Here is a 72,089-nt window from a genome sequence, read left to right on the forward strand (position 1 = left end):
TCGGCCTTGGCCGCGGCATCCTTCAGCCTGAAGATTTCGTGGCAGCGTGCCATGATGGCGTCAATGATCGCCTGAAGGTCGCTGTCGCCGGCGTGGGCGTTGACGGCGGCTCTGAGCTCATCTAAATGCTTGCTGTGCTCCTCCAGCCACCGTGCGTACTCCACTCCGAATGCCAAAGCCCCTGTAGATCGGAAGATGTGGTGGTTTTTCACAGGCCAGAAGACAGAATGTGAGAGTGGTTTCTGTTACCATTTCCATTGGCTGAATGGGGCTGATCTCCCGAAGTAGAAACCAAAAAGCCCTGAATAAGTAAGCAAAGAAATTATCACTTACCAGCATATATGTTGACAACTACGCGAATGGATAATGTAGAATCGGGAAAATGAAGAGCATATATACCTGCCGGCGAGCACGCTGGAGCTCCTGCTCCAGCTGAGCCAGTTTCAGGTTGCTACTCTCAAGCTGTTGGACATATGCCTGGGGAAGAGGAGGAGGATGAAATGGTGGATATGAAATAAGGTTGCCAGAAAATCCTTGCCCCAAGATGTTCAAAGGAGCACGTGGATCGTACCTTTTTCCGTAGCCGGCTTCTCCTTGCAGCTTCACGGTTTTGGGCAAGACGACGAAGTGTCTGCCAGTTAACAAAATTGAATTCAAATCTATAACAGCTTCATCACATGATCCATTTACTGAAGGTGTAGTGATCACTATCAGTTGTATGGATACCTTTTGACCCTGTTTACCATTTGGCTTGCCACTAGATTCTGAAGGTGTGAGCGCACCAACATGCCCCTGTTCGAACTTCGAACTGATCAGTACAGATAAGTTGAGTGAACATCATATGCAGCAAACACTATGCTTGAAACAGTTTTTGCACATGCGTTGAAATTGAATAGGGAGACTCCATTCTCGAAAAAAAAAATAGGGAGACTCCACGATGCCAAGGATAAAACAGTTACCGCCGGGCTCATCTTCTCGACGTCTAGATCTGTGGATGTATCAGTCCCCCCAGGGCTCGCGTAATCCATGCCCGACTCTTCCCAGCTACCAATTACGCCCGTTGTTAATTACTGCTAACAGTTAGCATAGCCAGATTTTGTTGTGCAGCATGAAGCAGGGAAAACAGCTGCTGGAGCAGGTTTTCGGAGTAGAGTCACGCATCAGTATTCTGAAGAAAAACATGGGACAAATCGAGCCACTCATTCAGCAAAAATAAAATCCAGCAAAGAGAATGCAGATGCAAGATCGGTGCAGCAATCATGGGTCGAAGATATGATGATTACCACAGAATGAAACCCGAACAGTTCACAGATACTTTGGGAGCTCTCTCGCCAACAGAGGAACAGCAGCAGAAGAAGGTAGTAGAAAGAGTTGCACCATATATAGGGCCAACAGATCACTAATCCTTAGAGAACTGGCAGACGATGTATATATAGCTCCAGTTAGGAACGGACTCAGTTGGGCGACAAATCTGTTGTATAGGTTACATCAAATATCTTCCGATATCTTTCATCATCTTCTTTTGTTCTAAAATGAAGTATCTTGTGGTATCTCCCTGTAATCAAGGATGGTGGCGTGATGTGCATATCTAGCTGCTAGCTGACGCTGTAGCGCAGATACAGAAATCTGTGCTAGCTAGCACGGACACAAGTGCACGTAATTCAGAATCGATGCGGTTTATCGCAGATATGGAGTAGACAGGCTGGATTCTTTCTTTTTCACGATCGGACTACCGCGTGCAAGCATCATCCAATGTGTCGTCTCGTCGTGTGTACAACAGAGACGCGACGCGACACACCTCATGTGCCTTTGCATTAGGCTGCATAGGTTTAGATGTATCCATTATGAAAAATGAATTTCAAATGTATTTCGAAATGTTCAAAAAATCCAGAAAAAAATCAAAGTATAGATGATGATATTCTATGTTCACACACAATGTTTGTAGTAGAAAAAGACATTTTTGTGGTCCGTGTAAAAAATATTTCATCAAAAGCTATTTTGGAGTTATACATGCCACCAAAAATATCCTTTTTTTTATGAAATTTTGTGTACGGACATAGAATACCTAGATGTACACCTATATTTTTTAAAAAAATCTAGTCAGTTTGAAATACTTTTTATATGCAAGGGGTGCATCTACACCTACGAGGCATAGTGGGTTTCCGGGTTTCCCTCGCCTTTGGTGGCTGATATGGCATTAGGAGGCGGGAAACCCCCCGATTTACGCCCGAATTCTAGTTCAGTTTTTCTACCATGTTTGGTTTGTCTTTTCTCGGTGAATGCGGCATCATAAAGATAAGAGTCTCACCACTCCATCTCTGTCCCTGGTCGAGACGGGGAAGCATGTATTGTTTTCTCCATGCAACTCCATGTGTAGTTTTGGTAACTAATGATAATTTCTATAGACTATTATTTGGGCTGAGTTACTTATAAAGGGTTTGTCTATAGCAGGGACGGAGCTGCCTTGGCAGCGCTGGTGTCAGCTGACACCCATAGAAAATACAAATTTCTTCACTAATTATTATTAGCCAGTGTTAATTTGTAGAGAATGAAACCAGTGAGTTGAAGAGATTATAGTGCTGACCCCAATGGTAGTTTTTTCTAGCTTCGTCCCTGGTCCATAGGCAATGCTTGAAGGCCATGTGTTAGATTCAAGGTTGGTTGCCATGCTGAGAATAATATGGTTTAAGTATTTGGCATCAAGACCAATGGTTCAAATATACATATTTGATACGATCAAGTGAAGATCAAGTGATAGCCAAGATGTTTAAGGTGTGATCCGAAGATTGACCATGTAATATTTGAGCCTATTGGAAACATGTCTTGAGGAAGAAGATTCCGTGAACATTCACGGTTAACTTCAAAACATCATCATTATGAAGAAATAAGAATTTATTTGAGGCTGATCAAGTTGAAGCACAAATTCAAGATGAACATATCAAAAATAGCATATGCTTTGTCATCTAGTTGGTAATAAAGGATATCTGAAGATATGCCTAAGAAGAGGCTCTCCCATAGTAGAGTATGGGGAAGAAACTCGCAAGACTTCACTGAGCAAGCGCAATCAAGAAAGGTTTTTCATCTTGAGACAAATACGATCATCATCATTAAGGTAAAGTGGAAAATGGTAAGGGGAAAGGTGTGAATCTTGATAGTTGTTCTATCTTACCGGTCTCATATTTTGTTAGTTGGAAGACCGGGTTATAGGATAGATATGTGTATAATCAAGAGAAGCTCTCGAGTGAGTAACTTAATTGGATTTTTCATAGAGATATCAAACCTTTGAATCCTTAGCATCATATCTATTGGTTGTTATTTGGTTCTTACCCTTGTGAGGTTTAATAGCTTGTGGTTATTTTCGTGACAAGCTCTAGTTCATCAAAAACGGATTTCATATGAAAAACTTGATGTGTTTTCGATATTGGATTTTATAATTCTTTCTGTAGAGAGGTTCCACACCTATATATACTTGGTATTTTCTCATCTTTTTAGTTCTTTTTTATCTAAAGTTGGTTCTACTTGTCATTATCTTTTCACCAAAATTGGTTTCTTCTTATTCGTAGTTTGAATGTGAAAGATCTTGTAGTTTTGGTTTTAGAGGTTTTCTATACGGAGACTCTTGTGTACTTAGATGGGAGACTACGGAGTGCAAAGACGGGTGACTTTGTCCTAAGCACCCAAAGACTCTGGCCTTGCTGCTCAGCGTTGCGTCCAATCACGCAAGGTCATGTTGTCACTCGGAAGTATGGCCAGATACTTCGGTTTGGAGACTCTAACCTAGCTCGGCCAAGCTGGAGACTCCGGTCTCCCGAGGTCAGAGACTCTGGTGCATGCCAGAGACTCCGGAGTTAAGTTCCTAGAACTGCTAGTTTTTGAAGAGACCTATATAAATCCTCCTTCTTCCCCAACTGAAGGTAGCTTTTCTGATTTCTCCCTCCTTCGTTGTTGGCCTTGAATAGCTTACCCTATATCTCTATTCCTCCTATGCTTCTTAAATATTTTGAGGAAAAACTAAGAGGAGATCTAGATCTTCACCAATCAAAATCCTACCTTAGTGGGGGAATCTATTGTATCAAGATCTTGGAGAAATTTGGTGTTCTCATTCTTTGTTTTCTTATCTCATGTTCCTCCATAGCAGTAATTGTTATGGTGGGATTTGGAAGAGAAAGACTTGAGCACTTTTAGTGTTCTTTCCATTGCATATGGTGCATCGATTTGAGTTCTCCACAGAGATTCGGGTTGTAAAAGTTTTTGAGATAATTACTAGCGGGTTCTTATACCTGGAGTTTGTTCCTCTGGGTTCTTGAAACCCCTATATGGCTTTGTGTCTTGGTGGTTCCATGAAGGTCAGTCATTGTGGTGTAAATCTCATGATGGAGTACTTGGAAGATTCCAATTAAGTTATAGAGATCGCTCCAAGCTTGTACATGTTCGGTGACCGTCCTCAAGCTTGGGGTGATACAAGAGGAGATATTAATTATTGTAAGGGTATTACATACCACGAAAGTGATGAGTTCCTATATAGAACTAATTTCGGCGACACCTATTTGCACAATCGTTGATGTATCACGTTGCAAACCCTACGTATTGCAAACATGTTTTTGTGGCAGCGAGCTAATCGCCGAGCTAACCAAAATGTCGTGGAAATATTGTCGGCCACACGCCTTTTCCTTTGGCTCCCAGTGAACACCGCTCAAACTATTTCCGATGCACTTGACTTCTAGCTCGGCAAATATAAGTCTCTTCTCTGACTTACTATTATGTAGCCGTGAAGAGTGAGCCGAGGATTCCTTTTCTATATATATATATAACTTGGCAGTGGGATTAGAGCACAACAATAGTGGGTGGAGTTGTTGAAGCGCTCCTATTAGGTGCATGAAAGAATTAAGAACCTCCGAACTTATTTCCTAGCTACCACGGCCCATGTATGCCACTAAAATATGTACTACGACATATTTTGGACTCCAGGAAGACCCTAAGTGTTTGAAAAGCTTTTCCGAGACAGCGTAACCATCCTCCGGAGGATCCCGTGCTTGGATCCTCCACCTCCGGAATTGTCTGATTGGTTCACTGGAATGAGAGGGGGACACAAATGTTGCTTTCCCCATCATGCGTGAATGGACTCGGTCTATCCAAACCGCACTGCATGTTCGTCTCCTTCTTGCTTTGTCTTTGTGCAGGTGCTCGCAATACGCCACACATGGTCTCACGTCTATCAGTGCATCGCCCAGACCTATGGAGATGGAGAGAAGTCCTCCACTAGCTGGTAGCCACACCGCAACACCGCCCTCCTTGGGTGGGGAGAGGGGGGGGGGACAGGGGACACCCATGGCAGGTCCCTCGTTTGTCTAGATCTGTTTCTGTCCGCCATGAGAGGAGTGTGCAGCACGCTTTCAAGATGGAGGACACAAGTGTGAAACATCTGGGATAGGATTACACTTGTCTGTGGTAATTTGGGATGGCGTCATCTTATGTAATCGCCCCTAAAGAAGTACCATGCATGTTATAGTGAGGTTCGTGTTCATCCTTTGGCCTCATCGTTGTGTTTGGTTGGTGCCCAAAACAACCCTACCACATCTTCAAAAAAAAAAAAATCAATCCTACCAAAAATTCAGCCACGATCTCAAAAATAATATCGGCTAGCACATACAAACATTGGCCACTATGGTCCACCTGCAAACGGCATATAATTTCACATATATAGGAGTCAAGGAATATCTAGCATAGGAATCTTACCAGCCCTATTTAGAGCTTTCTAGACAAATCTCCAACTCATTGACGTAATTTTGTGGGGTGACGTCGCAGATGAATGACCCCTGTATTACATCTTAAAAGTTCTTCCTGGTACATCACGGAGAATCATACATGCTACAACTCTGCTAAAGACAGCGTAAATCATGCGATAATCAAATTAACTGAATAAACAAGTACTCCCTCCGGTCTCTTTTAATTGACTCGGATTTAGTACAACTTTATACTAAATTCGAGTCAATTAAAAAGGACCGGAGGGAGTAACAGTCAACATGACATGTTCGACATACAAACATAATCTGAACAATATTAAGGTTGCAGACGTAATGGAAATACATGCCTATTGCTACAATATACGATGTACAGTGGAAACTCAAACTTATTATAGATATAGATTCACCTCGCTATGTTGTGGGCTCTTCCTTTTCGAAAAAAAAAACTGGCTATGTTGTGGACTTTGCATTGCCTATGCAGAGGGAGAGTAATCCATTTTTCATGTTCTTCAGCTTTGTGGCCACGTCGTTCATTGCCAGCCTTTGCTCAGGCGATTCGCTCGAACACATCAGACCCAGCGGTAATGAAACACCCTTTATCGAAAAAAAATGTTGGGACGGGGAAAACGCTCTCTCTCTCTCTCTGGCGACCTGGCGACTCCGCGGCGATCGAGCCCGTCCACCACCACCTCCACCATCACCGCCGCCGCCACCACCACCTTCGCCACCACCTTCAGCTCTTCCGCCTCCCCCATCTCTACCCTGTGCGCTCGTCGGTGCTGGTACTCTCCGGCACGCTCGGCGAAGGAAGATGTCCAGCTCAAAGTGGACTGCGGGTTTCCCGTCGTTCGCCGAGGAGATGCGGTGGGGAGAGGAGAGAAGGAAGCGGGAGGAGGCAGCGAAGAAGGCAGAAGAGGAAGCGCAGAGGGTGGAGGGGCGAAGGGTGGCGATTTTGGAGCGGAAGCTCCTAATCCTTCAAATCAGCCTCGCTTCGGAGTGGGCGGTGGAGCAGATGGAAAAGGGGTGGAGGCCGCAGATCTCTGGGCAGGGGCTCGAGGAGCAGGTGGCCGCGGCGCTGGCGAGGGTCAAGGCGATGGATCCCGAAGACCCGCGGCGTCAATTGGCGGAGCAAGGACTGGAGGAGCTGGAAAAATGGAAGCCGTGATGAACTCGTTCCAGATCTCGCCGGCGAGGTCGTCCCCGGTGCTGATGCAGGGAGGAGTCTCGAGGCCTACTATCGCTGCGGGTTGTAGAGGCTCGGCTGATGATCGGCGTCGTAGGGAGAGGATCAGGAGAGGAAATCCTTCTCCGACGAGATACTGTTCGCCGGAGAGGGTGGGGAATTTTGGATGGTTTGAACAGAGGTGGGGCCCGTTGCGCAGTGACTCGCTGGTGGATGCGATCGGTGGTCGTCGCTTGGACCCTTCCAGGCGGAATCGGGCCGTCCAGGTTTCCTCAGGGTTGGCGTCTTTGGGAAGTACGTCTTCACCTAGTTATAAATCTGTGGTTGCGCCGGCTGTGTCGGCCAAAAATCTCCTGGTCGGATCTAGGGTTACGCCTAGTGCTCCGACCTTGGTCTGGGTCAGGAGAGAATTAGTTCGGGATAGATCCTTCACACCTGCTGACTGCTATCCGGCTGGCCGTGGATATCTACCTAGAGCAACAGTTATCAAGTTCTCTGATCTCTGGGGTGCTGCCGAGGGGAAGAGATCCTTTGTTGAGGTGGTGTCTATGGCAGGAGGTGGTCGCGGTGCGGGCAGATTCGGTGGTGGTGCTGGTCGTGGGTCTGGTGGTGGGCGTTCGGCCACAGCAGCGGCGGCGACATCATCGGCTGCTCCCTCTGCGGGTGCTGTCAATGAGCCTGTGGTGGTCAAGTCGGAATTTCCTCCACAAATGATGCAACAATTGGGGGCTGGACAAGGTATGTTCCCGATGATTCAGCCACACATGTGGAACATGCCGATGAATCAGTGGCCTCAGTTCTTCGGCAGCCAGCAAATCCCTCAACCTGGTTTCAATCCTATGTTGATGGTTCCGCAAGGGATTCCTCAAAACCTCCCACAATCAAACAGTCAGGGGAGTAGTGCCAGTATGGTTCCTGTGCAGCAATCACAAAGTTCTGGTGCTGGGAAGAGCAAGAAGAAGATTCAGAAGAATCGTCATTGCTCGATGGGTCTAGACAGGGCTGGAGATAAAGGAGGTAATAACCTGCAACTATCCGTGATGGGTGGTCCCGGGCCTATTCCGGATCCAAAATTCAAGTCCGTAACATGCTATAACTGTGGAGAGTTGGGACACTATGTGGGCTTGTGCACTAGAATCAAGAGGTGCTTCATCCGCAGCGAAGATCTGGGCATCACATGGACAATTGCCTTATGTGGTACTCTCTCCTTCCTACTTGCTCAATATTGGGGGAGTGCAAATCCAGGACTGGGTTTCTTCCATGTGGAAGTGGAGGGTCCAGAAGCTGTGCAATGGCTAAATATGGACAATGTTGGTGTGGTGGTGGTCAAGGAAGGTGAAATATCTGCTGGTGACCTGGAGAAGTGTTTCACTGATATGTGGAAGGCAAATTGGTTCTGGCAGATAAGACAGATTGGTCCAAAGAAGTTCTTAGTGAGATTTCCACCTAGCAAAAGGATAAAAGATTTGGTGGAATACCCTTCCATCAATCTAAAAAAGATGGGGTGGTGATCTTTTTGAGAATTGGGAGGGGGAAGCTGAGCCTTTTGAGGAGTTTCGGGAAATTTGGATCAAGATATATGGGATACCCGCAAAATGGTTGACTTGGAAAACTATTTGCCAAGTCTCAACATCTCTGGGTGTTCTTGTGAATATTGATTGGCATGGCATATTCATAAGTTTCTATGAAGAGGTCGGGGTCAAGGTTGCTTGTAAGAGACAAGACCAAGATCCCAACCAACAAGTTGTTTGAGATGGAGCAATGTTTTTACCTGGTCAACTTTGTGGTAGAGAGTGAAGGAGAAGCTATTGATGTGGATGAAGATGATGATGAAGATCCTGAGTGCGGGCAATAAGGGTGACACTGTGAATGATGATGATGAACTTGGAGATGACTTCAAGAGATTGGACAAGGAAAAACAAAGTGGAGCTAACAATAAGATGGACACAGAGTCTTCTATGCCTCTTGGTGGGAGGAGTGAATCTGCTGCTCATCAGAAGCTGGAGATGTCTGTGTTGGAAAAAGTCCTTGGGAAAGAACCAGTTGTGCAAGTCAGTCAGGCTTTAGTCTTAAGGGAAGCTGAGGAAAATATTGGGAAGAATCTGCTACAGCATTTTGATGAGGAAAGTGAGGAGGAAGCTGATGCTGGGATCCAGAAAGAAGATGGTCTTGTGCTCAACAATCCTGCTCCTGTGGCGGCTGCTATGGCTTGGAAGGAGAAGAAGACCTGGGGCCCTGTTCAAGCTACAAGGATGAGCTCCAGGATTACAAGAGATGGTAAATCTGCCATAGAAAAAGCTCAAGATTTATTGAAGGCTAAAAATTTGGAGATTCCTAAAGGTAATAAAATACATGGCTTCTCAAATTCTTTTGCTGCTCTTGATAATGTTTCTTTATATGACACTGCAAAGAATGCTGGCATTAGCCTAGGTCATAAAAGTCTAGAGGTTGATTCTGTTATTAATGAAATTAAAAAAGTTGAAACAAAAAGGCTTATAGATTTTCATAACTCTAATCCTGAGAGTTTCCTCCCAAATGACATTAGTTTATCCGTGGAGGAGATGAGGGTTGGTTTTGTTGATGAGAATGAGGTTGTTTCGATCGGGAGGATCACTTTAGTGATGTACACGATGAAGATGAACCTTGGACATTAGTCCAAAGTAAGAAAAAGGGTAGAAGAAAATTGATTTTTAAACATGGTAGTAGCTCTAATATGGAATACTAGAGGTCTAAATAGACCTGATAAGCTAACTAGAGTGCATGACCTCATTAGAGAGACATGCCCTGATATTATTTGTTTTTCTGAAACTAAGAAGGAGGATTTTTCTAGCATACAGCTTAAGCAATTAGATCCAGGAGAGAAATTTACCTGGAATTGGTTGCCTGCTGTGAAGACTGCTGGAGGGATCCTTGTTGGTGTTAATATTGATTTGTTTGATGTTATTAAATGGGAGATTCTTTCTTATCGTGTATACTGTTCAGATAAAATCTAAAAAAGATAATGCCATTTGGAGAGTGATTGCTGTGTATGGGTCCGCTTATGAGGAACACAAATTAGACTTTATCAATGAGTTGCATAATGTTATGGCTTGTTGGAATGGTCCTACCCTGGTTGGGGGTGATTTCAATCTCATTAGAGAAAAGTGTGAGAAAAACACCTGGAAACATCAACCAACACTCGGGCCAATCTCTTTAATGATTGGGTTAATAAATTTAGTTTGATGGAAATTAAAAATCCTAGTAGGCAATTTTCTTGGGCAAATAATCAGGATAATCTGGTTATGGCTTTGCTTGATAGAGTTTTTGTGACTACTTGTTGGGATGCTCTCTTCCCTGCTAGTAGCTTATCTTCAAAAGCTAGAATTGGGAGTGATCATACTCCTTTGGTTGTGGATACTGGGGCTTTGAAAGTTCCTGTTACTAAGCAATTTAGATTTGAGAAGTGGTGGCTTAACATTGAGGGGTTTGATCAGGTGGTTGCCAAATTTTGGCAAGCCCCTTGTCATCTCATTAAACCTATTGACAGATGGAACTTTAAAATTAGGAATACTAGGAAAGGTTTGAAAGGTTGGGCTGCTAATATTGAATCTGCTCAAAGGAAGAACAAACAAAAATTAGTTGCTGAATATGATCTGCTTGATATCATTGCTGAAACTCAGTGTCTTTCTCCTGTATCTAAGAAAAGGATGAAAGATATTTCGTTGAGCTCACTAAAATTTGGACTAATGAGGAGATTAAAGCTAGACAGAGATCCAGGGAAAGGTATATCTTGGAAGGTGATCGTAACACTTCTTACTTTCATTCCGTAGCTAATCAAAGAAGAAGAAAGAAACAAATCGTCGGTTGCAAGGTGATGAAGGTATGGTGGAGGATAACAAAGGTATACTTGGATATTGTCGTTAAGTACTATAAGACTTTGTTTTGTAAAGAGCCTTGTCTTGATGTTGATATAGTTGATGATTTACGGGACCCGGATGATATGGTGTCACGAGAATCATAATGATATGCTTGATGCACCTTTTGCGAGAAAGAGATAAAGGATGCTATTTTTGGCTCTTATGCTTGAAGGTGCTCCTGGCCCAGATGGTTTCTCTTTCTTATTTTATCAACATTTCTGGGAGCTCATTAGAGCTGATTTCATGGATATGGTTAAGGATTGGAATGAGGGAAATCTTGACCTTTTTAGGCTAAATTTCTCCCTGTTGACTTTGATTCCTAAAGAAGTTGATGCTTGTAACTATACAGAAATTTCGACCTATTGCTTTGACTAACTGTAGTTTCAAAATTTTCTCTAAATGTGCTACCAATAGACTAGGTGTGGTGAGTGAGAAACTCATTTCTCCTAATCAGACTGCTTTTATTAAGGGAAGATTTATTCTTGAGAGTGTGGTCTCTGCCCATGAAGTTATTCATGATGCTGTTCATAGTGGAAATACTGGTTTTATTTTTAAACTAGACTATGAAAAGGCTTATGATAGGGTTGATAGAGATTTTTTGCTTAGAGTCATGAGGTTGAGGGGCTTTAGCCCCAAGTGGATGAGGACTATTGAGGGTCTGCTGCATAATGGTTCTGTTGGGGTTAGGATTAATGATTGCAATAGCAATTTCTTCCTTACTAGCAGGGGTGTTAGACAAGGTGATCCTATATCACCCATTCTTTTCAACTTTATGGCTGATGTTTTTACTAAAATTCTATATAAAGCTGCTTACGGTGGAAGGATTGCTGGCCTTATGCAAGGCATGGGGAGGGGGCATCATCGGTATGCAATATGCCGATGATACTCTACTCTTCCTTGAAAAAAGTTTGTCTTATCGCCATTAATCTAAAGTGGATTTTAGCCTGTTTTGAACATATGTCTGGGATGAGAATCAACTTTCATAAGTGTGATCTGGTTCCTATTAATGTACTTGATGGTGATGCACAACTTTTTGCTCAAACTTTGAGTTGTAAGTTGGGTGAGTTCCCCTTGCAGTATTTAGGGGTACCTCGCATTATCGTAAGCTGAAAAAGAAGATATTCAACCTGTTGTGGATAAAATTATTAAGAAAGCTGCTGGTTGGAGAGGCAAACTTCTTAATCATGCTTGCTAAGCTAGAACTGGTTAGAAGTGTGTTGGCCAGTATTCCAATTTATCTGCTTAGTGTGATTAAATTCCCCAAATGGGCTATTACTCTGATTAATTCTCAGATGGCTCACTGTCTGTGGGATAATTATGAGGGGCACCATAAGTACCACCTAGCTAATTGGGGTTTGGTCACTAGGAAAAAGGAGTATGGACGTTTGGGTATCCCTGACTTATCAGAGATGAATCTTTGCCTCTTAGCTTCCTGGATTAAAAGATATCACCTGGATGATAACAAAATCTGGAAACAGATAGTAGATAGCAAATATGAGGTGAATAACCCTAATATTTTCTCTTGTTCTGATCATGGGGCCTCCCCTTTTGGAAAGGGGTGCTTTGGGCTGCCAAGGCTGCTAAGATGGGTTATATGTGGAAAGTTGGTAATGGTAGAACTATTAAGTTCTGGGAAGACCATTGGTTTGGGTCTTGCTCTCTAGCTATTCAATTCTGGGAAGTTTATTTCCTGCTTAATGAGCAAAATAAGACTATTGCTGATCTATGGGATGGTACTTCTCTGAAAATGACTTTTAGAAGGTGTTTTGACCACAAGCTTATGTTGCAATGGCTGGAGATTCAGCAAATTGCACAAACTCTCTGTTTAAATGATTCTAAAGATTGTTTGATTTGGAAATGGGCAACAAATGGGGTCTATAGTGTTAAGTCCTTATATGCTGTGGTTAATTTTGGTGGGATTCAAACCATTGACATTCACTGTGTTTGGAAAATAAAAGTGCCCCCAAAAATTCATTTCTTCCTTTGGTTGCTTTCCCATAATAAGCTTCTCACTAGAGATAATTTGGTCAAAAGACAGAATGTTGATGATCTGACTTGTGTGTTTTGCAATGAAATTGAGTCATGTCAACATTTGTTTTTTGATTGTGTTGTTGCTTGCTAACATGTGGGAAAAGGTTTTAGGTGCTCTGGGTTTAAATTTGAATATCTCAAATGTACATGATGTTGCTGCTTTGTGGGCTAATAGAAAGAAATATAAAAAATGCAATATGATTTTTGCTGCTGTTTTGAGGGCTATCTGGATTACCAGAAATGACCATGTTTTCAATCGGGTACAATGGTTTGGCATGCAGGTTTTGTGGAGACGCTTGCTAAACAACTGTGCTCAGTGGAAAATTCTGTTGAAAGAGGAGGAAAAAGAAGGGCTGATTGGCCTGATGAACAGGTTGGAAGGAGTGGCCAGATTGCCACCAATGATATTGTGGCCGGATCCTGGGTGATTCCACAGAAGAAGGCAAGAACTACTCTAGAGGTTTGTGACAGAAACAATGCGAGAGGATTGGGCCCAATGCTAATAACTGCGGAAGATTTGGCAAGAACTCTGGATGCAAACGACCTGGTCCTGGTGGGAGATGGAGCTTGCTTTCAGGTCATGGGGAGGCAGTGACTTTGCCTGTGTTCTTCTGGTGGTTTAGTTCTATGTGTTTGGCTCTCTCGTGTGTTGTCTGGAGTTGTAATAAGTAAGTTTCCCCTGCGAGGAGTTTGATGTGTAAGGTTTTAAACTGCTGGAAAAAATGCTGTAAGACTGAGATGTTTGGTTTCAATATATTGGAACCGGGGGCATGCCCCTTTTTCTCTAAAAAACATCAGACCCAGCTCAAATATTGACACAAGAAGGTTGTTAGTCATGCTAGTTGGAGAAGTCCCCAAAGAAATGTCGGTCTGGTGATCAAAGCAAAGATTAATTTCTTCATCTTGCAGTAGCCTGTCGTCCACAACATCAATAAGAGTTACAGGAAATGCTTGGGAAACCCATTGCCTCAGGCTCAATTCTCCCGTGAACATGGGGTCACTGGGTCTTTTTCCACAAAAGACTTCGAGCAGCATTATTCCAAAGCTGAACACATCACTTTTCCGTGATGCTTTTCCCACCAAAGCATACTCTGTTCATGAAGTAATTGAACAAAAACACATTTGTAAATAATGAAATGAAAACTGCCTATCAATCTTACCAGACAAGGTTCTCAACTAAGAGTGATTAGTGCAAGTACCTGGTGCCATATAGCCAATTGTCCCTGGCATACTCGCTGAAACGACAGAGTTGTCATTGCCTAGAAGTAATTTTGCGATGCCAAAGTCGGCAACATGCACCGTCATCTCCTCATCAAACAACACATTGCTAGGCTTCAGGTCGCAGTGTAGAACAACTTGATAGTGATGATGGTGCAGATACTCCATTGCCTCCGACACGCCGATCATAATATCCAATCTCTTGATGAACCCTAATGGTTCCCTATATTTAGTGTGCAAGCGTGCCGCCAAGCTACCATTGGGCATGTACTGAAGCAGCAGTGCTCTGAAATCCATGTTGGAACAAGTATTTAATATCCTTATCAAGTTACGATGCCTAGCCATCCGCAACACTTGACATTCAGCATCAAAGCTCTTCACGGCCTGCTCGACTTGCATATTGAGCACTTTTATAGCAATTACTAATCCATTGTCCAGTTGGCCCTTGAAAACTTTGGCGAAAGTCCCAACTCCAACTAAGTTACTTTCGCTGAAATTTTCGGTGGCACGAACAATCTCGTGGTAGGATACTAACCTGTGGCTAATCACATCAGCCATGTCAGAAGAAGCCATAGCATCTGGTTGCTTCTTGTTTTTCTTTCTGAGCATTAGGTATAAGCAAGCTGCGAAGGCACCAACCACAATGGTGACAGCTGGGACTACAAACTTGAGGATGTGTCGACCATGAGTTGGGTGAGACTTGTCGAGACATGGTGAGAATCCTGGACGGGGAGCACCACATAGCCCAACATTCCCCATCAAACATTGCAATGTGAGATTTGAGAAAACACCTCCAGTTGGTATTTGGCCTTGTAACTTATTGAAGGAGAGATTTAGATTAATAAGGTAGGTGAAGTTTGGAAAGTAATTGGGTATAGTACCCGAAAGTTTGTTAGATGATAGGTCCAAAGTTGCTAAACTGGTTAAGCTACGGAAAGAGGCTGGGATGGAATTTTCGAATGAATTGTGTGACAGATTTAAGTATGTTAACATTGCGAGCTGTCCAAATGAACTTGGAAGGCTACCAATTAAGAGGTTGGAAGACAAATCTATTTTGTCAATAGCTTTCATGTGGCCGAGATCAGAAGGCAATGCACCGGTTAGGGAGTTATGTGACAAGTTTAGTCCAACAAGGTTATTAAGGTAAAACAAGCTTGATGGTATGGTGGAAGAGAGAAGGTTACAAGATATGTAAATGTACTCTAACATGGTTAGGTTAGCTAGGCCATCTGGTATGCAGCCAGAGAATTTATTATCGTTGAGTAGCAACATAACAATTTTCCTTAGCATGCCAATTCGAGCCGGAATTGAGCCAGACATGCTATTTCTAGAAAGATCAAGTGCTTGGAGATTCTCCAACATCATGATGGACCCTGGGATTTCTTTTGTTAGTTGGTTGTTGGCGAAGCTTATTGCACGGAGATCACTTAGATTTGACAGTGTAGCTGGAAGCCCGCCTGTTAACTTGTTGTTGATTCCTGTAAATTCTAACAGATTTTTAGAGAGATTTCCAACATAGTTGGGCAGGACCCCAGTGAAGGAATTGGTTGATATGGCAAGGATTTGGAGCTGCCTGCAATTGCAAAGGCCGGCCAAGAATTCAAGATCCCCATGGAGGTGATTCATTCGGATATCAAGGCGTGAAAGGTTCCTGATGTTTCCAAGTGTTGATGGTACTGATCCAGTCAACATGTTTGATTCTAGTGCCAAGAAATACAGTTGAGACATGTTCCCAATAAAGGTGGGAAAAGGACCTGTAAGCTGATTGTAGGAAAGGTGGAGGTAGGTGAGTTGTCTCAGTTTTGCCAATTCCACCGGAATCTGTCCGCTTAGGTTGGAGAATGAGAGTTCAAGCACACTAAGCTTAGTGAGATTGCCGAGCACAGGTATGATTGGACCGGCGATGCCATTTTTTGCTATAGAAAGTTGGGTGAGCTGTGGAAGTTTAGCCAGCCAAGTCGGCATGACATCCACAAATAGATTTCCCCCGACGTCAAGTGTCTCAAGGTGCTGGCATGCCGCAAGGGCTGATGGAATTCGACCAGTGAATTTGTTTCTAGAAAGAGATATTACTCGCAGCATAGGCAGGCTAAAGCTTTCGTTGCTAGGTATAGGCCCTGTTAGATTGTTGATCCCTAGGACCATATCCACAAGCCTAGACATGTTGAAGATGTTAGGAGGTACTGGACCGGAGAGCTGGTTACGTCTCAAGTCAAGAACCTGAAGCATGAGCAAGGAACCAATACCATCCGGTATTTGCCCAGAGAGCTCGTTTGCGCGTAGAACAAGGGCTTGTAGCTTTGTGAGGTTTCCTATGGTATGACAGATGGTGCCTGACAAGCTGTTAAAGCTAAGATCAAGAATGGCGAGACGACTCAATCTACCAATATCAGATGGGATGGAGCCCGAGAGATTTGTGCCAGTGAGGTTTAGGACAAGGAGGAAAGAGAGGTTACCGAGATAAGGTGAGATCACCCCTTGGAGGGGCATGTCTGGCAGTGCAAGAGCGGTGACGCGCTGTCGGCGCCGGCTGCAAGAGACACCGGTCCAGTGGCAGAAGGATGTATTAGTGGTCCAGTTCCTGCCAAGGATGCCGAGAGGATCGGTGAGCTGGGCTTTGAAGGCTAGCAGCGCACCAAGGTCTGTGCCATTATTGCGAAGGAGGGAAGGAGCAACCAGCAAGATAGCTGGTTGCGGCAAGAGCAGTGCAAGTACTATGAGAATGAGCGGAAAGGCCATGGGAGCCATGGAAAGTATTAAGAACTTGGATATTCTGTGAGTTATAGAGCCTGCTACATACAATGTTGTTACTTCTTCATGGTTTACTTATAGAGCTCTTCTATGTTAGGTACACGGTACACCCCAACATGTAAGAGTCGTGAATAAATCCCGCAATTGATTGATTGACCTTGACTTTATAAAGATTGTCTAAACATGTAAAATGCTAACCATCTTGAAAGGTATTGCCGGTCGTAACTCATCTCACAGTTCATCAGGACTTCAGGAGGAATAGGTTCTTTCCTCGTCAGTCCTCATCAAATTGTAAAGCTGATTCTTCCGTCCACATCAATGCTATTTTGCCGTCATCGGTCATATTGAAATACATGCATCTCAGTTGAGGAAAATGTTGAGCTCCTCTAAAAATTACCATAGTACATCTGGAAGGAAAGAAATCAAATGTTCTTTGCAAAGCAGGAAACCATCTACAAGTGTTGTCACCCTGTAAAATCTTTTTCATCCGTTAATTAACCGATCTACAAAGATTCCTCCCTTACATTAAAAAATGGAGAAGATTATACAGGTTGCCACGGTGGGGACAAGGCTCTGGTGGTGTTAGTCTTAGTGCTTGGAAACCAGAACTAGCAGACTAGTGGCTGTCATGCGTGTGTGTGGAAGACTGATAAATTGGTGGCCAACACGCATTGGTGTTTCCTAGTCATAATAGATGCCTACAATGAAAGGGAATGTACGGAACAGTTCAAGAGGTTAATTTTCTTACTTTTAGCTGTAAGATCAATTTGGTGGTATCCCATCTTAAATAAATCTAGAACTGGACTTAAGACGGTTCAAACTTAGTCTTCTAGACAAATTTTCTCAGTTTATTTTCCCTCAATTAGCCACTCATGTACTGAAGTGATGGACCTCCAGGAAAAAGAACAGTACTTGAATCCAACCGAAATGGATTTTGCAAGAAGAATTAGTTTGATCAAGATGAAATCAAATAGATGGAATCCTTAAACTTGTGTAGAAGAATAAGCATGGATCGAGTGCATCCTAATTAAGCTTAATCTTTCTTCAAATCAAGTACCTGAGCTGAGTCAATTATATTAGAACCTCCTAATTCTGTATGCAATAGTGCAATTGATGCTACCAAATAGTGCCAATCACTACGATTTAAGGAGTTGGTTGGAATCACAATTGTTGGTGGTGGGTTCAATGTTGAAGTGATGGACAGTTCAACACTAGCTAACGGGAGACCATGACCTGTGACAAAAGGAAAACCATGATATCACTTTGCTCCTAAGACATGAAAGCACCGTGTCTTGACTCTGGAGGGGAATTCCGTGAGCAGTTTCAAAGAGAAAAGTCTACGGACATTGTTTTCAAGATCAACAAACTCCACTTCCTCCTAGTATATAGCACTAACTCAGGTCTATTCCACAAACGTCAGGGAAGCATCGGGCACACCTGTAGAGGTAAAACTCGCAGCAATACGATGTCGCAGCGACATATCATTTTACTGATCTGGAAAAAATGCATCCAGGCATCAAACTTGATGCAATTTCTACAGCGCATATTATTTTCTAATGAAAGATAGTATTTTTCATGGGAACCACAAGCCATCGCAGCAGGGATGATGCCAAACATCCGACTGTAAAATTCCACTCACTGTTCAAGGAGCGGCGGGTTGTGGGTACCGTGATATGCAGAAGCGACCTACCTGGCAAGCAGATAAGGATCTCGGGCACCCCATGAACGCCGCTTGCAGCTGCTTGGTCTCGGAGATGTGGCACGTGGCGGCCGGAGTTCAGAGGGATGGCTGGCGTTGGGAAGAGGAATACCTAGCGTAGGAATACGGCGAGCCCGATAAGGGCTTATTAGAAATCCCGGCCCAGCCCACTAAACTAATTTTGTTTTTTTGAAACGGGACTAAACTAAACTAATTTTGTGCCCCGAACAGATGGCCCATTCTAGCTGAGCTAAAAAAAAAAAAAAAAAAAAAAGGATTTGTTTCAGAATATTGACCTTTACCAAACCCACGCGACCCATCATCTTTAACACGTAGAAAATGGCAGAGAACAAATTTATACTTCACATTATATCATACAGGAAGTAATACATAAGTTATGCAAAACAAAAAAAACTTGTAATCATATATAACCCTGGCATGCATAGGTTTTAAATAGCGCGATATTTCTTCGTTAATAGCACGCTATAGCATATTTGGAGGGTCTACGTTAAATTTTAATAATTTTGCTCGCTCTCGCGTTATTTACGAAATAGCATGCTATATTGCGCTAAAACTTCAGAGCGGTAGCGTGCTATTTTTCAAGCTAAGTTCTTTTCACTTTTTTGTGGTGATGAACTACAATCTGTTGGTTCCTCTTCTGAATCAAAAGATAATATCGCTAATGCTGATGATTCTTAGTAAATAATTTATACTATGTTGTTGCCTTGTGGAATGCTCATGTTAACCTTCTAAAAAATTGGAGATCTATTTTTTGTATGTGGTTATGTATGTATGATTCCGTCATTTTTGGACTATATATCCAACTTTTTTAGCGAAATCCTTTATTTTTAGGTTACATTTGGTTTTTTTTTTCAAAAAACTATTTGAAATATAGCACGCTATTACCATGATATAGCGTCCATACGTTTGAACGAGGCTGCCGCTACTTTCATTTAGCACGCTATTTAAACCTTGATGCATACCCAAAAAACTGTGTAAGCTCTAAACTTTTGCTGACTGACCTTGGTTGACAGAATTGTGATTCCTAATCATATCGGAACCTCCCCTCTATGATAGGATCGTAAACCGTAGAATCGGAACTATCAAAATCATAAAACCATATAAATCCTACTTAATATAATCTTAGAATTGATCAACACAATTTGAGTTGTAAAGTTGTAAAATCGCATAGTTGAATCATGATTCTGATAACTATGGATGAACTCATGTCGAATAATTGGGCTAGTGGCATCCACACAAACCTAGGCTTGCACGAGATCGTGCAATACATGTTGTTGTGGCGAGAACTAAGTTGCAAGGATAATATGCACAATTTTTGAGTCGCCTCCCACCTCTGCGCCACGATTTTCATAACAAAGATTTGCAACAATATAACTAGCAGAGTTAACTGCATGTCCAGAATTCAAAAGAAAACTGCAGTGTTCAGTGTACTGAAACTAGAATGGAGAAGGATGCATAAACTGAGAACAACCTTCATGGTAGAATTATTATTCGAATTTCAGATAACCTTTTCGACTTCAGAATTTTGCACCCTAGTGATCAGAGAATTAACTGGGCCAACACAAAATGGTAAGTCTAGGTTGCTGTTGTCACAAATAACCAACAAAGAAGAATAGAAAGAAAGGGTGATGCCTTTGGTTGGAGTGAAACTTCATACAGCACAGGTAAACTCAAATGCTACATCCAAGATAAATGCAGCTAACAGAAATGAAGTTTTTGCCAGAATAAGAACGCGGCCATTACAGACCAATGTCACTGCTTTATTATTCAAACAGGTTCTGAACTTTTAGAACCGTTAGGTCAAAGCAATGTCACTAGAACAGATAAGTTTCGCCAGAAACACAAGAGCCACAGAGTTTTTCTCAACCTATATCTCTATGCAAAAAAAATTAAGATTTCTCATGTCGCAGTGTCCGAGGCAGCGACACTTCTGAAGAGGTGAACTGTAAGGCAAGGAGACCTGCTCTGTTCTTTCTCTACTCTGCATCGAAATCCGGGTATCGCAGCCCACCGTTTGCTGAATTAGGAGAAATAGTGAAGCAGTATTTAGCAGAAATTAGCGAAAGAGTTAGGCAGCATGCCACATGAACTGCAACTGTTGCAACAGATCAATGATCCCATATTGTTAAAACAAGTCAACAGCAAGATCAAGAAAACAGCTGATGTATAAAAACCTGTAAATAATTTAATGTGCAGAAACTAGCTTTCATGTAGTGCTGCATTGAATTTTGCTCACATTCATTGAAAACAATTACAGTAGGCCAAAACAATTACAGTAGTATAAATCAGTATCTTCTTTGTGAAGCTGGACTGAGGTGAGTGAGCTGATTTGGGTTTTCAAGTTCCAATGTTTTTCAGTAGCAGCAAATGTTACTAAATTGAAGAACTGAATCATATGAACCTGGGACAGTTGTTTCAGACCCATTAATTTCAAGTGACTGGTGAAATGATTTTCCCCAGCAACCAACTAGCTTTAGGCAACTTTCTAGCATACACAGACTGATAAATCCAAAAGGCACAATGTAAATACCTATTGTTTAGGTTCAGCTACCTTTACTACTCATATCTACAAGACTACAACAGTTCATTACTATTCCCAAAAGTCCTAACTGAAGGAACTCAGTGACAGTTTCAGTACATTGTTCTCAGACTACGATTCCCGAGTTCTAGTGACTACAATAGTTTCTTGACACTACCATTTAGAATAATCTGATCCGAACTGTAACGGTTTCAGTATAAGGTTTCCAAGCACAGGGAGATTTTGTAGATAAAAAGCACATGCAGATTAGCACTCCGGTAATACAAACACCAAAAGAGCATGGCCATGCAGCAAATAGTATCTGCCAGTTCCAGTAGATATATCAGGGTGTCTCACCTGGCTCCGGCGTGATTACGAGGGTCTCTCTGCTGCGGGATAGGTTGACGCCGAGTGGGGTGTTGCGCCCGTATCTGCCCGCTCGGACGTACATGACGAGGTCGTTGGAGACGTTCCCTGGGATGCCCAGCCGGCTGACCAGCTCGTTCCTCAGGCGGTGCACGGACCTTCCCCTGAAAGTGAACGAGATGTCGTTGGCGTACAACCCTTCGCCGTTCCCCGTGAACATCACCACCCGCGAGTGCAGAAGGACGGAGAGGTGGAGCTGCGTTGCAGAGAAGCATGGTTATATTCAGGAGGTGAAAGAAATACGGAGGCGCAGGAAGTCAAGAAACAGAGGTGGCAACCAACCAAGAACTGCTCCCAAAGCCCCAACAGAACCAAGGATTGCTCCGAGGCGAATGAATTTAGCACCATTTGCGATCCCCGCGGTTAAATTTCCGATCAAGATTAACGACATTCTAGAACCACCAAATCCCGAAAGCAACTCGAGAAGAATCCAGAAGCGGGCGGGCATGGCGAACTCACCCTAGTCGGACGTGGAAGGCGGGGGATGCGGTCGGTGATGGGGACGGGCTCCACCACCCAGCGCATCATGGTGCTGATGTTGTCGACGTCGTGGACGCTGACGACGCTGTCGTTCCAGATGAGGTACCTCCCGTTGCCGCGGAGGTAGCCGTAGCTGTCCGGGCCGCCCTGGGCGACGTGGCGGCGGAGCAGGATCTCGCCCCGGGACCCGACCCTGACGGGCTGCCACCTGATGGCCTCATCCTCGAGCCCGTCGTAGCTCCGCTGCGCGACGCGGAAGCCGAGGCAGCCGAGCGGCGCCGGGGCGTCGGTGGCGTAGAGGTAGCGGCCGTAGGCGGCGCTGTGGAGGAGCACGTGCTGGTAGTCCCCGTAGTAGCGGTGCACGAACCACGCCACCTTCATGGATCTCCGACGGCGGCCGAGGGAGACGCCATCCCCGTCCTTGTCGGCGCGTAGGTAGGTGCCGTGCACGGCGCTCCGCAGCCGCACCGGGTACCCGTCCGGGAACTGGTCCATCGGTTGCTGCCGGCGCTGCTGGACCGCCGAAGAGCAGAGGCCGTGGCCGCTGCGAGGTGGAGGGAGAGGTGGCGCTCGAGGCGAGGCGAGCGATGTTTGCTGAGAGTTGAGGCGGTTACCTTCGGGCGCCAAGTATTTCAAGGTGCCAGCCTGACACACCATCGCCGTGCCGGGCTTTGGGCACAAGGTGGGCTTGCGGGCTCTTTTCTCGGCCCGGCCCAAATCCTCACGAGCGCGGGTCTCTCCACGAGCACGAGACTTCTATTCCTGCGCCGGCGGCGTCGGCCAGGGCCGGCTGCCCTGCTGCACCCTTCCCTTTCCCGGAAGAACCTCTCCTGCCGCGCCGGCGCGGCGACGAAACGGCCGGTGGCATTGCTCCATCTTCTTGCCCGGCTGCCCCCGCGCGGCCGGTGCACGGACGCCGCCACGCCCGCCCGCCGGCACCAGCGAAGCGAGGCAGCGCGACGACGGCGAGGAGCGAGTGAGGCACCATCAGATCCAGCTAGGATGTGTCGTGCGCGCGCGCGTGGTCTCCCTCCTCTCCGTTGCTGGCTGTGGGTACTGGGTAGTCGCTAGCAGCTTCGTTCGTGAGAGTAAAATTGTGACATGGTGCGTTGCGAACTTCTCGTGGTCGGCCGGCTCGGATCGACCACTAGACACTACTGATCATCTCTCTTCTTGTTTTGCGAAACAGTGGGATTACAATCTCGCCGACGGAGAGTCGGGATGTTGTCCGGTCCTGACCCTAACCAGACCGCAGAATGCATCGACCTACACCAAAGGCAGCTAAAGAGTGGCTAACTTTTTTCGATAAAGGATGTTTTATTACTTTAAGAAGTAATTACATCCAGCCTCTGCATAATCAGGATGCACACAACCGTTTTTTTATCTCAAGTCCAAAAGGATAAATAATAAAAACTAGGCGAGATACATATCGGAACAATGAATCATATAACGCCTAAGGTGTAGGTGGGGCATCTATCCGTAGACTATGCTGCCACCCATGTAGGGAAAAAATATCCCTCGCCGTAGCCTCCAACCGTGTACGGACCTCCGTAAATAGGTCTCGGTTCTCCACTCGCTGAAGAGGTAACCATGAACGGAGAATACCTGTACATCTGTAGATGACCTGCAACAAAGAGCAAAGTTTGTCATTAAAGATCTTGTCGTTTCTACATAGCCAAAGCGCCCAGATAATTGCTAGCGCCCCCACCCTAAGAAGCAACTTAAACCTTGAATCTATACCATGAAGCCAATTGCCAAAGACATTGGCGACACTAGTCAGAGGATACAGGGTAGACGCTACTTGGATGACTGACCATATAGATCTCGCGAACTGGCACTGGAAGAATAAGTGTTTGATTGTTTCGTCCTGATGACAAAAAACACATCGTGTACTTCCATGCCAATTCCGCTTAACAAGATTGTCTTTGATGAGAATAACCCCACGACGAAGATACCATCCAAAAAAATTAATTTTTAATGGTATCTTCATCTTCCAAATCTTCTTATTACTATCAACTGGTAAATCAGAAAGGAGGATCGCATTGTAGAAAGATTTTACGAAAAAAGTACCATCTACATGAAGGTTCCATCTAAATTCGTCTGGTTCAGGCGATAAATGAATATCTCCGAGCCGTTGAATTAGGGTATTCCATGCCACAAGTCTTTGTCCAAGTAAAACCCGTCTGAACGTCACATTCGGAGGTGAGGTAGCCATTACAGTAGCAATGGTATCACCTTGTCGACGAGCAATCCTATACAGAGCAGGATACTGTTCACTTAAGGGTGCATTGTCTAGCCAAGCATCTTCCCAGAACCGTATCTGTGCTCCATTCCTGATTGAGAAAGTACCATGGCGAAAGAAAACATTTTTTGTCGCCAGCCCAGAAGTGAGAATCTCCAGGTTTCCAAACCACTTGGGATAATGTCTTCGAACCGATATACTTTCTCCGAAGAATAGTTTGTCAAGTCCCATCCTCAGTAAGTAGCTTAGACAGCCATTTACCCAGTAGAGCTGAATTTTTGACCTCCAGGTCATGAACTCCAAGTCCTCCTTGATCTTTGGGACTACAAACTATACTCCACTTAACCAGTCGATATTTTTTTTTCTCGCTGTCCCCTTGCCAAAAGAATGTGGATCGATAGTAATCGAGTTTATGCAGAATTCCTTTCGGTAGGATGAAGAATGATAACATATACAGTACCATATTTGTGAGTACCGAATTAATGAGTACCAATCTTTCTCCCAGGGACAACAATTTACATTTCCAACTACTAAGGTGTTTTTGTAATCTTTCTTCCACTAATTTCCATTCCGCGATTGTAAGTCTCCGATAATGAATCGGAATACCCAAATAACGAATAGAAATTTGGCCTTGCCCGCAACCAAACAACTCTGTATACAGAGCCGTATCGTTTTGGGCATCACCGAAACAGAACAATTCGCTTTTATGGAAATTGATTTTCAATCCTGACAACTGCTCAAAAGCCGCCAAAATTAATTTCAGATTTTGAGCTTTTTCAAGATCATGATCCATAAACGGAATTGTATCGTCGGCATACCGAAGTATAGATAAACCACCATCAACCGGATGTGGAATCACTCATTCAATCCGGCCATCAGCCTTGGCCCGCTCTATGAGTATAGCCAGCATATCCGCTACAATGTTAAACAACATCGGTGATAACGGATCCCCTTGGCGTAACCCTTTTCGTGTTTGGAAATAGTGGCCGGTGTCATCATTAACCAGGATTGCGACACTACCTCCATACACAAAATCATTTATTAGAGCGCGCCACTCTGGAGAAAAACCTTTCATCCTGAGTGTCTCGCCGTAGGAAAGACCACTTGACTTTATCATACGCCTTTTCAAAATTTAGTTTTAAAATAACCCCATTTAATTTCTTAGAATGCATCTCATGTACCGTCTCATGCAAGACCGCCACTCCATCAAGGATGTTCCTTCCTTGCATAAAGGCTATCTGTGATGGCTGGACAACATGATCCGCAACCGTATTAAGTCTAATGGTGGCCACTTTCGTGAAAATCTTGAAACTTACATTTAAGAGGCAAATAGGTCTATATTGTTGAATCCTTTCTACCTCATTAACTTTCGGTAACAAGATTACTTCATGATACGTCCCAAACGTATCTATAATTTCTTATGTTCCATGCTACTTTTATGATGATACTCACATATTTTATACACATTATATGTCATTATTATGCATTTTCCGGCACTAACCTATTGACGAGATGCCGAAGAGCCGCTTGTCTGTTTTCTCGCTGTTTTTGGTTTCACAAATCCTAGTAAGGAAATATTCTCGGAATTGGACGAAATCAACGCCCGTGGTCCTATTTTTGCACGAAGCTTCCAGAAGTCCGAGGGAGAGACGAAGTGGGGCCACGAGGTGGTGACACACCAGGGCGGCGCGGCCTGGCCCTTGGCCGCGTGGCCCTGTTGTGTGGGCCCCTCGTGACGCCTCCTGACCTGCCCTTCCGCCTACTTAAAGCCTCCGTCGCGAAACCCCCGAGCATCGAGAGCCACGATACGGAAAACCTTCCGGAGACGCCGCCGCCGCCAATCCCATCTCGGGGGATTCAGAGATCGCCTCCGGCACCTCGCCGGAGAGGGGAATCATCTCCCGGAGGTCTCTTCATCGCCATGATCGCCTCCGGATCGATGTGTGAGTAGTTCACCCCCGGACTATGGGTCCATAGCAGTAGCTAGATGGTCGTCTTCTCCTCATTGTGCTATCATGTTAGATCTTGTGAGCTGCCTATCATGATCAAGATCATCTATTTGTAATCCTACATGTTGTGTTTGTTGGGATCCGATGAATATTGAATACTATGTCAAGTTGATTATCAATCTATCATATATGTTATTTATGTTCTTGCATGCTCTCTCGTTGCTAGTAGAGGCTCCGGCCAAGTTGATACTTGTGACTCCAAGAGGGGGTATTTATGCTCGATAGTGGGTTCATGCCTCCATTAAATCAGTGACAATGATGTGAAAGTTCTAAGGTTGTGGATGTGCTCGTTGCCACTAGGGATAAAACATCGATGCTTTGTCTAAGGATATTTGTGTTGATTACATTACGCACCATACTTAATGCAATTGTCTGTTGTTTACAACTTAATACTGGAGGGGGTTCGGATGATAAATAGAAAGTGGACTTTTTAGGCATAGATGCATGCTGGATAGCGGTCTATGTACTTTGTCGTAATGCCCTGATTAAATCTCATAGTACTCATCATGATATATGTATGTGCATTGTTATGCCTTCTTTATTTGTCAATTGCCCAACTGTTTCACCCAACATCTGCTATCTTATGGGAGAGACACCGCTAGTGAACATTGGACCCCGGTCCTATTCTTTACATCTGAAATACAATCTGCTGCAATTGTTCTTTACTGTTCTTCGCAAACAACCATCATCATCCACACTATACATCTAATCCTTTGTTTACAGCAAGCCGGTGAGATTGACAACCTTACTGTTATGTTGGGGCAAAGTTCTCGTGATTGTGTTGTGCAGGTTCCACGTTGGCGTCGGAATCCCCGGTGTTGCGCCGCACTACACTCCTCCGCCATCAACCTTCAACGTGCTTCTTGACTCCTACCGGTTCGATTAAACCTTGGTTTCTTATCGAGGGAAACTTGCTGCTGTGCGCATCACACCTTCCTCTTGGGGTTCCCAACGGATGTGTCAACTACACGCATCAAGCAAATTTCTGGCGCCGTTGCCGGGGAGATCAAGACACGCTGCAAGGGGAGTCTTCCACATCCAATCTCTTTACTTTGTTTTTGTCTTGCTTTATTTTATTTACTGCTTTGTTTGCTGCATTATATCAAAACACAAAAAAAATAGTTGCTAGTTTTACTTTATTTACTGTCTTGTTCTCTATATCAAAAACACAAAAAAATTAGTTACTTGCATTTACTTTATTTAGTTTGTTTTATTTACTACTGCTGAAATGGGTACTGTCGAGAATACTAAGTTGTGTGACTTCACTAGCACAAATAATAATGATTTCCTATGCACACCTATTGCTCCACCTGCTACTACAGAGAGAATTCTTTGAAATTAAACCTCGCTTTATCGAATCTTGTTATGAGAGAGCAATTTTCTGGTGTTAGTTCTGATGATGCTGCTGCCCATCTTAATAATTTTGTTGAACTACGTGAAATGCAAAAGTATAAGGATGTAGATGGTGACATTATAAAATTAAAATTGTTTCCTTTCTCTTTAAGAGGAAGAGCTGAAGATTGGTTGCTATCTCTGCCTAGAAATAGTATTGATTCATGGACTAAATGTAAGGATGCTTTTATTGGAAGATATTATCCTCCCGCTAAAATTATATCTTTGAGAAGTAGCATAATGAATTTTAAGCAATTAGATAATGAACATGTTGCTCAAGCATGGGAGAGAATGAAATCTTTGGTGAAGAATTGCCCAACCCATGGACTAACTACTTGGATGATCATCCAAACCTTTTATGCAGGATTGAATTTTTCTTCGCGGAACCTATTGGATTCAGCTACTGGAGGTACCTTTATGTCCATCACTTTGGGGGCGGCAACAAAGCTTCTTGATGATATGATGACAAATTACTCTGAATGGCACACAGAAAGAGCTCCACAAGGTAAGAAGTTTGGTGTGGAGGAAGTTTTCAAGGGTCAAGAGAGGAGGATGATACAATATGATCAAGAAGAGTGAAAAGTCAAAGCTTGGGGATGCCCCCGTGGTTCATCCCTGCATATTTTAAGAAGACTCAAGCGTCTAAGCTTGGGGATGCCCAAGGCATCCCTTCTTCATCGACAACTTATCAGGTTCCTCTAGTGAAACTATATTTTTATTCCGTCACATCTTATGTGCTTTACTTGGAGCGTCTCGTTTGTTTTTGTTTTTGTTTTTGTTTGAATAAATCGGATCCTAGCATTCTTTGTTTGGGAGAGAGACACGCTCCGTCGTTTCGTATGAACACATATGTTCTTAGCTTTATCTTTAATGTTCATTGCGAAAGTTGAACTACTTCATTCATTGTTATATGGTTGGAAACGGAAAATGCCGCATGTGGTAAATGGTTTAATGTCTTGAATAATGTGATACTTGGCAATTGTTGTGCTCATATAGATCTTGTTTAAGCTCTTGCATCATGTACCTTGTACCCATTAATGAATAACTACATAGAGCTTGTTAAAATTTGGTTTGCATGATTGATCTCTAGAGTCTAGATATTTTCTCGGTTGAGGTGTTTGAACAACAAGGAGACAATGTAAAGTCTTATAATAGTTACAATATGTTCATATGTGAGCTTTGCTGCACCTTTTATACTTGAGTTTGCTTCAAACAACCTTGCTAGCCTAGCCTTGTATTGAGAGGAATTCTTCTCGTGCATCCAAATCCTTGAGCCAATAACCATGCCATTTGTGTCCACCATACCTACCTACTACATGGTATTTCTCCGCCATTCCAAAGTAAATTACTTGAGTGCTACCTTTAAAATTATATTCTTTGCCTTTGCAATATATAGCTCATGGGACAAATAGCTTAAAAACTATCGTGGTGAAGAATATGTACTTATGTGTCTTATTTCTTAATAAGTTGCTTGTTGAGCGGTAACCATGTTTTCGGGGACGCCATCAACTCTTTTACCTTTGTTGAATATCATGTGAGTTGCTATGCATGTTCGTCTTGTCTCGAAGTAAGGGCGGTTCTCACAATCAAATGGTTTGAGTATGCATACCGTTAGAGAAGAACATTGGGTCGCTAACTAAAGCCATGATTCATGGTGGAAGTTTCAGTTTGGACAATTAATCCTCAATCTCTTATGAGAATATTAATCTGTTGTTGAATGCTTATGCATTAAAGAGGAGTCCATTATCTCGTTGTCTATGTTGTCCCGGTATGGATGTCTAAGTTGAGAATAATCAAAAGCGAGAAATCCAATGCGAGCTTTCTCCTTAGACCTTTGTACAAAGCGGCATAGAGGTACCCCTTTGTGACACTTGGTTGAAACATATGCTATGCAATGATAATCGGTGTTAATCCAAGCTAATTAGGACAAGGTGCGAGCACTATTAGTATACTATGCATGAGGCTTGCAACTTATAAGATGTCTTATACATAACACATATGCTTTATTACTACCGTTGACAAAATTGTTTCTTGTTTTCAAAATGAAAAGCTCTAGCACAAATATAGTAATCAATGCTTCCTCTCGCGAAGGGCCTATCTTCTACTTTATTGTTGAGTCAGCTTTGCCTATTCTTTCTATCTTAGAAGCAAACACTTGTATCAACTGTGTGCATTGATTCTTACATGTTTACCTATTGCACTTGTTATATTGCTTTGTGTTGACAATTATCCATGAGATATATATGTTGAAGTTGAAAGCAACCGCTGAAACTTATATCTCCTTTGTGTTGCTTCAATGCATTTACTTTCAATTTATTGCTTTATGAGTAACTCTTATGCAAGTCTTATTGATACTTGTCTTGAAAGTATTATTCATGAAAAGTCTTTGTTATATGATTCATTTGTTTACTCATTATCTTCATCATTGCTTCGAATCGCTGCATTCATCTCATATGCTTTACAATAGTATGATCAAGATTATGATAGCATGTCACTTCAGAAATTATCTTTGTTATCGTTTACCTACTCGAGGGCGAGTAGGAACTAAGCTTGGGGATGCTTGATACGTCCCAAACGTATCTATAATTTCTTATGTTCCATGCTACTTTTATGATGATACTCACATGTTTTATACACATTATATGTCATTATTATGCATTTTCCGGCACTAACCTATTGACGAGATGCCGAAGAGCCGCTTGTCGTTTTTTGCCGTTTTTGGTTTCGTAAATCCTAGTAAGGAAATATTCTCGGAATTGGACGAAATCAACGCCCAGGGTCCTATTTTTGCACGAAGCTTCCAGAAGTCCGAGGGAGAGACGAAGTGGGGCCACGAGGTGGTGACACACCAGGACGGCGCGGCCTGGCCCTTGGCCGCGCGGCCCTGTTGTGTGGGCCCCTAGTGACGCCTCCTGACCTGCCCTTCCGCCTACTTAAAGCCTCCGTCGCGAAACCCCCAGTACCGAGAGCCACGATACGGAAAACCTTCCAGAGACGCCGCCGCCGCCAATCCCATCTCGGGGGATTCAGGAGATCGCTCTCCGCACCCTCGCCGAGAGGGGAATCATCTCCCGGAGGTCTCTTCATCGCCATGATCGCCTCCGGATCGATGTGTGAGTAGTTCACCGATACGTCCAATTTGCATCACTATTTTATATCATAATTTGTCGTTATTCATTGATATATTTCATATTTGGAGATAATACTTATGTTATTTCATCTATTTTGCATGTTTCATGATTATTGGAGGATCGCGCACCGGAGCCAGGATTCTCGCCGGAAAAAGCACCGTCGAATGCAATATTTCGGAAGATCAACAATTGACGGGAATTACACGAAAAATCCTATTTTTCCGCATGACGAAGGGAGCCGTAAGGGGGAGAAGAGGGGACCCGAGGTGGGCCCACCCCATAGGCCGGCGCGGCCCAAGGCCCGGCCGCGCCGCCCCGTGAGGAGGGGGCCCACAGCCCCCTCTCGCCTCCTTTTCTTCGCGTACTCCTTCGTCCCGAAAACCTAAGCCGAGGGGGTACGTCGCGAAGAGTCACAGCCCCGCCTCGCGGGGCGGAGAACACCGCAGAGAAAAGAGCTCTCCGGCAGGCTGAGATCTCGCCGGGGAAATTCCCTCCCGGAGGGGGAAATCGACGCCATCGTCACCGTCATTGAGCTGGACATCATCTCCATCACCATCACCATCATCTTCATCATCATCACCGCCGTCTCCACCGCTGCACCTCGTCACCGCTGTAGCAATTTGGGTTTGATCTTGATTGTTTGATAGGGGAAACTCTTCGGTGTTGATTTCTACTTGTTATTGATGCTATTGAGTGAAACCGTTGAACCAAGGTTTATGTTCAGATTGTTATTCATTATCATATCACCTCTGATCATGTTCCATATGATGTCTCGTGAGTAGTTCGTTTAGTTCTTGAGGACATGGGTGAAGTCTAAATGTTAGTAGTGAAGTATGGTTGAGTAATATTCAATGTTATGATATTTAAGTTGTGGTGTTATTCTTCTAGTGGTGTCGTGTGAACGTCGACTACACGACACTTCACCATTATGGGCCTAGGGGAATGCATCTTGTACTCGTTTGCCAATTGCGGGGTTGCCGGAGTGACAGAAACCTGAGCCCCCGTTGGTATATCGATGCAGGAGGGATCGCAGGATCTCGGAGTTTAAGGCTGTGGTTAGATTTATCTTAATTACTTTCTTGTAGTTGCGGATGCGTGCAAGGGGTATAATCACAAGTATGTATTAGTCCTAGGAAGGGCGGTACATTAGCATAGGTTCACCCACACAACACTTATCAAAACAATGAAGATTAATTAGCCGTATGTAGCGAAAGCACTAGACTAAAATCCCAGTGTGTCCTCGAGAACGTTTGGTCATTATAACTAAACAAACCGGCTTGTCCTTTGTGCTAAAAAGGATTGGGCCACTCGCTGCAATTGTTACTCTCGCACTTTACTTACTCGTACTTTATTCATCCGTTACATCAAAACCCCCGAATACTTGTCTCGTGAGCATTTACAAGTGAATCCTTCATCGAAACCGCTTGTCAACACCTTCTGCTCCTCGTTGGGATCGACATTCTTACTTATCGAAGATACTGCGATACACCCCCTATACTTGTGGGTCATCAAGACTATTTTCTGGCGCCGTTGCCGTGGAGTGAAGCGCTATTGGTAAGTGGAATTGGTAAGGGAAATTTCTACCGTTTGTGCTGATTTTATTTCTGCCTCGTTGCTATAACTCATTATGGAGAGATCTTCTCTTGAGTGTTTATTTGGGAAATCTACTACTACCGCAAAGGTAGTGGATGAGGCGCCAGTAAGGAAGAAATGCCATACAAAATACCTATGAAGATTATTGAACGTGTAGTGGGTAACTCGTTATACGTGGGATGGAACTGTCCACCCCGGAGATCATTTACCGTTCTTACATGAATTATGCGGTTTATTCAAGTGTGCAGGTATTGCTATGGATGAAGTGAGGAAGAAACTATTCTCTCGTATCGTCGTCCGGTAAAGCGGCGCATTGGTATAAATTATCGGATAATGGGGATTCTCTTGAATGGAATGATATTGTGCCCCGGTTTTATTCTAAGTTCTATCCTCCAAGTGAGATTCACAAAGATCGGAATCGCATATATAATTTTTGGCCTCATGAAGGAGAAAGTATTGCCCAAGCGTGGGGGAGATTGAAGTCTTTAATGCTCAAATGCCCCATTCATGAGCTTCCCGGTAATATTATTATTGATAATTTCTATGCAAGACTTTCTTTTCAAGACAAGACCTTGCCGGATACTTCTTGTTCCGGATCATTTACACGCAACAAGGAAGAGTTTAAAAGGGACCTTCTTAATCGGATCCAAGAAAATACCGAAGGATGGGAGAACGACAAGGATAGAGAATCGGTATAAATTATGATTATAAATGCATTGAAGCTTTTATGGATACCGATAAATTTCGTAATATGAGTGCTACTTATGGTCTTGATTCTCAAGTTGCTGCAAATCTTTATAAGGCTTTTGCTTCTCATTATGAATTGCCTAAGAAGAACTTTGATAAGTATCATGAACCGTATAAAGATAAAATTGATTCATCTATAAATAAATGTGTTGTAGTTGAAACCGTTGATCATGTTATTCCCGAAGCTTATATTGAAAAAACTCCTTTCCCTCGCTAAAATGAAGGAGTACTCGTTATAAATAGTGCGGTTCATCAAAGTGAAAAGAAACCTATAGAACCCGAAGAACAAATAAAAGTTGAACCTCGCTCGTTGCAATTGTTAAAGATCTTGTGACCGAAAATGTAGAAGATGGTCATATTATTTTCTCGTGAAGATGCTTCTAATATTGTTTCGCATCCTAATAAGTCTAGGAAAGCTAGTGTTCCTATGCTATCTCGTTAGAATTGGTGATCATTGTTATTATGGTTTATGTGATATTGGTGCAAGTATTAGTGCTATTCCTTATGAGCTTTACACGGAGATTATGCACGAAATTGGTTCTTGTGAACTTGAAGATATTGATGTGGTTATTCGGCTGGCTAATAGAGAAACTATCTCTCCAATTGGTATTATTCGAGATGTGGAAGTTTTATGTGGTAAGATTAAATATCCCGCCGACTTTTTGGTACTTGGTTCTCGCTGCAAGTAAATATTGTCCTATCATTTTTGGTAGACCTTTTCTAAATACTTGTGGAGCTATTATAGATTGCAAGAAAGAGAAAAATTTGACTAAATTTGTCGGTGAATCTTATGAGTTTAACTTCTCTAAATTTACCAAAACCCCTTATAAAATTGATTCGCCTAATAGTGATTTTAAAGTTGAACAATGGTGCATATATTGCTCTTGCTCCTAGTAATCCTTTGCAAGCAACATTTGGAGAATAGTGAGAGTGAAGTTTTTAGGGAAGAAAGAGATGAGCTTGATGAAATTTTCCTTCGTCAACCTATTCTTAAGCATGATTTACCTAGTGGAAGATTTGGGTACAACACCACCACCAAAGGAAGATCCTGTCTTTGATTTAAAACCATTGCCCGATAATCTTAAATATGCTCATATTGATGATAAGAAAATATATCCTGTTATTATTAGTTCTAAGCTTTCGGAGTTTGAAGAAGAAAGGTTATTGGAAATATCGAAGAAACACCGAAGTGCTATTGGCTACACTCTTGATGACTTGAAGGGGATTTCTCCCTCTATTTGCCAACACGCCATTAATATGGAAGATGATGCGAAACCCGTTGTTGAACCTCAGCGTCGTCTAATTCCTAAGATGAAGGATGTGGTAAGAAATGAGGTATTAAGACTCCTTGAAGCTGGTATTATATATCCTATTGCCGATAGTAGATGGGTTAGTCCTGTGCATTGTGTTCCTAAGAAAGGAGGAATGATCTGTTGTGCCTAATGATAATGATGAGCTCATACCTCAAAGAGTAGTTGTAGGGTATAGAATGTGCATTGATTATCGAAAAGTTAATAAGGTTACTAAGAAAGATCATTACCCTTTGCCTTTTATTGATCAAATGTTAGAAAGGTTATCTAAAAATACTCATTTTTGCTTTCTTGATGGTTATTCTGGGTTTTCACAAATTACTGTTAAAACTAAAGATCAAGAGAAAACCACTTTCACTTGTCCCTATGGAACTTATGCTTATAGGCGTATGCCTTTTGGTTTATGTAATGCTCCCGCTACTTTTCAAAGATGCATGTCTCGCTATTTTTCATGGCTTTTGTGAGAGTATTGTAGAGGTATTCATGGATGATTTTTCTCTGTCTATGGGAATTCTTTTGATAGTTGCTTGCGAAACCTTGATAAAGTTTTGCAGAGATGTGAAGAAACTAACCTTGTTCTTAATTGGGAGAAATGCCACTTTATGGTTAATGAAGGAATTGTATTGGGACATAAAATTTCCGAGAGAGGTATTGAAGTTGATAGAGCTAAAGTTGAAGCCATTGAGAAGATGCCCTATCCTAGGGATGTTAAAGGTATTCGTATCGTTCTTGGTCATGTTGGGTTTTATAGGAGGTTTATTAAAGACTTCTCTAAGATTTCAAAGCCTCTTACTAATCTTCTTCAAAAAGATGTACCTTTTGTTTTTGATGATGATTGTAAGGAAGCTTTTGAAACTCTAAAGAAAGCCTTAACAACCGCCCCTATAGTTGAACCTCCCGATTGGAACTTACCATTTGAAATTATGTGTGATGCTAGCGATTTTGTCGTAGGCGCCGTTCTTGGACAAGTGAGTAGATAAAAAACTGAATGTTATTCATTATGCTAGTAAAACTCTTGATGCTCGCTCAAAGAAATTATGCTACTACCGAAAAAGAATTGTTAGTCTGTAGTTTTTGCTTGTGATAAATTTAGATCTTATATTGTTGATTCAAAAGTTACGATTCATACCGATCATGCCGCAATTAGATACCTTATGACAAAGAAAGATGCTAAGCCAAGGCTTATTAGATGGGTACTTCTTTTGCAAGAATTTGATTTACATATTGTAGATAGGAAAGGTGCTGATAATCCTGTTGCTGATAATTTGTCTAGATTGGAAAATATTGCTTATGATCCTGTTCCCGTTAATGATAGTTTTCCAAATGAACAATTGGCTGTAATAAAGGTGAGCTCGCGAGACAGATTCTTGGTATGCTCGATTATGCTAACTTTATTGTTTCCAAGTACTTGCCTCCAACCTTTTCAGCTCAGCAAAGGAGGAAATTCTTTTATGACTTGAGGCATTATTTTTGGGATGACCCACACTTATATAAAGAAGGAGTGGATGGTATTCTGCGAAGGTGTGTTCCCGAATATGAACAACAAGAGATATTGAGTAAATGCCATGGTAGTGCTTATGGAGGACATCACGCCGGAGATAGAACCGCGCAAAAGGTTCTACAATCAGGTTTTTATTGGCCAACTCTCTTCAAAGATGCAAGGAAGTTTATTTTATCTTGTGATGAATGTCAAAGGGTTGGTAATATCTCCGGACGCAATGAAATGCCTATGAATTATACTCTTGTTATTGAACCGTTTGATTGTTGGGGATTTGACTTCATGGGACCTTTTCCCTCTTCGAAGGTAACACTCATATACTTGTTGCCGTTGATTATGTTACTAAATGGGTGGAAGCCATACCTACAAAAAGTGCTGATGGTGAGACCTCTTTAAGAATGCTTTTAGACATTATTTTTCCTAGATTTGGAGTGCCTAGATATATTATGACAGATGGAGGTTCTCATTTTATTCATGGTGGTTTTAGAAAAACTCTTGCTAAATATGGTAATAATCATAGAATTGCTTCTCGCTTATCATCCTCAAACTAGTGGGCAAGTAGAACTATCAAATAGAGAAATTAAATCTATCTTGCAAAAGACTCGTTAATAAAACTAGAAAGAATTGGGCTAGTAAATTGAAGGAAGCACTATGGGCTTATAGAACTCGCTTATAAAAACCCCATGGGAATGTCACCTTATAAAATGGTTTATGGAAAAGCTTGTCATTTACCTTTAGAACTAGAGCACAAAGCTTATTGGGCTGTTAGAGAATTAAATAAAGATCCTAAACTAGCCGGTAATAAGAGGTTGTTGTAATTAAGTTCTTTAGATGAATGGAGAAGTGAAGCTTATGACAATGCTAAACTCTTTAAAGAGAAAGTTAAGAAATGGCATGATAGAAGGATTATCAAAAGAGAGTTTAATATTGGGGATAAAGTCCTGTTGTATCGGTCTCGTCTCAGATTCTTTGCAGGGAAATTACTCTCGAAATGGGAAGGACCATATGTTGTTGAGGAGGTGTATCGATCAGGAGCAATTAAAATTAGTTCTCTCCAAGGCAATGCCACGCAAGTGGTGAATGGACAAAGACTCAAGCATTATATCTCAGGTGATTCTTATAATGTTGATGTTGATGTTATTCGAGTGGAAACATCAGAGGCTTTCATCAAAGGTCAATTTGACAGTCCGCCAGAACTCGACTTTGAATAGGTAACAGTACAGGCAATAAAGAGTTCGCGATTTACTTTCCGAACAATGTTTTTGCTGTTTTTGGAAAATATGAAAAATTACGAGATCGAAACGGAGTGGAGGAGGCGCACGAGGAGGTGCCCCCATAGGCCGGCGCGGGCCCCAGCCTGGCCGCGCCGCCCTATGAGGACACCGCCTCGTAGCCCCTCTCCGACTCTGGTTCGACCTGGTACTTTCCGTTTGTTGTGAAAATTGTTGCCATATAATCTCCCGGACCCCTGGAGGTCCGTATATCGTTTTCTCGACGTGTTTTGTTTTGAGCCGTTTCGCCGAGATCCGTCTTTGATCTAGAGCACCATGGCCTCCGACAACAAGGGCAAAGGGCCTTCGAAGGAAGAAGTGAAAAGGGTGTCGTCAAAACAAGAGCAACAAGCTCGTTGGGAGTAAGCAAGTCTTGGTGGGATCTCGTTGACACTCGACGTTCTTTCTCTCATAACTTGCGTGGACCCTTACCACCTGCTCTTGGCCTCGACTCTTTCCCTCGTGCCGGAAGAAGCTCTACGGACTACCGATGAGTTTTGTGGTCAATACCGGGCTCTAAGAAGAGAAGTGGAGATACTCAGGGAGGAGAATTACCGACTCCGTAGAATGCTGGAATATTACTCGAAGCCCATCACAAGGTCGCCACCGCCAGTTTCAGATAACAATGAATCTCTTCGAGTCTTAGTGCAGAATTGCCAAGCTGAGAAGCTGAAGCTGAAGGAGATCTGTAAGAAGCGCGGGGGTAATTCATCACCACCATCGCCAAGGGATTAATTCATCATCGGTATTGGCATCCCCTTGGTTTGTTCCAAGCTTGGGGGAGTGCCGCGGTATCACATCATCACCACCTTTTTACTTTTTACTATCAAATAGTGTCATATCATGAGTAGGGAAGTTATCATATAAGATGGGTTGCAGTATGGAAGTATCTCTCTTTAGTTGGTTGTCTATGTATCCCTTGGTGTGAGTTATCGATATGAAATATTAATGAGAAGTCTTATCATTTACATATTGCACACCTTATTTTAGTTTGCAATTTCTATTATATAATTGATCTTGATTTTAGTATTGGTACCACTTTGGGAGCATTGAGTAAATCTATTTGGTTTTGGCAAACTTAGCATTGGTCAATAGCAACAACACCTTGAGGTTTAAGTAGAAAAGAGAAATACATATAGTTGTTTCATTGTCTTCCTTTCTTGTTAGCTCATAGCTTATTATTCTGAAGTTAAAATTGTTTGTGCTTGCAAGAAAGATGCATGATTGTTTCTACCACATGTATATTCGTTTGTTTCCCTCAACTCTTATGCTTGCTAATCAACCTTGCTAGCCAAAGACCTGTACTGAGAGGGAATGCTTCTCGTGCATCCAAACCTGAACCCAAACCTACGCCATTTGTGTCCACCATATCTACCTACTGCATGGTATTTCTTGCCATTCCAAGTAAATACTTCATGTGCTACCTTTAAACAATTCAAAACTTATTACTTCTTATTTGTGTCAATGTTTTATAGCTCATGAGGAAGTATGTGGCGTTTTATCTTTCAGTCTTGTTAGGCAGCTTCCATTAATGGACTAGTGGCTTCATCCACTTATCCTATAATTTTGCAATAAGAGCCGGCAACGGGGTTCCCAAACCCAATTAATCAACTTTCATTAATAATTCTCTTCACATGTTTTGCTCGATTCATCAAGTAAGCAACTTAATTTTGCAATAGACACTCCTCCATGGTATGAGATTGTTGGAAGGCACCCGAGGATTCGGTTAGCCATGGCTTGTGTAAGCAAAGGTTGGGGGAGTGTCATCCTTAAATAAACTAAAGTACATGTGTAAACAAAAGAGAAGAGGGATGATCTACCTTGCTGGTAGAGATAACGTCCTTTATGGGAGCCGCTCTTTGGAGGTCTGTTTGGCAAGGGGGTTAGAGTACCCGATACCATTCGTTGACAACAACAAACACCTCTCAAAACTTTACTTTTATTCTCTTTATATGATTTCAAAACTGAAAAAGCTCTAGCACATGATTTAATCCCTGCTTCCTCTCGCGAAGGGCCTGTCTTTTACTTTATGTTGAGTCAGTACACCTATTTCCCTCCATCTCAAGAAAGCATTTTAGTTGTTGTGATCAAACTATTATATTGTGATTTGCTTCATCATGTCTTTTATTCTTCCTTGTTTAGTACAAGTTTTATCTGAATGAATGAAGCTTTGAAAGTTATCAATGATAATTATGATTGAGTATGCAAGATGAGCCACATAAACTTTAACATGAGAGCGCTGCTCAATAGATAAGTATAATCTGTTAACTGTTCTCTGACCAAGAACAAAGTTTGCCATCACCAATTATGATTTCTTATGCACCTTTATTTGTGATTACCTTATACTTGTTTCAAGTTGAGTTATATGAGGAAGTTGTTTACTAGAATGTCTTGTGTGAATGAATATGATGCTTCTTGTCCGTATTTGATTTATCGACTCTTCACTCCATAAACATGTGGTCCTGTTTACCGAGTTCGGTTTCGCTTGGGGACAAGCGAGGTCTAAGCTTGGGGGAGTTGATACGTCCAATTTGCATCACTATTTTATATCATAATTTGCTCGTTATTCATTGATATATTTCATATTTGGAGATAATACTTATGTTATTTCATCTATTTTGCATGTTTCATGATTATTGGAGGATCGCGCACCGGAGCCGGGATTCTCGCTGGAAAAAGCACCGTCAGAATGCAATATTTCGGAAGATCAACAATTGACGGGAATTACACGAAAAATCCTATTTTTCCAGATGACGAAGGGAGCCATAAGGGGGAGAAGAGGGGACCCGAGGTGGGCCCACCCCATAGGCCGGCGCGGCCCAAGGCCTGGCCGCGCCGCCCTGTGAGGAGGGGGCCCACAGCCCCTCTCGCCTCCTTTTCTTCGCGTACTCCTTCATCCCGAAAACCTAAGCCGAGGGGGTACGTCGCGAAGAGTCACAGCCCGCCTCGCGGGGCGGAGAACACCAGAGAGAAAAGAGCTCTCCGGGCAGGCTGAGATCTCGCCGGGAAATTCCCTCCCGGAGGGGGAAATCGACGCCATCGTCACCGTCATTGAGCTGGACATCATCTCCATCACCATCACCATCATCTTCATCATCATCACCGCCCTCTCCACCGCTGCACCTCGTCACCGCTGTAGCAATTTGGGTTGATCTTGATTGTTTGATAGGGGAAACTCTCCCGGTGTTGATTTCTACTTGTTATTGATGCTATTGAGTGAAACCGTTGAACCAAGGTTTATGTTCAGATTGTTATTCATTATCATATCACCTCTGATCATGTTCCATATGATGTCTCGTGAGTAGTTCGTTTAGTTCTTGAGGACATGGGTGAAGGCTAAATGTTAGTAGTGAAGTATGGTTGAGTAATATTCAATGTTATGATATTTAAGTTGTGGTGTTATTCTTCTAGTGGTGTCGTGTGAACGTCGACTACATGACACTTCACCTTTATGGGCCTAGAGGAATGCATCTTGTACTCGTTTGCCAATTGCGGGGTTGCCGGAGTGACAGAAACCTGAGCCCCCGTTGGTATATCGATGCAGGAGGGATCGCAGGATCTCAGAGTTTAAGGTTGTGGTTAGATTTATCTTAATTACTTTCTTGTAGTTGCGGATGCTTGCAAGGGGTATAATCACAAGTATGTATTAGTCCTAGGAAGGGCGGTACATTAGCATAGGTTCACCCACACAACACTTATCAAAACAATGAAGATTAATTAGCCGTATGTAGCGAAAGCACTAGACTAAAATCCCGTGTGTCCTCGAGAACGTTTGGTCATTATAACTAAACAAACCGGCTTGTCCTTTGTGCTAAAAAGGATTGGGCCACTCGCTGCAATTGTTACTCTCGCACTTTACTTACTCGTACTTTATTCATCTGTTACATCAAAACCCCCTGAATACTTGTCTGTGAGCATTTACGATGAATCCTTCATCGAAACTGCTTGTCAACACCTTCTGCTCCTCGTTGGGATCGACATTCTTACTTATCGAAGATACTGCGATACACCCCCTATACTTGTGGGTCATCATTCACCCCTGGACTATGGGTCCATAGCAGTAGCTAGATGGTCGTCTTCTCCTCATTGTGCTATCATGTTAGATCTTGTGAGCTGCCTATCATGATCAAGATCATCTATTTGTAATCCTACATGTTGTGTTTGTTGGGATCCGATGAATATTGAATACTATGTCAAGTTGATTATCAATCTATCGTATATGTTATTTATGTTCTTGCATGCTCTCCGTTGCTAGTAGAGGCTCGGCCAAGTTGATACTTGTGACTCCAAGAGGGGGTATTTATGCTCGATAGTGGGTTCATGCCTCCATTAAATCCGGGACGATGTGACGAAAGTTCTAAGGTTGTGGATGTGTTGTTGCCACTAGGGATAAAACATCGATGCTTTGTCTAAGGATATTTGTGTTTATTACATTACGCACCATACTTAATGCAATTATCTCGTTGTTTACAACTTAATACTGGAGGGGTTCGGATGATAACCCGAAAGTGGACTTTTTAGGCATAGATGCATGTCTGGATAGCGGTCTATGTACTTTGTCGTAATGCCCCGATTAAATCTCATAGTACTCATCATGATATATGTATGTGCATTGTTATGCCTTCTTTATTTGTCAATTGTCCAACTGTAATTTGTTCACCCAACATCTGCTATCTTATGGGAGAGACATCGCTAGTGAACTGTGGACCCCGGTCCTATTCTTTACATCTGAAATACAATCTGCTGCAATTGTTCTTTACTGTTCTTCGCAAACAACCATCATCATCCACACTATACATCTAATCCTTTGTTTACGACAAGCCGGTGAGATTGACAACCTCACTCGTTACGTTGGGGCAAAGTTCCGTGATTGTGTTGTGCGGGTTCTACGTTGGCGCCGGAATCCCCGGTGTTGCGCCGCACTACACTCCTCCGCCATCAACCTTCAACGTGCTTCTTGACTCCTACTGGTTCGATTATACCTTGGTTTCTTACTGAGGGAAACTTGCTACTGTGCGCATCACACCTTCCTCTTGGGGTTCCCAACGGACGTGTCAACTACACGCATCACTTCACCAAAATTTAGACGAAATAATTCTAGTTGTCCAATGTGTAGGTCACTGAACAAATCTAGAAGGTCCGATTTAATCGTATCCCAGAAAGTTTGATAAAACTCTGCTGGAAAACCATCAGGACCCGGTGCTTTGTTGCATTCCATTTGGAAAATTGCCTTCTGAACCTCTTCCTCAGTATAAGGTACGGTTAGTAGACTATTTTCTTCCATAGAAACTTGGGGCATATCGTCTGTTAAGTCCTCATTAAGAGAGAAGGTGTTTTCCTTCGGAGGACCAAACAGACCTTTATAATAATTAGTAATGTAAGATTTGAGTTGCTCATGGCCTTCAATCAACCCTTCATCTTGAATAAGAGAGTGAATACGCGTTTTTTTCGATGTCTCTCATTGGCTAAGCCATGGAAAGAGAGTGAATAAGAGTGGCTAACTATATTCTGACCCCGCTTAATATGCACAACCTTCACCTCTACAGACTCCATGATCAGATGTTTGATTTCTCCCACTAGGGCAAACAGACAGAGATGATCTATCACCCTCTCCAGAAGACACCAATCTGACCACCTCGAACGCGTCTGTTTCGACTATGACCGGTGATACGTCTCCGACGTATCGATAATTTCTTATGTTCCATGCCATATTATTGATGATACCTACATGTTTTATGCACACTTTATGTCATATTCGTGCATTTTCTGGAACTAACCTATTAACAAGATGCCGAAGAGCCGATTCTTTGTTTTTCGCTGTTTTTGGTTTCAGAAATCCTAGTAACGAAATATTCTCGGAATTGGACGAAATCAAAACCCAGGGTCCTATTTTGCCACGAAGCTTCTAGAAGACCGAAGAGGAGTCGAAGTGGGGCCACGAGGGGCCGCCACCATAGGGCGGCGCGGCCCAGGTCTTGGCCGCACCGACCTGTGGTGTGGGGCCCTCGTGTGCCCCCCCACGTTGCCCTTCCGCCTACTTAAAGCCTCCGTCGCGAAACCCCTGAGAGGAAGAACCACGATACGGAAAACCTTCCAGAGACACCGCCGCCGCCAATCCCATCTCGGGGGATTCTGGAGATCTCCTCCGGCACCCTGCCGGAGAGGGGATTCATCTCCCGGAGGACTCTACACCGCCATGGTCGCCTCCGGAGTGATGAGTGAGTAGTTCACCCCTGGACTATGGGTCCATAGCAGTAGCTAGATGGTTGTCTTCTCCTCATTGTGCTTCATTGTTGGATCTTGTGAGCTGCCTAACATGATCAAGATCATCTATCCGTAATGCTATATGTTGTGTTTGTCGGGATCCGATGGATAGAGAATACCATGTTATGTTAATTATCAAGTTATTACCTATGTGTTGTTTATGATCTTGCATGCTCTCCGTTATTAGTAGAGGCTCTGGCCAAGTTGATGCTAGTAACTCCAAGAGGGAGTATTTATGCTCGATAGTGGGTTCATGCCCGCATTGACACTCGGGGGAGTGACGAAACCCCTAAGGTTGTGTTGTGCTCGTTGCCACTAGGGATAAAACATTGATGCTATGTCCGAGGATGTAGTTGTTGATTACATTACGCACCATACTTAATGCAATTGTCTCGTTGCTTTGCAACTTAATACTGGAAGGGGTTCGGATGATAACCTCGAAGGTGGACTTTTTAGGCATAGATGCGGTTGGATGGCGGTCTATGTACTTTGTCGTAATGCCCAATTAAATCTCACTATACTTATCATGACATGTATGTGCATTGTTATGCCCTCTCTATTTGTCAATTGCCCGATCGTAATTTGTTCACCCAACATGTTTTTATCTTATGGGAGAGACACCTCTAGTGAACTCGTGGACCCCGGTCCATTCTTTTAATACCGAAATACAAATCTGCTGCAATACTTGTTTTACTGTTTTCTCTGCAAACAATCATCTTCCACACAATACGGTTAACCCTTTGTTACAGCAAGCCGATGAGATTGACAACCTCACTGTTTCGTTGGGGCAAAGTATTTTGGTTGTGTTGTGCAGGTTCCACGTTGGCGCCGGAATCTCTGGTGTTGCGCCGCACTACATCCCGCCGCCATCAACCTTCAACGTGCTTCTTGGCTCCTCCTGGTTCGATAAACCTTGGTTTCTTTCTGAGGGAAAACTTGCTGCTGTGCGCATCATACCTTCCTCTTGGGGTTCCCAACGAACGTGTGAATTACACGCCATCAACCGGCAGGTTAGACCACTGCTTTGCCAGGGCTATACCATTCATTAGAGCTGGATGCTCAGCTTCCATGGCAGAAGTACAGGTACTTAGGTGACAACAGGAGGAAAAGATGATTTCTCCAGCCGTGTTGTTTCTCAGCACCATACCCGCTCCTCCTAGTTACTCCTCATGCATGTACGAACCATCCACATTGAGTTTTACCCAACCAGGGGACGGTGCTTGCGAGCTGCTCGTTGCTTGACACTACTGATCGTCTCTCTTTGTATTCTTTTTTATACTTGTAATAATCTACTTTATTGAATTCGAATATTAAGGATTTCAATCAGCTTGGATAGGACGGCAAGAGCTCTACAGTAATGGGCCAAAGAAAGAACGATGGAAGCCATGGCAAAAAGCTGATATTGCACATGAAGTGATCTTCCAGCTAGGCTTGGCTCCTTGTGTTTTTCTGGTACAAATAGACATATTTGTTGTATTAGGATTTATGGAACTTGAGTTATGCATTTAGCAAATTTCAATGTTGATAAAAGAATTTTAATTATTTGACATGTTTTAAATAAATATTAAAAATCCATGCAGCCCGATGGTGCTAATCGTGAAATAGAGAGCTATCCAAAGATGGGCTACTGCTAAGAAAATTTCCGAAAGCTCACCTTCTTGGCCTTGCGGCAATTGATAGAATTCGTTTGAAGGAACGGTCTAAGAAGATTTGGAACAAAGAGGGAGATGCCCAACTCCCGAAAAATCCATCTTAAGGCCCATGGAAGTAGGGAAAAAACCATGTACCAAAATTAATTGGGTATCACATATAGGTTAATGAACACAAATAAAAGGCACAAATTCTCTGCAACCACTTTCAGAACCTCATCGCCACTCCAGAGCAGAGAAGTGTGGGCTCCAATTGGGCTGTGATGACCCACAAGTATAGGGGATCGCAACAGTCTTCGCGGGAAGTAAAACCCAATTTATTGATTCGACACAAGGTGATACAAAGAATACTTGTAAGCCTTAACAGCGGAGTTGTCAATTCAGCTGCACTTGGAAACAGACTTGCTCGCAAGAGTTTATCAGTAGTAACAGTTTTATAGCAGTAGCAGTAGTGAAATAATAGCAGCAGAGTAACAAAGACAACGAGTAGTGATTATAGTAAACAGCAGGATTAAAATAATGTAGGCATAGGGATGGATGAACGGGCGTTGCATGGATGAGAGAAACTCATGTAACAATCAAGGCAGGGCATTTGCAGATAATAATAAAACGGTATCCAAGTACTAATCAATCAATAGGCATGTGTTCCATATTTAGTCGTACGTGCTCGCAATGAGAAACTTGCACAACATCTTTTGTCCTACCAGCCAGTGGCAGCCGGGCCTCTAGGGAATCTACTGGAAATGAAGGTACTCCTTTTAATAGAGCACCGGAGCAAAGCATTAACACTCCGTGAACACATGTGATCCTCATATCACCGCCTTCCCCTTCGGTTGTCCCAATTTCGTCACTTTGGGGCCTTGGGTTCCGGACAACAATATGTGTATACAACTTGCGGGTAAGATCATAAAGCAATGAATATCATCATGAATTGATAACATGTTCAGATCTGAGATCATGGCACTCGGGCCCTAGTGACAAGCATTAAGCATAACAAGTTGCAACAATATCATAAAAGTACCAATTACGGACACTAGGCACTATGCCCTAACAATCTTATGCTATTACATGACCAATCCCTACCATCCCCTTCAGCCTACAGCGGGGGAATTACTCACACATGGATGGGGGAAACATGGCTGGTCGATGGAGAGGCGTCGGCGGTGATGATGGCGATGATCTCCTCCAATTCCCCGTCCCGGCGGAGTGCCAGAACGGAGTTTCTGGTCCCGAGACGGAGTTTCGCGACGGTGGCGGCGTACTCGGATGTCTTCTCGCGATTTCTTCTAACCCCCGTGCGTTTTTAGGTCGAAGGCGTTAAGTAGTCCGGAGGAGGGCGTCGGAGGCCGGCCGAGGGGGCCACACGAGAGGGCGGCGCGCCCTCCCCGGGCCGCGCCGGCCTAGTGTGTGGGGGCCTCGGGCCTCCACCGGCTTGCCCTTCCGGCTCCGTCAATCTTCCGGAAAAATAAGACCTTTGGCATAAATTCCAAGGATTTTCCTCGAAAGTTGGATTTCTGCACAAAAACGAGACACCGGAGCAGGTTCTGCTCGAAAACAGCGTTAGTCTATGTTAGTTGCATCCAAAATACACAAATTAGAGGCAAAACAATAGCAAAAGTGTTCGGGAAAGTAGATACGTTTTGGACGTATCAACTCCCCCAAGCTTAGCTTATTGCTTGTCCTCAAGCAATTCGAGTTAACAACCGAGTGCGATAAAAGAACTTTCACGAACACATTTGTTCATATGATGTAAATATTCTCATGATATGGCAAGTGCTTAAGCAATTCATAATAAGATACATGCAAATAAAATCATCTAAAAGCTATGTCAATCATGGAAAAGGTACCAACAAATTAATAATGAGCATCATGAATCATGTCTATCAGCAGGATTGCAATGTTCATAGAAGGATATGATAAAGTGGTATCTCGCTTGCCCGTATTTGTACAGCAAAACATAAATGCTCGGGAATTTGGTTGCGAGGTTGGGGTCATGCCTTTCACTTATTTGGGGTTGCCTTTGGGGACTACCAGGCCATCCATGCAGGATTTGTTACCTATGGTTGATCGAATGGAGAGGAGGTTGACAGCAAGCTCTTCTTTGCTAGCTTATGGGGGAGGCTTCAATTGATACGGTCTTGCCTAAGATCGATGCCTATTTTTTTCCTATGTACCTTGAGCATACCTGTTGGCATTATCAAGCAGCCTTAACAGGATTATTAGGCAGTGTTTGTGGAGAAAGAAAAAGGGGGAGTGTACCACTAATCAGTCTTTGGCCTCCTGGAATATGATTTGCAAACCTAAACAGAGTGGAGGCTTGGGGGTTTTGGACTTTAAGTTGCAAAATGAAGCACTCTTGTTGAAGCACTTGCATAAGTTTTTTAATCGTGCTGACTTGCCATGGGTGCAGTTGGTTTGGAATTATTATCCAGAAGGAGTGCCTCATGCATCTAAGCTTTGTGGGTCTTTTTGGTGGAGGGATGTGATGAAATTGTCTGACCTTTATAGATCTGTCACATCAGTCATTATCAAGGATGGGAGCATAGCTTTATTCTGGGCAGATAAGTGGAATGGTATTTGTCCTCAAGAGAAGTTTCCCAGGCTTTATTCTTACTCTTTAAATCAGACTCTTTCTGTCAAGGAGGCATTATTAACCCCTGATATTCATGATATGTTTGAAAGACCTCCGTCCAGTCAGGCAGCCATGGAATTGTTAGAGTTGCAGAACTTGATTCAGGATGTTGTCTTACAGCCTAATGGGAAAGATGAATGGAGAACTATTTGGAAGGACGGCAATTATACTGCTCAACACTTTTATCGTCATGTCTTTAGTGATGTCACCTGTGATAAGGTGTATCATTGGATTTGGAACAGTAAGTGTATACAGAAACTTAAGGTGTTTGCCTGGCTGTTAATGAGTGATAGGCTCAATACAAAAGACATGTTGAAAAGGAGGCACTGGAATGTCACATCAGATCACCATTGTGTTCTTTGCCATTCACACACGTATGAGGACAGAAATTCATCTATTTTTTGATTGTGTGTTCGGAATGAGGGTGTGGGCTTATTTGCTGATTGATTGGTCCATGGGGGTAACCATTGAGGATAAATTTATACATGCAAGGAAAGAGTTTGGAAAACCTTTTTTCACTGAGGTGGTCATTTTAGCAACCTGGTACATTTGGAATCAAAGGAATGGCATGATTTTTCAGCAGCAAAGGCCATCCTTTAGATCATGGAAGAGGGAATCCATTAATGGTTTGTATCTGCATAAGCATAGGGTCAAGAAAAAGGATGTTGCTCAACTTCAGGCTTGGATTGACTCTTTACCTTAGTTTCTTTTTCTGTTTTCTTGTTTTTACTGTACATATGTAACTTTGTTGGGTTTTGATTTCAATAAATAAATTGTTGTGAGGCTTTGCCTCACAGTTCTCTTTCAAAAAAAAAACATAAATGCTCGGGCACCTTTGAAGTTCATGGAAAGACTGGAAGTAGAGGTTATCAAAGATAAAAGCATCAAAGTTATACCACAGTTATCACATTTTGGGACAAGCGTATTATACTAAGAATGACAATTGTGCTCTCAGGAAAGTGCTCAAAGAAAGGATGGAGACTCAATGTAAAAGTAAAAGATTGACCCTTCGCAGAGGGAAGCAGGGATTAACATGTGCTAGAGCTTTTCATTTGTAAAACAGAGTAAAATTATTTTGAGAGGTGTTTGTTGTTGTCAACGAATGATAGTGGGTACTCTAACTACCTCGTCAACCAGACTTTCAAGAGCGGCTCCCATGAAGGGCGTTATCTCTACCAGCAAGGTAAATCATCCCTCTTCTCTTTTGTTTACACACGTACTTTAGTTTTATTATGGATGACACTCCCCCCAACCTTTGCTTACACAAGCCATGGCTAACCGAATCCTCGGGTGCCTTCCAACAATCTCATACCATGGAGGAGTGTCTATTTGCAATTTAAGTTGCTTACTGATAAATCAGGGCAAAACATGTGAAGAGAATTATTAATGAAAGTTGATTAATTGGGGCTGGGAACCCCGTTGATACGTCCAAAACGTATCTACTTTCCCGAACACTTTTGCTATTGTTTTTCCTCTAATTTGTGTATTTTGGATGCAACTAACACGGACTAACGCTGTTTTCAGCAGAACTGTTCTGGTGTCTCGTTTTTGTGCAGAAATCCAACTTTCGGGAAAAACCTCGGGATTTTGACGAAAGGGCCTATTTTCCCAGAATACTGACGGAGCCAGAAGGACAAGTAAGGTGGAGGCCCGAGGGCCCCACACCATAGGGCGGCGCGGCCCAGGGGGGGCCCGCACGGCCATGTGGTGTGGCCCCCTCGGCTGGCCTCCGACGCCCTCCTTCGGACTACTTATTTGCCTCGACCTAAAAACGCACGGGGAGAAGTCGAAGTCGCCAGAAACCCTCCAGAACGCCGCCACATCGCGAAACTCCGTCGCGGGAGCCAGAAGTCTCCGTTACGGCACTCCGCCGGGACGGGGAATTGGAGGAGATCATCACCGCCATCACCGCCAACGCCTCTCCATCAACCAGCCATGTTTCCCCCATCCATGTGTGAGTAATTCCCCGCTGTAGGCCGAAGGGGATGGTAGGGATTGGATGAGATTGGTCATGTAATAGCATAAGATTGTTAGGGCATAGTGCCTAGTGTCCGTAGATGGTACTTTTATGATATTGTTGCAACTTGTTATGCTTAATGCTTGTCACTAGGGCCCGAGTGCCATGATCTCAGATCTGAACATGTTATTGATTCATGAAGATATTCGTTGTTTATGATCTTACACCGCAAGTTGTATACACATGTCGCTGTCCGGAACCAATGGCCCCGAAGTGACAGAAATCGGGACAACCGGAGGGAATGGCAGTGACGTGAGGATCACATGTGTTCACGGAGTGTTAATGCTTTGCTCCGGTACTCTATTAAAAGGAGTACCTTAATATCCAGTAGTTTCCCTTGAGGCCCGGCTTCCACCGGCTGGTAGGACAAAAGATGTTGTGCAAGTTTCTCATTGCGAGCACGCACGACTATAATTGGAACACATGCCTATTGATTGATTAGTACTTGGATACCGTTTTATTATTATCTCGCAAATGCCACCGCTATGATTGTTACATGAGTTTCTCTCATCCATGCAACGCCCGTCATCCGTCCCCGTGCCTACGGTATTTTAATCCTGCTTGTTTACTATAATCACTACTGCTTGTCTTTGTTACTCTGCTCGTTGTTATTTTACTACTGCTGCTACTATAAAGCTGTTACTATCGATAAACTCTTGCGAGCAAGTCTGTTTCCAGTGCAGACTGAATTGACAACTCCGCTGTTAAGGCTTTCAAGTATTCTTTGTCTCCCCTTGTGTCGAATCAATAAATTGGGTAATACTTCCCTCGAAGACTGTTGCGATCCCCTATACTTGTGGGTCATCACTAGTCCATTATGAAAGTCTATCAGGAGTAAATGACAAGATTGAAATATAAACACCACATATTTCCTCATGAGCTATAAAACATCAACACAAATTAGAAGTATTTTGAAGGTTTAAAGGTAGCACATGAGAATTTACTTGGAATGGTTTGAAATGCCATGCATAGGTATTTATGGTGGACACTCCGGAATAACTTGGTTTCGGGGGTTTGGAAGCACGAGCAGCGTTCCCGCTCGGTACAAGTGAAGGCTAGCAATAGACCGGGAAGCGACAATCAAGAGAGCGATAGCTCGTCATAATCATGCTTGCGACAAAATAAATTAACGGAGGCATAAAAGTGATACAAGAACTCTGAGGTAAAGTAAATCATCGAGGCTTAATTGACTTCTTGTTCAGTCATATGCATGCGTGAGCATGTGCCAAGTTGATTCAAGTGAATTATTCAGAGGAGGATACCACAATATCATACCTATACATGAATAAAACAATGCAAGCAATATTTATGATATGCTACTCATATTAATAAATTGGAGCTAATCATGAGAGATCATGAACTACTAGACTTTCTTAAATGACATATACCTCATATGAACCAACTAAGCATGCTCACATGGATGAGTATATGTACAAAAATTAAAACAAATAGAGTTCATACCAGACCTCTCACCACGAGTCGAATTGTCGTAGATCGTTATTATTGCCTTTTCACTTGTGTAGCTTGAATAATATGGACTGAAAACCAAGCTCCCGCCACCGAAGACCACTGAACTCATAATGAACTTTACAAAACCAAAGAAGAACAACAAATATTTTTGGTGTTTTTGAATTAGAAACAAGAACAAAAGGAAACAAGCAAACAAAGCAAAATCTTTTTGGATTTTCTTATAGCAAACCAACAATAGCAAGCAAAGCAAAATAAAAGCAAGAAACCAAAATAAACAAGTGGTGAAGAGAAACAACAGAAATATTTTTGGTCTTTTTGTGTTTTAGGAAAGAAACAAAGCAAAAACGAAAGAATGAAAACTAAAAGAGTCACACAAACACAAAGCAGCAGGAATTCGTCAAACTTGACAGCAGTATAGTAATCGGTTTTTAAGAAATTCTTCCGCTGCTCAGCTCGAAAAGTGTTCAACTAATGAAAGTTAGATAATAACCTGGGTAACATGCACAAAAATTGGCTTCGCAAAATAACGTTCTGACTGTTTTTGAGAATTTTTTTGGTATCAGTCCAGAATCTCTTTTCAATCAGCACTTCCCCAAATATCATCTTCCTCTTATTAGAAAACCACTTCAAGTAACTAAACAAGTATATACAAGTATCCAGCAACTATAATATGCAAAGAATGAGTGATGCCGGTATACCTCCCCCCATGCTTAGGCTTTTGGCCTAAGTGGAGATCAATCCCATGGTGCCCATGAAGTAGCACCTCCGTGGTACGACGAAGATGGATCCGGGTATGTGCTGGAGGAAGCACCCGGATACGTGACGGTGTAGTCGTAGGAGGGCTCGGCGTCCTCGGAGTCATGCTGCTGGTGGAAGCCATGTATCTTAAGCTGCTCATCCACCTCCTCCTTAGAGCGCGACCATGGTTTCCTGTCAACACTGAACAAATCTGGCTGCGGCAAAAGGATTTCCCTCTCATCCCATCAACAAACAACATTCTATAGACCATATTATCTAAACTAGAGTCAGATGTAACAAATTGATGACTCTTCATAGCAGCAATATCAAGCCTTATAGGAGTTAATTTCACATCAGTAGGGTCAAGAGGAAGATCTAGATATGCTAAAATGCGCGATGCAATAATTCCTCCAAATATAGGCCCCTTGTTAGACAAACGGCGAGCAACAAGAGCACCAAGATGATAAGGTGTGTCTCCAGTGAGTGCAGCAATTAAGAAAGCAAGATGATAGCTATAAATATTACTAGTGTTCTCCCTTCCAAGAATGCTAGTAGCAATGTAATAAGCAAAATACTTATTGGCGGGGAGTTGAATGTTTCTTATCTTGCCACGCTGAATGGTGCGGCAATCATCATTGGTGATTTCTCGATAGAGCTCCAGCAAAGCCTTGGGGTTGTCCTCGATCTTCTTTGCTGTACCTACAGGGGCAATATCTAATGCAGTACAAAAATCCTCCAACTTCATAGTAATAGGATTACCATAGATCTTGAATGCAACTGTCGGGTGATAGTGCTTGTTGTTGAACTTAAAGCTCTCCACAAAGATTTTAGTGAGCATATAGTATTGCTCCCTCTCATCTCCCATGTAGGTGGTTAAACCCGCCTTACCGACGAGGGTTAAGAAATCATCCAACAACCCTGCATTACTTAAAAAGTTATAACATGGGAAAGATGAAGCGTTAGGGACTCCATTGTCCTCTTCGGGTTCGAAGCTCGGTGCGATGAGGTCCTCATTATAGGATTGCCTGAATCGGGTGGCGGTCCTAGAAGGCCTCCCCGTGCTTGTCGTCTCTCTTTCAAACACTTCTCCAAAGTTACAATTATCCATCTTCCTTTTCTGAAATTTTTCAACAACCATTATAAAATTTGATTTGGTGACATATAGTTGAGGGAAACTACTATAGGAACTTGCTAGAGTACTAATCATGCATCAAAACTAGTTTCTACAACTTAGAACAAGCATGCAAGCTCACTAAACATGTTACCTACAGCAGCAAAATATTCAAGATATACTCAACCAAACAAAATTCTACATGGATAATCGAAGGAGTCGCATACCGGAGAGCAAATGTGCCAAATTTCAGACAGAAATCTGGGCTGAGCAAAGAGATCGAGAAATCTTGAGCTCTTGAGAAGAAACGCGAGTGAGAGAAAGCTGGTGCGAGTTTTTTCGGGAGAGAGAAGAGAATGGGAGAAAGAGATGAAGTGGTGGGGCAAGGAGGGGCCCACACAACAGGGTGGCGCGCCCCCCTTGCTGGCCACGCCGGCCTATGGGGTGCCACCCTTGGGTGCCCCACTGGTCATCCCCAGGTGCTCCCAGGTGCTTCTTCGAAAAATAGGACCAACGGTATAATTTTTGTGAATTTTTGAAAACTTTGAAAAATGCACATTTCTTGGTGTCAAAATTATTATTACTGGGCGGAAAAAGATTTTTGAAATCTCTAATTAACTAAAGAACTTTGCAAAGCAAAAATGCTACAGCAAGTAAAACAAGTGGAGGAAGAAAGAGATGTTGTTTATTTCCTCTATGCATATAAAATGAATTTGTTAACAAGGTTGATCAAGTCTTGCCACCAAATAAATTTTACATAGCATAAGAAGAAATAAACCTCAAATCAATCATGTTACCTTGAATTGTATTGATATGGATCCAATCACAAGAGTTTGATATTCTTTTTTAGGCTCATATATTGGACAATCAATAGTTCCCACTTTGATAGTTCTCACATTAGAAATTGTATTAACTCCACATGCTTTCTCAATCCTCTTGGGAAAATAAACGGTATGCTCCTTGTCATCGACATTGAAAGTAACTTTTCCTTTATTGCAATCAATAACAGCCCCTGCGGTGTTAAGAAAAGGTCTCCCAAGTAGACATATTATCATCTTCAGGCATTTCCAACACAACAAAATCAGTTAATATCAAGCAGTTATCAGTAACTTGAACAAGAACATCCTCACATATACCAACAGGAATAGCAGTAGATTTATCAGCCATTTGCAAAGATATATCAGTCGGTATCAACTTATCTAAATAAAGTCTCTTATAAAGAGAGAAAGGCATAACACTAACACCCGCTCCCAAATCACATAGAGCAGTTCTAACATAATTATTCTTAATAGAACAAGGAATAGTCGGTATACCTGGGTCGCCAAGCTTCTTTGGAACTTTACCATTGAAAGAGTAATTAGCAAGCATAGTGGAAATCTCCTCATTAGGAATTTTCCTTTTATTAGAGACAATATCTTTCATATACTTTGAATAAGGAGGCAATTTAATAGCATCGATCAAAGGTATTTGCGGGAATAAAGGTTTCATCCAATCACATAATTTATTATAGTGTTCTTCTTCCTTTGATTTTAGTTTCTTAGCGAGGAAAAGGCATTTGCTTTTGAACCCAAGGTTCCCTTTCATTACAATGTTTCTTAGCAATAAAATCTTCTTTAGTATACTTTTTATTTTTAGCATGCTTTTCTGGTTCTTCTTCAACCTCTTCTTTATCAGAAGCATCATTCTTATCATTATCTTTATCATGTTCATTACCACTTTCAGTTTCAGCATCGGACATAGAAATACTATTAGGATCATTAACGAGCTCGAGAGGATTCTACAACAGTTTTATGTTTCTTTTTCTTTTTCTTAGACGGAGCACTAGTTTCAGTTCGTTGAGAATCTTGTTCAACTCTTTTGGGATGCCCTTCAGGATATAAAGGATCCTGGGTAGAAACACCGCCTCTAGTTGTTACTTCATAAGCATGTTTTTCTTTAGAATTATCTTTGAACAAGTCATTTTGCACTTTAGTGAGTTGATCAATTTGAGTTTGAACCATATGAAAATATTTAACAAGCATCTTAACATCATTGGAGGTTCTCTCCACAATGCCATGCAATTCACCAATAGCTCGAGAATTTTCCATTAAATGATTCTCTACTCTCATATTGAAATTATTTTGCTTAACAATATAATTATCAAACTCGTCTAAGCATTGAGCAGGAGGTTTTGAATACGGAATATCTTCCCTAGTAAAGCGTTCAAGGGAGTGTACCTCAATCATGGATGAAGGGGGAGTTATCTTGCATAAATCTTCTATGGGAGGTAAATTCTTCACATCTTCGGATTTAATACCCTTCTCTTTAAGAGATTTCTTGGCTTCCCTCATATCTTCATCATTTAATTTAATCATACCCCTCTTCTTCAATATTGGTGTCGGGGTTGGTTTAGGTGTAGACCAATCATCATGATTCCGGCCTATTCTAGCCAATAATTCTTCAACGTCGTCTGGAGTTCTTTTCCTAAAAACACAACCAGCACAACTATCCAGGTATGCCCTAGACTCAATGGTTGGTCCACTATAAAATATATCAAGTAAATCATGCTTTTCCAAATCATGTTCAGGCCGAGCTCTAATAAGAGAGCAAAATCTAGCCCAAGCCTCAGGCAATTTCTCTCCATCTTCCTGATCAAAATTATAAATTCTCTTCAAAAGCAATATGTTGAACACTAGCAGGAAAGTATTTCCGGAAGAAAACATCAAGCAATTCTTTTGGACTATTAATAGAATCAGGTGGCAAACTATTATACCAAGTTTTAGCATCATCCTTTAATGAGAAAGGGAAAATTTTAGCAACGAAATAAGTACGCTTCTTAACATCATCAGAAAACAAGCTACTCAGAGTAGACAGCTCAATCATGTGTTCTACAGCACTTTCTTTTTCAGTACCATAAAAAGGTGTTTTCTCAACAATAGATATATGAGACAAATCAAGATAAAAATCATAATCCTTATCCTTAATGTTTATAGGAGATGTGGCAAATTTAGGATCAGGAGACAGTTTATATCTAACAGTATGTTGCGCAAGCAACTTTTTAATTTTTCTTGCATCAGTAGTAGCATTGCATTTATCAATAAAATCATCATCAAGTTCTACATAATCTTCATAAAGATCATCACTAGAGTATTCAAGAGACTCAGGTGAATTAACAGGTGTAGCAGCATTTTCATTAGGAGTTTCAGTACTTTCAATTTGTCTAGACCTAGCAATTGTAGCATCTAGAAAAGATCCCAATGAACCATCATTATCAAGCACAGCAGAAAGCATCATCAAAATTATGAGAGGAATTTTCAGATCTAGCAGAAGTACCAGCATGTGAAGCTTGTGGTGGTGAAACAAGTTTATCTATCACAGATGGTGAATCAAGAGCAGCAGAGGTACTCAGAGTTGTACCTTTTCTTGTAGTGGATGTTGGCGACTTTAGTATCGCGAGGTTTACCCATGATGGAGAATTTGCAGCGAACAATATCAATCCAAGTGAACTTGCAAATAAAGCTATGCTCCCCGGCAACGGCGCCAGAAAATAGTCTTGATGACCCATAAGTATAGGGGATCGCAACAGTCTTCGCGGGAAGTAAAACCCAATTTATTGATTCGACACAAGGGGAGACAAAGAATACTTGTAAGCCTTAACAGTGGAGTTGTCAATTCAGTTGCACCTGGAAACGAGACTTGCTCGCAAGAGTTTATCGGTAGTAACAGTTTTATAGCGATAGCAGTAGTGAAATAATAGCAACAGAGTAACAAAGACAGCGGTAGTGATTATAGTAAACAGCAGGATTAAAATATCGTAGGCACAGGGGATGGATGAACGGGCGTTGCATGGATGAGAGAAACTCATGTAACAATCAAGGCAGGGCATTTGCAGATAATAATAAAACGGTATCCAAGTACTAATCAATCAATAGGCATGTGTTCCATATTTAGTCGTACGTGCTCGCAATGAGAAACTTGCACAACATATTTTGTCCTACCAGCCGGTGGCAGCCGGGCCTCTAGGGAATCTACTGGAAATTAAGGTACTCCTTTTAATAGAGCACCGGAGCAAAGCATTAACACTCCGTGAACACATGTGATCCTCATATCACCGCCTTTCCCTTCGGTTGTCCCAATTTCTATCACTTTGGAGCCTCGGGTTCCGGACAACAATACGTGTATACAACTTGCAGGTAAGATCATAAAGCAATGAATATCATCATGAATTGATAACATGTTCAGATCTGAGATCATGGCACTCGGGCCCTAGTGACAAGCATTAAGCATAACAAGTTGCAACAATATCATAAAAGTACCAATTACGGACACTAGGCACTATGCCCTAACAATCTTATGCTATTACATGACCAATCTCATCCAATCCCTACCATCCCCTTCAGCCTACAGCGGGGGAATTACTCACACATGGATGGGGGAAACATGGCTGGTCGATGGAGAGGCGTCGGCGGTGATGATGGCGATGATCTCCTCCAATTCCCCGTCCCGGCGGAGTGCCAGAACGGAGTTTCTGGTCCCGAGACGGAGTTTCGCGACGGTGGCGGCGTACTGGATGTCTTCTCGCGATTTCTTCTAACCCCCCGTGCGTTTTTAGGTCGAAGGCGTTAAGTAGTCCAGAGGAGGGCGTCGGAGGCCGGCCGAGGGGGCCACACAGTAGGGCGGCGCGCCCCCCTCCTGGGCCGCGCCGGCCTAGTGTGTGGGGGCCTCGGGCCTCCACCTGCTTGCCCTTCTGGCTCCGTCAATCTTCTGGAAAAATAAGACATTTGGCATAAATTCCGAGGATTTTCCCGAAAGTTGGATTTCTGCACAAAAACGAGACACCAGAGCAGTTCTGCTGAAAACATCGTTAGTCCGTGTTAGTTGTATCCAAAATACACAAATTAGAGGCAAAACAATAGCAAAAGTGTTCGGGAAAGTAGATACGTTTTGGACGTATCAGGCTGCCTTGGTGCTCCTAGCCCTTAATCTATCACATCTTGAGGCACCTTTCTCCGCTGAAGAAATTAGGACTACACTTACAGATATGCACGGAGAGAAGGCACCTGGATTGACGGTTTCACCCTTGATTTTTTTCAAATGTTTTCAAGCGTTGTTGGGAATGCATCAAGGATGATATGAGTGTTGCGTTGGGATAGTTACACGAGTTTCATGCAAACAAATGGAACCTCTCGAACACAGCAATACTGGTGTTGATGCCAAGAAACAGGGGCTAAATTAGCCTAGGACAATAGGCACATCAATCTGATGCATGTCATGGCAACGATTGCATGACAATTCCTTGCAAATATGCTAGCCCCGAAGTTGAATAATCTAAAGTGTGATCATGGAATCCAATACAAGAAAAATGCCCTTTGTTGTTTCTCAAGTTGGACATCGCCAAAGCTTTTGGCTCCGTTAGGTGGGCCTCTCTTTTATATGTTATATATGAGGGGATATGGATTTTTCAAGTAATGGTGTGATCTTGTATGCATTGTTCTTGCAAGTGCATCCTCCAGAGTATTACTCAGCGACATCCCATACGACGATTCTGGCACAAAAGAGGGCTAGAGCAGGGCGATGCACTTATTCCTCTGTTATTCATCCTAACAATGGAACCCCTCCATAAGGTTTTTTGAAATATTGACAAAGCATGTTTTATTATTGCAGCTTGGTCAGAGATATGCCTCCATTCTCACTAGCCTTTGTGTGTATAATGCCGCCATGTTTTGTCAACCCTGTGAAAGAAGATATCAAATTCACCTAGGCAATTCTTGAAGTGTTCAGTGCCAGCCCGCGAGTAAATATGCACAAAAGTGTCACCTACCACATATGCAAATTTTTTGATCTGGGTGATCTTCTGTTTGTTTTCATTGGAAAGTCTAGCACTCTCCCTTGTCACTACCTGGGCTTACTTTGGGCATCCACAAACCTACCAAAAAATATATGCAAGGCTGATCGGCCTCATTGCCAACAAGTAAAGTCATGGGAGGGGAAGATGATGTCGAGACAAAAGGAAGACCGATGCTAATCAACTCCATGCTAACATCACCCTTGACCTATCCTGAAAGAGATCTAAGATCCTAGGGTTTTGAGCTCCTCTCGGTGATCGTGATGCGGCGCTTGGTCGTCCCTACATGGCAAGGTATGGATGCTCCCCCACGCTTCAGTGTCCCTTGAGTTGCGGTGCGTCCAACCAGCCTAGGTGGTTTCAAGCCTAGTCTCTTTTGGACCTCGTGGCCCCCTCGTGTGCTTCTTTGGCCCACAGTGCTTCTTCGGGTGAAAACAGATCATGTATTTTCCGTTGATTTTTAGGTGTCCAAAAGGTCCCTCAAACAAGAAAGTACAAAAAAGGAGGTTTTCTGCCTCCTAGAAGTTAAATACCAATGAAGGGGACTTTATAGGAAAGTCCCGGAAATCAACTAAAATACATAAATAATGGCATATGATGGAAAATATCAATAAAAACTAAAAATATATGTAACAATATTGATGATGTAAAATGCACATATCACCTAGGTGGTTTCAAGGTTTCTAGATTCAACATTTTTTTATACCAGTGTCAGTAGATTATATATAAAGGTGGCCAGTTTTGATATCAACATTCATAAGAAGTGGTGTATTGTTATTGTTTATAGGGTAGCTCAAGAGGATGATAAAGAGCAATTCCTTCTTGATCTAGGAAAAGTGTGTAGTGAACAAGATTTGTCTTTAATCTTGGAAGGTGGTTTCAACTTGTTAAGAGGCATGCTGATAAGAACCAAGCCTTGAGACTCATCAGATGGAATGACTTGTTCAATTCTATTATCAATACTTATGAGTTGAGAGAGCTGGAGGTGGCTAGTGGTCAGTTCACTTGGTCAAATAATCAGGCTGACCCCACTCTTGAGAAACTAGATAGGTTCTTGCTCAATAAGGAATGGGAATTCATGTTCCCTTTGGCTACAATTCATAAACTAATCAATAAGTGATATTTCGGACCATGATCCAATTATTTTGGACACCATGGAAGATACAATGCTTGCTTCCAGGGAGTTCATATTTGATAAGAGATGACTGAAGGAAGAAACATTTCTTGGTAGAGTTTCCAAAATTTGGGCTCAACCTATGGTGTCAAAAGACAGTCTGGAAGTACTGCAACTCAAATTGATAAAAAGTGAGAGGAAAGGAAAAGAAATGTACAAAAGATCTATCAAAAGAGTTTTCTAAGATACAAGATTTGGAGGAAACTTCCATGTTGTCTCATGTACATATTTTAAGGAAAAAACAAAATCCAAGAGAATTTCTGCAAATCTGTGAGAATGTAGATGATTTATGGCAACAAAGCTCCATGTATACTTGGATTCTGAAGGATGACAATAACACTGAGTACTACCAAAGAATGGCCAATGGCCCATAGGAGGAAAAAGACTATTGTTTCCTTGAAAGATGGGCCCACCTTGATTCAAGGGACACCTTAGCTGTTAGCTCAGGATACCTCGTTCTATAAGCATTTATTTGGCCCTTAAACTTCCTCTTCTATAAGATTTAAGAGATGGTGGGTGGTCAAAGATGGAACAACTAGATAATTTGGATAGATTGGAGCTTGACAGAGATTTCACCGAAGAGGAGATATGTGATTTTTCAGATGGAAAAAACAAAGTTGTTGGGCCAGATGGGTTCCCATTTGAATTCTTTCAGAATTGTTGGGATATTATCAAACAAGATATGATGAGAATCACCTCTGATTTTCATCAACATAAAATTACTCTAATTAGGATTAATTATGGGATTATTACCTTAATTCCAAAAAAGTGAGGATGCCTATATGATTCAGAAGTTCAGGCTTATCTGCTTGCTTCAAGTGTTCTTCAAAATTATTACAAAAGCTCTGACTGTTAGGACTAAACCAGTAATGCACAAGCTCATTGACTACTATCAAAATGCATTCATTGAGGGGAGATTCATAGCTAACGGAGTGATGTTGCTCCGGAAATTCTCAAGCAGACCAAACATAAGAAACAACAAGGTGTGATCTTGAAATTTTACTTCAAAAAGTCCATGACAAAGTAAAATGAGAATTTTGATATGATTGTTACAGACATAAAGGCTTTAGTGATGGCTGTCTTGCATGGATCAAAAAATGCTATCTCTGATCGCACACTGAGTGTTAAAATCAATTACAGTGTGGCGCCCTATTTTGGCAGCATCAAAGGAGTGAGGCATAGTGACCCCTTTGCCCCTTCCTTATTCAATTTGGCAGTTAATTACTTGTATAAAATGGTATAGAATGCACAACACAGTGGCTTGATCATAGGCCTAGCAGAAAAACTTGGTAGATGGAGGGATTTCCATTCTACAGTATGCATATGATACAATCCTTTTTTTATCCCAGGATGATCTGGATAGTGATAGAAACTTGAAATTACTCATATATGTGTTTGAATCCATGTCTAGCCTGAAAATCAATTTTGAGAAGAGTGAGGTGCTTTTGATTCAACCTGGTGACAACAAACTACTGATCTATGATGACATGTCAAACTGGCAACTGGTTTATTATATACCTAGGGACTCCAGTGTGTGTCAGAAGAACAACTATGGCTGAGATGAAGTTTGTAAAATAAAAAATGAAGAATGGAATGGAAGGATAGATGGGCAACACGATGTCTATTTGGTGGTAGGGTGACAAAAATTGATGCATGTCTATCAAATAGTGTTGTTTATCACATGTCCCTGATGGCGTGTATTTCACACGTTCGTTGGGCAACCCCAAGAGGAAGGTATGATGAGCACAGCAGCAAGTTTTCCCTCAGAAAGAAACCAAGGTTTATCGAACCAGGAGGAGCCAAGAAGCACGTTGAAGGTTGATGGCGGCGAGATGTAGTGCGGCGCAACACCGGAGATTCCGGCGCCAACGTGGAACCCGCACAACACAACCAAGCTACTTTGCCCCAACGAAACAGCTGAGGTTGTCAATCTCACCGGCTTGCCGTAACAAAGGATTAACCGTATTGTGTGGAATATGATTGTTTGCGGAGAAAACAAGTAGAACAAGTATTGCAGGAGATTGTATTTCAAGTAAAGAGAATTGGACCGGGGTCCACAGTTCACTAGAGGTGTCTCTCCCATAAGACGAACAAGCATGTTGGGTGAACAAATTACAGCTTGGGCAATTGACAAATAAAGAGAGCATGACCATGCACATACATATCATGATGAGTATAGTGAGATTTAATTGGGCATTACGACAAAGTACATAGACCGCCATCCAACCGCATCTATGCCTAAAAAGTCCACCTTCAGAGTTATCATCCGAACCCCTCCAGTATTAAGTTGCAAAGCAACGGACAATTGCATTAAGTATGGTGCGTAATGTAATCAACAACTACATCCTTAGACATAGCATCAATGTTTTATCCCTAGTGGCAACAAGACAACACAACCTTAGAACTTTCTCATCATCGTCCCGGTGTCAATGCGGGCATGAACCCACTATCGAGCATAAGTACTCCCTCTTGGAGTTAAAAGCATCTACTTGGCCGAGCATCTACTAATAACGGAGAGCATGCAAGATCATAAACAACACATAAGCATAACTTTGATAATCAACATAACAAGTATTCTCTATTCATCGGATCCCAACAAACGCAACATATAGAATTACATATAGATGATCTTGATCATGATAGGCAGCTCACAAGATCCGACAATGATAGCACAATGGGGAGAAGACAACCATCTAGCTACTGCTATGGACCCATAGTCCAGGGGTAGACTACTCACTCATCACTCCGGAGGTGACCATGGCGGTGTAGAGTCCTCCGGGAGATGATTCCCCTCTCCGGCAGGGTGCCGGAGGCGATCTCCAGGATCCCCCGAGATGGGATCGGCGGCGACGGCGTCTCAGTAATGTTTTCCGTATCGTGGCTCTCGGTACCGGGGGTTTCGTCACGGAGGCTATTTGTAGGCGGAAGGGCAGGTCAAGAGGCGGCACAGGGGGCCCACACCACGGGCCGGCGCGGCCAAGGGGGGCCGCGCCGCCCTAGGGTTTGGCGCCCCGTGGCCCCTCTTCGTCTCTCCTTCGGACTTCGGAAGCTTCGTGAGAAAATAGGCCTCCGGGCTTTTATTTCGTCCAATTCCGAGAATATTTCTTTACTAGGATTTCTGAAACCAAAAACAGCAGAAACAAAGAATCGGCACTTCGGCATCTTGTTAATAGGTTAGTTCCGGAAAATGCACGAATATGACATAAAGTGTGCATAAAACATGTAGATAACATCAATAATGTGGCATGGAACACAAGAAATTATCGATACGTTGGAGACGTATCAGCATCCCCAAGCTTAGTTCCGCTCGTCCCGAGCGGGTAAAACGATAACAAAGATAATTTCTGGAGTGACATGCCATCATAAACTTGATCATACTATTTGTAAAGCATATGTAGTGAATGCAGCGATCAAAACAATGTGTATGACATGAGTAAACAAGTGAATCATAAAGCAAAGACTTTTCATGAATAGCATTTCAAGACAAGCATCAATAAGTCTTGCATAAGAGTTAACTCATAAAGCAATAATTCAAAGTAAAGGTATTGAAGCAACACAAAAGAAGATTAAGTTTCAGCGGTTGCTTTCAACTTGTAACATGTATATCTCATGGATATTGTCAACATAGAGTAATATAATAAGTGCAATAAGCAAGTATGTAAGAATCAATGCACAGTTCACACAAGTGTTTGCTTCTTGAGGTGGAGAGAAATAGGTGAACCGACTCAACATTGAAAGTAAAAGAATGGTCCTCATAGAGGAAAAGCATCGATTGCTATATTTGTGCTAGAGCTTTGATTTTGAAAACATGAAACAATTTTGTCAACGGTAGTAATAGAGCATATGCATCATGTAAATTATATCTTATAAGTTGCAAGCCTCATGCATAGTGTACTAATAGTGCTCGCACCTTGTCCTAATTAGCTTGGACTACCTGGATTATCACCGCAATACATATGCTTTAACCAAGTATCACAAAGGGGTACCTCTATGCCGCCTGTACAAAGGTCTAAGGAGAAAGCTCGCATTTGGATTTCTCGCTTTTGATTATTCTCAACTTAGACATCCATACCGGGACAACATAGACAACAGATAATGGACTCCTCTTTTAATGCTTTAAGCATTCAACAACAATTAATTCTTTTCTCATTAGAGATTTGAGGATGTTTGTCCAAAACTGAAACTTCCACCATGGAACATGGCTTTAGTTAGCGGCCCAATGTTCTTCTCTCACAATATGCATGCTCAAACCATTCAACTCAGTGTAGATCGCCCTTACTTCAGACAAGACGAACATGCATAGCAACTCACATGAAATTCAACAACGAGTTGATGGCGTTCCCCAGTAAACATGGTTATCGCACAACAAGCAACTTGATAAGAGATAAAGTGCATAATTACATATTCAATACCACAATAGTTTTTAAGCTATTTGTCCCATGAGCTATATATTGCAAAGGTGAATGATGGAATTTTAAAGGTAGCACTCAAGCAATTTACTTTGGAATGGCTGGAAAATACCATGTAGTAGGTAGGTATGGTGGACACAAATGGCATAGTGGTTGGCTCAAGTATTTTGGATGCATGAGAAGTATTCCCTCTCGATACAAGGTTTAGGCTAGCAAGGTTATTTGAGGCAAACACAAGGATGAACTAGTACAGCAAAACTCACATAAAAGACATATTGAAAGCATTATAATACTCTATACCGTCTTCCTTGTTGTTCAAACTCAAAACTAGAAATTATCTAGACCTTAGAGAAACCAAATATGCAAACCAAATTTTAGCATGCTCTATGTATTTCTTCATTAATGGGTGCAAAGCATATGATGCAAGAGCTTAAACATGAGCACAACAATTGCCAAGTATCACATTACCCAAAACATTTATAGCAATTACTACATGTATCATTTTCCAATTCCAACCATATAACAATTTAACGAAGGAGAAACTTCGCCATGAATACTATGAGTAGAAACCAAGGACATATTTGTCCATATGCTACAGCGGAGTGTGTATCTCTCCCATAAAGTGAATGCTAGGATCCATTTTATTCAAACAAAACAAAAACTAAAACAAAACGACGCTCCAAGAAAAAGCACATAAGATGTGGCCGAATAAAAATGTAGTTTCAGGGGAGGAACCTGATAATTTGTTGATGAAGAAGGGGATGCCTTGGGCATCCCCAAGCTTAGACGCTTGAGTCTTCTTGATATATGCAGGGGTGAACCACCGGGTGCATCCCCAAGCTTAGAGCTTTTCACTCTCCTTGATCATGTTGCATCATACTCCTCTCTTGATCCTTGAAAACTTCCTCCACACCAAACTCGAAACAACTCATTAGAGGGTTAGTGCACAATATAAATTGACATATTCAGAGGTGACACAATCATTCTTAACACTTCTGGACATTGCATAATGCTACTGGACATTAGTGGATCAAAGAAATTCATCCAACATAGCGAAAGAGGCAATGCGAAATAAAAGGCAGAATCTGTCAAAACAGAACAGTTCGTATTGACGAATTTTAAAATGGCACCAGACTTGCTCAAATGAAAATGCTCAAATTGAATGAAAGTTGCGTACATATCTGAGGATCATGCACGTAAATTGGCATAATTTTCTGAGCTTCCTGCAGGGCAGTGGGCTCAGATTCGTGACAGCAAAGAAATCTGGAACTGCGCAGTAATCCAAATCTAGTACTTACTTTTCTATCAACGGCTTAACTTGGCACAACAAAACTCAAAACTAAGATAAGGAGAGGTTGCTACAGTAGTAAACAACTTCCAAGACACAAAATAAAAACAAAGTACTGTAGGTAAAAACATGGGTTGTCTCCCATAAGCGCTTTTCTTTAACGCCTTTCAGCTAGGCGCAGAAAGTGTGTATCAAGTAACATCGAGAGATGAAGCATCAACATCATAATTTGTTCTAATGATAGAATCATAAGGTACCTTCATTCTCTTTCTAGGGAAGTGTTCCATACCTTTCTTGAGAGGAAATTGATACTTTATATTTCCTTCCCTCATATCAATAATAGCACCAACAAGTTCAAGAAAAGGTCTTCCCAATATAATTGGACAAGATGCATTGCATTCAATATCCAAGACAACAAAATCAACGGGAACAAGATTATTGTTAACGGTAATGCGAACATTATCAACTTTACCCAAAGGTTTCTTTGTAGAATGATCAGCAAGATTAACATCCAAATAACAATTTTTCAGCGGTGGCAAGTCAAGCATATTATAAATTTTCTTCGGTATAACAGAAATACTTGCACCAAGATCACATAAAGCATTACAATCAAAATCTTTAACCTTCATCTTAATGATGGGCTCCCAACCATCTTCTAGCTTTTTAGGAATAGAGGCTTCGCGCTCTAGTTTCTCTTCTCTAGCTTTTATGAGAGCATTTGTAATATGATGCGTGAAAGCCAAATTTATAGCACTAGCATTAGGACTTTTAGCAAGTTTTTGCAAGAACTTTATAACTTCAGAGATGTGGCAATCATCAAAATTCAAACCATTATAATCTAAAGCAATGGGATCATCATCCCCAATGTTGGAAAAAATTTCAGCAGCTTTATCGCAAGCAGTTTCAAGCAGCTTTAGCAGTTTCGAGCAGCTTTTCGCGCTTTGCATTAGAAGTGGAAACATTGCTAACACCAATTCTTTTATTAGTATGAGTAGGAGGTGCAGCAACATGTGTAGCATTAGCATTACTAGTGGTGGTAATAGTCCAAACTTTAGCTATATTCTTCTCTTTAGCTAGTTTTTCATTTTCCTCTCTATCCCACCTAGCACGCAGTTCAGCCATTAGTCTTATATTCTCATTAATTCTAACTTGAATGGCATTTGCTGTAGTAACAATTTTATTTTCAATGTCCCTTTTAGGCATAACTTTCGATTTCAAAAGATCAACATCAGAGGCAAGACTATCAACTCTAGAAACAAGAATATCAATTTTATTGAGCTTTTCCTCAACAGATTTGTTAAAGGCAGTTTGTGTACTAATAAATTCTTTAAGCATGGCTTCAAGTCCAGGGGGTGAATTCCTATTATTGTTGTAAGAATTCCCATAAGAATTAGCATAACCGTTACCATTATTATAAGGATATGGCCTATAGTTATTACTAGAATTGTTCCGGTAAGCATTGTTGTTGAAATTATTATTTTTAATGAAGTTTACATCAACATGTTCTTCTTGTGCAACCAATGAAGCTAACGGAACATTATTAGGATCAACATTAGTCCTATCATTCGCAAGCATAGACATAATAGCATCAATCTTATCACTCAGGGAAGAGGTTTCTTCGACAGAATTTACCTTCTTACCTTGTGGAGCTCTTTCCGTGTGCCATTCAGAGTAATTTATCATCATATCATCAAGAAGTTTTGTAGCCGCCCCCAATGTGATGGACATAAAGGTACCTCCAGCAGCTGAATCCAATAAATTCCGCGAAGAAAAATTTAGTCCTGCATAGAAGGTTTGGATGATCATCCAAGTAGTCAGTCCATGGGTTGGGCAATTTTTAACCAGAGATTTCATTCTTTCCCAAGCTTGAGCAACATGTTCAGTATCTAATTGTTTAAAATTCATTATGCTACTCCTCAAAGATATAATTTTAGCAGGGGGATAATATCTACCAATAAAAGCATCCTTGCATTTAGTCCATGAATCAATACTATTCTTAGGCAGAGATAGCAACCAATCTTTAGCTCTTCCTCTTAATGAGAAAGGGAACAATTTTAGTTTAATAATATCACCATCTACATCTTTATATTTTTGCATTTCACATAGTTCAACAAAATTATTGAGATGGGCAGCAGCATCATCGGAACTAACACCAGAAAATTGATGGTTCATAACAAGATTCAGTAAAGCAGGTTTAATTTCAAAGAATTCTGCTGTAGTAGCAGGTGGAGCAATAGGTGTGCATAAGAAATCATTATTATTTGTGGTTGTGAAGTCACACAACTTAGTATTTTCAGCGTTGGCCATTTTTAGCAATAGTAAATAAAGCAAACTAGATAAAGTAAATGCAAGTAAACTAATTTTTTTGTGTTTTCGATATAGCAAACAAGATAGCAAATAAAGTAAAACTAGCAACTAATTTTTTTTGTATTTTGATATAGTGCAGCAAACAAAGTAGTAAATAAAATAAAGCAAGACAAAAACAAAGTAAAGAGATTGAGAAGTGGAGACTCCCCTTGCAGCGTGTCTTGATCTCCCCGGCAACGGCGCCAGAAAATATGCTTGATGGCGTGTATTTCACACGTTCGTTGGGCAACCCCAAGAGGAAGGTATGATGAGCACAGCAGCAAGTTTTCCCTCAGAAAGAAACCAAGGTTTATCGAACCAGGAGGAGCCAAGAAGCACGTTGAAGGTTGATGGCGGCGAGATGTAGTGCGGCGCAACACCGGAGATTCCGGCGCCAACGTGGAACCTGCACAACACAACCAAGCTACTTTGCCCCAACGAAACAGTGAGGTTGTCAATCTCACCGGCTTGCTGTAACAAAGGATTAACCGTATTGTGTGGAATATGATTGTTTGCAGAGAAAACGGTAGAACAAGTATTGCAGTAGATTGTATTTCAGTAAAGAGAATTGGACCGGGGTCCACAGTTCACTAGAGGTGTCTCTCCCATAAGACGAACAGCATGTTGGGTGAACAAATTACAGTTGGGCAATTGACAAATAAAGAGAGCATGACCATGCACATACATATCATGATGAGTATAGTGAGATTTAATTGGGCATTACGACAAAGTACATAGACCGCCATCCAACTGCATCTATGCCTAAAAAGTCCACCTTCGAGGTTATCATCCGAACCCCCTCCAGTATTAAGTTGCAAAGCAACGGACAATTGCATTAAGTATGGTGCGTAATGTAATCAACAACTACATCCTTAGACATAGCATCAATGTTTTATCCCTAGTGGCAACAGACACAACACAACCTTAGAACTTTCTGTCACTTGTCCCGGTGTCAATGCGGGCATGAACCCACTATCGAGCATAAGTACTCCCTCTTGGAGTTAAAAGCATCTACTTGGCCAGAGCATCTACTAATAACGGAGAGCATGCAAGATCATAAACAACACATAAGCATAACTTTGATAATCAACATAACAAGTATTCTCTATTCATCGGATCCCAACAAACGCAACATATAGAATTACATATAGATGATCTTGATCATGATAGGCAGCTCACAAGATCCGACAATGATAGCACAATGGGGAGAAGACAACCATCTAGCTACTGCTATGGACCCATAGTCCAGGGGTAGACTACTCACTCATCACTCCGGAGGTGACCATGGCGGTGTAGAGTCCTCCGGGAGATGATTCCCCTCTCCGGCAGGGTGCCGGAGGCGATCTCCGGGATCCCCCGAGATGGGATCGGCGGCGACGGCGTCTCAGTAATGTTTTCCGTATCGTGGCTCTCGGTACTGGGGGTTTCGTCACGGAGGCTATTTGTAGGCGGAAGGGCAGGTCAAGAGGCGGCACAGGGGGCCCACACCACGGGCCGGCGCGGCCAAGGGGGCCGCGCCGCCCTAGGGTTTGGCGCCCCTGTGGCCCCTCTTCGTCTCTCCTTCGGACTTCCGGAAGCTTCGTGAGAAAATAGGCCTCCGGGCTTTTATTTCGTCCAATTCCGAGAATATTTCTTTACTAGGATTTCTGAAACCAAAAACAGCAGAAAACAGCAATCGGCACTTCGGCATCTTGTTAATAGGTTAGTTCCAGAAAATGCACGAATATGACATAAAGTGTGCATAAAACATGTAGATAACATCAATAATGTGGCATGGAACACAAGAAATTATCGATACGTTGGAGACGTATCAGTCCCTCAGGTTGTCACACAAAACAAACATTGAAGGGCTAGAAAAACCAATCAGGGGTCTTCTGTGGGTTGGCAACAAAGGGAAACCCTAACCCTAACCCTAACCCTAAAAGAGATATCACTTAGTCAGCTGAAGACATGTTTGCAGACCCATAAATAAAGGTGGGTTAGGGATAGAAAATCTAACCAAATAAAATATTAGTTTGATGTGCAATTCCCGCTCCTGCTCTACCAGTCATAGACAAAAAAGACTCTCTGGTTTGTGGTCTCACATGTTGCATGTCAAGAACGTCTACCTCAATGGGAGAAAATGCTAATTGGTGATGGAGCTAGAACACACTTCTAGGGTTATACCTCGTGTGGTTTCACACCCTTGAAAGAAAAATTTATAAATCTCTTTGAGATATGTAATGAGCAACACCTAACTGTTGCTATTGCAAGGAATGGTTGGAGGTTTACTTTCAGAAGGAGGTTATACCAATTGAGTTGCTAGATGACATGAGGGGGCTACATAGAATTATGTGCTTCATTACCCTCTGTTCCCAACCAGACACTCCTATGTGGAAATGGTTCAAAGATGGCATGTTTAGTGTTAAATCTGTCTACAAACATTTGCGGAAAGCAAAAATTCCCCTAAAAATCAAGGTCCAGCTCTGGTTGATATGGCACTATGCTATAGCTGCAAAAGACAATATGATAAAACGGAAATGGGTGGGAAACACAAAGTGTCAAATCTGCAATGAAGAGGAGACGATTCACCATCTTTTATTTACATGTTCTGCTCTTAAATACATCTCGAGCTGTGTTGCCAAGACTATTGGTCCAACAAATAGGATTGCTTTCTTCTCCCAATTTTCTAGTGGCTCCCCAGTTTCTCCATGTCAGCCGCAACATCCAGATGACCAGATTGTTGGGAAAGCTGCTATCCACTGACCAATTGTTGACGTCAGAAACCCCCTGGCGGGCAGAGACGGGCAACACGGTAGAGCCGGGAACAACTAGGGCTGCGGCTGGCCCCAGTCCCTCTGAGCGACGGCCCGCAAAGCCTCCTAGTCGCACGCACCGATGTTTATCACAAGGGCGTGCCACCTGACCTATACCTGGTCAGGAAGGTGTGGATGATGCCTCGCTTAGTTTCCTGCGGGGCACACACGTAAACGTTAAATACGAGCCTCGATCGGCTCTCGGGTTATCTGTGAATCGGCTCAAAGAGCCAATCCACCCATGATTCAGACGGGGTGTCTGAATATATGGTGGTCCTGCTTGATCAAGGTAAAGCTAATTAGATCTACGACGATTTAGGGTTTTCACCGCATAATCGGATCATCCTACTCAGGATTGGGCCTCGCGCTCGCGCACGGTGACCGTAAGCCGATCCTAGACGAGGCCTAAAAACCAACACGAGGTTGATCCCCGGAACATCCGTTCTAGGACTAGCAAACGCCACCCTACACGCCGCTGGATCCTCCAGACCCCTTGTAAGGCCTAACTATTGCGAGATATTAAACTAATCCTTGTAGAACAAGGATGCAATCGTAACGGACCAGATCTACTAAACTATGATCAAGCGGGTGCCGCCCCTACACCTAAGATAGGTGTAAGGCGGCTAGACATGCAAGGGTTGCACTACGAAAGCATGTAACATGAAGAACAATGCTAACCCTAACATGTCTAAGATAACTACGTTGCTCGCCATCAAAAGGCTTCGATACGAGCAACGCATGAACAACGTAGGCAGGCTTGTGCTGCCTAGATCGCAAGATGCGATCTAGGCAGCATGATGCTTACCGGTAGAAACCCTCGAGACGAAGGAGTTGGCGATGCGCCGAGATTTGTTTGTGGTTGAATGTTGGTTGTTGTTTATTCCATAAACCCTAGATACATATTTATAGTCCAGGGGACTTTCTAATGTGGGCGTGCACCAAACCGTGCACGAATAAGATTCTAACTTCTAAACTAAGATGCGATCTAATATGTTACAGATACACGGGCAATTAAGCCCAACTTGATATAAAAGGCCGATCCACGTATTCCTTCTATATATATTCTTCACGTCCATCTTGATCGCGGCCCACCTCTGACTCGGTCAAATCCTGGTGATAACACATGCCCCCCTGGTTTTGGAAATGACATTTCCAAAATCATTATGCCTTTCTTTCATCGGGTCATGTCGTGGCAGAACCGTCGCAGTATCC

The 72,089-nt window shown here is 42.4% G+C and overlaps 3 protein-coding genes across 3 annotated transcripts in view; all 3 read right to left on the minus strand.

The window, feature by feature from the left end:
- Positions 1-1,028, minus strand: part of LOC124647975 (transcription factor TGAL1-like) — a 1,720-nt gene extending 692 nt beyond the window's left edge. The window contains exons 1-6 of the mRNA XM_047187813.1: positions 960-1,028; positions 727-801; positions 572-631; positions 400-477; positions 250-301; positions 1-181 (exon numbers count right to left, since the gene is read on the minus strand). The exon at positions 1-181 is cut by the window's left edge and continues 91 nt beyond it. Coding sequence (XP_047043769.1) covers positions 1-181; positions 250-301; positions 400-477; positions 572-631; positions 727-801; positions 960-1,028 — 515 coding nt within the window. The remainder of the gene's footprint in view (positions 182-249; positions 302-399; positions 478-571; positions 632-726; positions 802-959) is intronic.
- A 5,123-nt stretch (positions 1,029-6,151) lies between these two features.
- Positions 6,152-18,604, minus strand: LOC124706762 (probable LRR receptor-like serine/threonine-protein kinase At3g47570). Its single transcript, XM_047238430.1, has 4 exons — positions 18,514-18,604; positions 14,054-14,358; positions 13,655-13,945; positions 6,152-6,319 (listed from the first exon to the last, which is right to left on the minus strand). Exons 2-4 carry the CDS (start codon positions 14,337-14,339, stop codon positions 6,195-6,197), a joined length of 702 nt encoding a protein of 233 aa, XP_047094386.1. The 5' UTR covers positions 14,340-14,358; positions 18,514-18,604; the 3' UTR covers positions 6,152-6,194.
- A 2,800-nt stretch (positions 18,605-21,404) lies between these two features.
- On the minus strand, positions 21,405-22,462 carry LOC124647976. The gene is made up of 2 exons (XM_047187814.1): positions 21,947-22,462; positions 21,405-21,683 (listed from the first exon to the last, which is right to left on the minus strand). The coding sequence occupies exons 1-2, from the start codon at positions 22,460-22,462 to the stop codon at positions 21,405-21,407; spliced, it is 795 nt and encodes a 264-aa protein (XP_047043770.1).
- Positions 22,463-72,089: the final 49,627 nt, after the last annotated feature.

The sequence above is a fragment of the Lolium rigidum genome, chromosome 4 (assembly GCF_022539505.1).
Source record: "Lolium rigidum isolate FL_2022 chromosome 4, APGP_CSIRO_Lrig_0.1, whole genome shotgun sequence".
In the NCBI taxonomy this organism is placed as follows: Eukaryota; Viridiplantae; Streptophyta; class Magnoliopsida; order Poales; family Poaceae; genus Lolium; species Lolium rigidum.

Bases quoted from the DNA above. Each gene is read 5' to 3' on its own strand.
- LOC124706762 (XM_047238430.1), bottom strand. From the start codon at position 14,339: ATGCCCAATGGTAGCTTGGCGGCACGCTTGCACACTAAATATAGGGAA. The intron at 13,946-14,053 runs GTACTTGCACTA...CTTCATGAACAG, and splicing joins AATTGGCTATATGGCACCAG to AGTATGCTTTGGTGGGAAAA. The intron at 6,320-13,654 runs GTCTGATGTTTT...CATTACCGCTGG, and splicing joins TGTGTCAATATTTGAGCTGG to GTCTGATGTGTTCGAGCGAA.
- LOC124647976 (XM_047187814.1), bottom strand. From the start codon at position 22,462: ATGGACCAGTTCCCGGACGGGTACCCGGTGCGGCTGCGGAGCGCCGTG. The intron at 21,684-21,946 runs GTGAGTTCGCCA...TCTGCAACGCAG, and splicing joins GCCTTCCACGTCCGACTAGG to CTCCACCTCTCCGTCCTTCT.